Source organism: Nicotiana sylvestris, chromosome 1 (assembly GCF_000393655.2).
Source record: "Nicotiana sylvestris chromosome 1, ASM39365v2, whole genome shotgun sequence".
Classification (NCBI taxonomy): Eukaryota; Viridiplantae; Streptophyta; class Magnoliopsida; order Solanales; family Solanaceae; genus Nicotiana; species Nicotiana sylvestris.
The window spans coordinates 150816629-150888717 of NC_091057.1; the positions used below are offsets into that span (position 1 = coordinate 150816629).

A 72089-nucleotide genomic window follows, 5' to 3' on the forward strand; every position below is an offset into this window, starting at 1 on the left:
TTTTCGAAAGAGGCACTTTTAAGAAAATATTTTAGATTTTCGAGTTTTTTTTTTTAAATTTACAAAAGTACTTCTAAAGAAAAATGAAAATATTTTTTTACTTTAATTTTTTAATTCTATGACATTTACGAAAGAAAGACTTTTAAAGAAAGGAAAATCTTTAAAAGAACGAATATATATATATATATATATATATATATATATATATATATATATATATATATATATATATATATATTGATTCACTCATTTTTTTTTTTTATTTTTATTTTTTTGGAAAAATACTTCAAAATAAAGGAAACCCGTATTTGGATTTTGATTTTTTATTTCTTTTTATTATTATTTTTTTTATTTCTTTTTCCGTATGAAATACTTCAGAAAGAAGGAAACTACCCTTTTTTTGAGTTTTAAAAACTTCTTCTCTTTTCTTTTTGAATTTTCTAAGGAAAGATTTCTAAAGAAGGAACTAATAAATTTTTTTTTTTTTGGATTTTTTGAAAATTGGGGTCGAAACCGATGAGGTTTGCCTACGTATCTCACCTCCGGTGAGAATCAGACCCGCGTAGTTCGGTACGATCAGGCGTAGAGTAAATAAACTAAACCCCTTCTGAATACAATCTTTTAAAGAAAAAGAGAAAAAATATTTTTCTGGATTTTTATATTTTTTGTTTGTATTTTTTGAAAAGAGACTAAGGAAATATTTATGAATTTTAAACTTCTTTTCACTCTTTTTTTTTTTGAAATTTCGAAAATCTTTTAAAGAGATACTACAAATGAAACAATATTTTTTTGAATTTTGAATTTTCTCCCCTTGTTTTACTTTTAAATAAATACCCTTTTTTTGATTTTGAAAGTGATTAAAAGGAAAAAAAAATTTATATGTTTTTTTTAATAAATCAAACTAGAAGACAAATTTTGTTTTCATTTTTTCTTTTCTTTTTTTTTTAAGAAAATTCCGGCGAGGTTTTGATACTACTTGGACATTAGTTTTATTTTTCCAAAAAATAAGTAATTATCTCCCTACGCTGCTATTTTCTTTTTTTCTTTTTTTCTTTTTTTTTTAAGTTTTTTTTTCTTTTTTAGAAACCGGTCAGCATGCAGAACTGAAGCAAATAAATGCGCAAAACAAACGGGATGCAGTAGGATGATCTTTTCATTTCAGGTTGCCTGTCCTAGACGGACCCAACCCCTGTGTTGAGTCCCCTATGTCAAATGCAACATGATGCAAATAAGCGCTCCTACTAGGGATCCGGCATGAGGTTTCGATCCGGCATGAGGTTTCGTTATACTAGGTTTATAACCTGGGTATATGTTCTAGACTGTGTACCCGAGCGGACAACTCGAGTCGAGGAGGGGGCTACGTACCGGGGACCCGCGAGATCGTCCGGCTTTGTAACTTGTCCGACCTCTTTCTTATTTCAGGTATTGACACTAACAGAATAGGGAGTCTCGACCAGCGAGCTTCTCCCCGGAGGTAAGAAGAGAAGGGTTTCGGCACAGTTTATATACAGTTCAGATAATATCAAAGCGGTAAAAGACAACATTTAGCACGTTATGCAAAAACATGTAATAAAGATCAGATAATAAAGCCAAATATAACAATTATTCTAAGCTCGAATTCTGAACCCTGAACAAACGTTCTGGGTTCTTCTCCCCACCAGAGTCGCCAGAGCTGTCACACCTCCTTTTTGCGCGCCTACCCCGAAGGATAAATGCGTGAGGGAGTTTTTCCAATTTAAGTGACAATATTCGAAATGAGATTATTTATTTAATTCAGAGTCGCCACTTGGGAAAGGTTTGGCTTTTGGTGTCCCAAGTCACCGGTTTATCTTGAATCCCAAATCGAGGAAATTTTCGACTTTTCCAAATGAAGTCTGCGAACCAAAAATTCTAAGTAAGGAATTCTGTTGACCCGAGGGAAGGTGTTAGGCACCCTCGAATCCCGTGGTTCTAGCACGGTCGCTTAAATTGTTATAATGGCTAAATATCTGATTTAAATACATGTTGTGACTTATGTGCTTTTATTGAATTTAAAACCGCTTTTATTATTATCATTTATTTTTATAGAATTGCAACGTCGTGAAAATGCATCTCGAACCACGTCACAATCAATGCACCCGTAGTTGTTAACACATTTCGACTCCGTTGAGATTTGAATTTGGGTCACATAAATGCGCATCCGAATTTAAGAATGTAATTTAATTAAGTCGCGCCTAAAGAGTCTAACGCGTTATTGTCTTTGGGGAAGGCAGTGAAATTCACTAAACAGTCCATCCCAAATTCTAAGTATTTATTATGATCAATTATTGAGGGCCCCGCAATTTGCATTTTTATTTGGCGAGGCTCGTCTCATTATTTTTTAAAAGGATAATCTTAGCACGACTACATTTTCTATTTTTTTTGTACTCTAAAATAAATGAAGATAAGGTCCTACTTTATTTACATACTTTCGAATTATTATAGTCAAGTTTTGAAAGTGAGTCGTTTAAAGAGTTTACATGGACAACAGATATAATGTTCTATATACAGACAGTAAAAGAAAGAAAAGACTACATTAAACTACAACTTCAAATCTTTCTCATTTCTTGCATTCATGCTTCGAGTGGCTTACAAGATGAACCAGTATATCAGTTTGTGTACCTGGAAATGGCAGTACAAGAAGAAAAGAAGTAGGAGTCAGCAGTAATAATACCACAGCAACAACAGATTCAGCAACACCGCAAACCCAGTAACGACCAGTAGAATAACCCAGTAACGGATTGAAAAATCAGCAATACCAAAGTGCAATTGCAGTCAAAGCAGAAGAGAGACAGATACAAGATGCAGTAGTTTTGATTTTGAATAACACTCGAGGAAAGGCAAACGGAATTTATTCAAGTAGAAGTTCAAGTTGTCTTTCTCTTTTTCAGTCTAAAAACTCTCTCAAGTCTTAGTCTTCTTTTTAGTGTTCCAGTCCAGTCCTCTCTCAAATCTTGGTCCTCTCAATAATGTTCAACCTCCCTTTAATGTGTCAAATGACCCTATATATATAACAAGACAAGTCTTGAATCCCCAACCCGAAATTATTCCCCCAATGCATGCTTTGTCCCCACTATTTAATGTTTTCTTTATTTTAAACCTTGTCCCCCATGCCTACATTAAATAAATACAACATCCTCAACCCATTATAATTTGTCCCCCATGCCTACATTAACAAATGCAATATTCCCAACCCATTATAATTTGTCCCCATGCCTAATATTAACAAATGCAATATTCTCAACCCATTATAATTTGTCCCCCATGCCTAACATAAACAAATACAATATTCATCCCCATTACATTTTGTCTTGTCCCCCATTATGTTAAACAATTATATCAAACCCCACCCCATTATATTTTGTCCCACATGCCTACATAAACAATTATAATAATGTTCAATTACCAAACTACCCCTCCGACCTTATTGCAATTTACCATTCTACCCCTGAACGTACTGCAATTTACCAAACTACCCCCATCAGCTCTAAACAATCAATTAATCATAACTTAACCAAAATATAGCCAAGATGACCAATTTCTCAACAATCTTCAACAACAAATCACATGAACACGATGAACAACACAACTCAAAATTAATGGAATGAATTAACCATATCGGGAACCAATCCTGGTTAATTTAGTCCAAAAAATGGATGAGCAAGGATACAACAATATTAACAACACAATACATGATTCATCCACGAATCAAAAACCAAAACATGAACTCACATTAAATCACTGGATTTAACATGAACTTCAAACAGAGATAAACATGAACTAAATCTATTTTTAAACAACAAACATGACGGATTCAAACGATTCAAACAACATTAATAATTTCTGGAAAATACATAACAACACATGAAACAAATTGAAGAAATAATTAATTAAATTTTAATTTGAATCTAACAAACATTAAACTAACAAATATTTACCTAAACAATAATACAAACATGAAATAAACATGAAAAACAACTAATTAAACTTCCATTTTGAAATCTGAAAATTAATTTAACAAAACATATGAACATGAACAAAACAAAAAATCAAATATCTAACCATAGACATGAACAAAACAAACATTTGCCATTTTTAGATTCGAGAATATCAAAACAAGATACGGACAAAAATAAAACTCAAAATCTACTAACCGGATCGAAATGAAATATGCACGGACTTTTTCGACAAACTCCGACCAAAGCTCGAACAAACGACGGAGACGATCCGAAGCCAACGAAGAAGATGAAGGCAGCGATGAAGCCGATGGGAGGTCGACGGACAGCTGCTCGACGTTGAGGCGATGCAATGGCAGCCATGGCTGCCTGTGTCGATGAGGCAGAAGCTGGATGAGGCAGCCATGTCCATGCTGAGTCGATGAGGCAGAAGCTGGAGCAACAACATTGTTTGGAGCAGCCATGGCCGCTCGTCGCAGCTGGACACGGGCAGCAGTAGTGACGCGTCAGAGCAGTGGTCGACGAACTGTTCGTCGACATGGTGGAGCTGGGTGTTTTAAGGACTGTGGTCGTTTGGAGATGGAGCAGACGCAGAAGCAGAAAACATAGGGGTCGTTCATGGCTGGTGGCTAGAGCTTGCTCGTGGTTGACGATGGGTTGTTCGACGACTAGCGAAGGGTGGTCGATGGAGGGGTTGTGCGCGTGTGTGAAGGTGAGTAGCCATGGTTGGCTATGGCAGCCATTGGAGGGGAAGGGCGGCGTGCAGACATGGGAGTTGGGTGGTTTTGAGATTTTGGAGAGGAAGAAGATGGAGGGGGCGGGTAGGTTCGTTTGTGTTTTTTAGGGTTTTTGGTTTTTTTTATTTTTTTGTTTTTTGTTTTGTGTTTTGAAAAAATGAAGAAGGGTGTTGGGTATTTGGGTTAATGGGCGGACCGGGTCGACCCGATTTGAAGTGGACCGGGTCATGGGGAAGATTGGGCCACTATTTGGGCCTGTGGTTTGAAAATTGAAGAAGTGGCCCAATCCGATTTTTCTTTGTATTTTTGTTCTCTTTTCTTTTCTAAAACTAAATTATAAAAATACTTAAATTATTATTAAGAACTAAATTAAGTTATAAAAGAGCAAATTAACTCCCAATAACAATTAACGCACAGTTAAGTAATAATTAAGCATAAAATTGTATATTTGGACATTAAATGCTAAAAATGCAAAAGATGCCTATTTTTGTAATTTTCATTTTTTGTAAACAAACTTAATTACTAACAAATTGTAGAATTAAATCCTACATGCAAAATGCGACATATTTTGTATTTTTTATTAATTTAACAAATAAACATGCAAGGAAAAATACAAATAATCATCCAAAAATGTCACAAAAATACTCAAAATTGCACACCAAGGAAAATCATTTTATTTGAATTTTTTTTTGGGAGTAATTCTCATATAGGGCAAAATTCACGTGCTTACAACCAATGAATAAGGAACTTCACTCCGGTTTGAATAATGTTTATTTGGATATATTCACAGTAGCAATATTGCAATAAACAAAATGGTATATATTTCATAATATATTGTTAATAACTCTGTCTAGTGGTAGTAAGTGATGCATCTTTGGGTGATGGATGATAGATCAAAATTATAGAATACCCGAAAAAAGGAATGGAGAAAACAAATATTATTCAGTACTTTTAGGCATATCGTCAAACACCTTAGCTACGTCAATCCCTTTTCATTACAACTTTCTTTCTCAATCTTAAATTCTGTGTGCTTCCATAGAAGAGTTTGGACTAATAGTATGCATGTACAAAATATACTAAGAAAGCATGAAGAAAACGGAAATACCAGATATGTGTAAGTTAAATATTCACAATTATACATGTTGTACTCAGAAAATATAAGGAAAATATTAAGAGAATTTCAGAGGCATTATGAAGATTGTATAATCAGCATTTTCTGAAAATAGAACTAACCTGACATGCCTATTAAAAAGACCCGAGAAAAACTAAGAAAAAATCAACAATCACATAATAATGGGAATAAATTTTTTGAAATGAGTTCAGAATCTAAGACCAAAAGCAGGAGTAAAAAAATAAATGCACAAGATGAGTAAGACAGAAAAATAGTTGTTTAAGATGGAGAATTACTTTCTCTCTTTCCTGTTATCTTCACATGTGACTAATTAACTGAAGAGTCAAAGGCATAAAAAATTTCCAGAATAGCCATAAAATATTGATGGAGGAAGAATTTTACCCGCAGATGATTGAGAAAGGGAAGGAGCAGAGTTAATGGTAGTGAAAGGATAAGACAGGTGCCCCACAAAGATATAAAGACCAAAAACGTGTCTGGAAAATGAGGAAATTAAAAGGGCTGAATTTCAAGTGTAAATACAAAACTGCCCATGACAAACAATTAAAACTACTATTGTACCCCTATTCGTCCTCTCCTGTTCGTCCTACCAACTCTCTTAGATTTTTGAAATCCCAAAAGTACGTCCGAACGGTGTTCTTACACCCAAAGTCCCGTTTCTAAATAGTAGAAAAAATATGGTGAAACTTGTTATATTATGTCACGCCCCGAACCATGGTCTGGGCGTAACACGGCACTCGGTGCCTGATTGCATGTTACCGAGCGAACCAACTGCATGGCTGGATCAACATGTGGTATAACTATGAGCTAGAGCTAAATGTAAAACATGATAATCTACTAAAGAGTCTGACTGAAATATCATTGATGCGGAAAATACTGAAAGGTCTGCAAGCATAAACAAGTAGCCGACAAGGCTAACACATGAAGGCCTGTTAATATCTGACTGACTGGGTTATAGCCTGCGAAGCCTCTAAAGAATACTAAAAATGCTAACTGTTTACCGGAACAAGGTCCCCGGTATACCTTATTAACTAAAAATACTATAATGACTAAAACAAAAGAGAGACAAGGCCAGGCCCCGGAAGACTGGGGCTCACCAATAGCTGATACGAGATGTCCTAGCAAGCAGAATCGTCAACCTGAAAATCGTTACCTGCATCGCGAGATTCATGCCCCGGGCAAAAGGGACGTCAGTACATTTGAATTGTACTGGTATGTAAAATAGCTGAACAAAAGAACTGTCAATACTGAAACTGAACTACTAACTGATAAACTGATAACTGAACAAGGAAGTAAGGATGTGAATACTCCCTCTTCTGAATGATGAACAACCTGTTTAACTGAATATTAAAACTGTGACCTCAGGCCCAATATGTATATCTATATATATATATATATATATATATATATATATATATATATGCACAACTGCGGCCTCGGGCCCAAGTATACGTATACATAACTGCGACCTCAGGTCCAAAATGCAATAAGCATAAACTGCGGCCTCACGCCCAAATGCAGGTGTTCAACATTCAGGAATGTAAATCAGGAACTGAGAATCATACTGTATTACGTGATACTGAAATAATGAGCCATACCGACTTACATGATACTGGTATAGTGAATAGGATTAGACTGAGATGAGTATTCATAATAAGTTGATTTGTCATAACTGAAACTCATAGAATATCAAATGATTATGAAACTATGTCATCTAGAGAATATAAGTTCTATTTCTATTCATGGAACCAAAGCATAATTACTTTATGAGGAAACTAGTAATGTTCATGATGAATGGGATGTAAGGAGAATCATAGATATTCCCAAACGTAAAGAGTTAGCCTTAAGTACCTCAATTTGCTCCTTAGTGATACTACAATGATTCACACTACTAAGAACCTTCAATCTACAACAATAACATCCAATGGAACCCAATATTAGTAATAAATTCCATAACCTAAGCCATTTAGACATATTACCCAACACCTTGTAGGCATAGATGTTTACACCTCATAACTATAGTACTTGTTCATCCAACTATCACCATTAACCAACAATTTATTTCACCATCATTCCTAACAAATCTATAACTTCCAACTACATATGTATGACCATTCATTAACACCCAACCAACAAATCCTATCAAATAATCATCTTTAAATCCCTACCATGGTCATGCATTTAAATTGGGAATTTATGACTTCCAATCACCATACCATAAGTTGTAATACTTGATTCATACTCATAATTCCATAATAACACCATATATGTAAGTCTAAGGGTGTAGGATTACCTCTTGTAGACCAAATCTTGAAAGACAACTTTTGGGGTGTTCTTGAGATTTTGAAGAAATCCTATGAAACCCAATCAAAATCATGTTGTAACTAGTGATTGAGAAGTGAAATCACCATGAAAACACACTTAAAAACTCACCTTAGGTGTGCAATTGGATGCCTTGGTCGAGTTTGGGTGTAGAGGAAACCCTAAGCTTGAGAAGTGACTCAATTTCTATTATTTCCGGCCTTTAAAGTATTTAAAACCTTCCAGACGCGCGACTTCGCGCTAGTGACACCTGCCCAGTAAAATGGTCATAACTTTCTGTATACACCTCCAAATGACGAACGGTTTGTTGTGTTGGAAACTAGACTCAAAGAGCTTTAATTTTATAGGTTATTCATCACACAACTCGTTATATAACCGGAGATATGATCGTTCAAAGTGAAGTCTTGTGCGCACTCATTTACAGATTTCGTCTAATATGAAACTTTTCCAACTTGGCTTAGACTTAGGCCTCTCTTAGACCCCAATTCACCTCTAATATAACTTATACACTTATTAACATAACCACTCAATTACCATCATGATAATACTCGTTTAATGCATCCACAACCGATTCAAATTACGGGGTGTTACATATTAAGATGGTGTTTGGCTAAGCTTATAAGCTGATCAAACTGGCTTATAAGTACTTTTTGGCTTATTTATGTGTTGGTTAAACATCCAAAGTATTTATAAGCTAAAATAAGTCATAAGTTAGAGGGTGTTTGGATTAGCTTTTAAGCTGGTCAAATCAACTTTTAAGCTCTTTGTTAGCTATTCTAAGAGCCTGTTTGGCCAAGCTTCTAGGAGGTCAGAAGTACTTTTTTCTCTCAAAAAAGTACTTTTCAAAAAATTTAAGCTGTTTGGTCAAGACGGAGAAGTACTTTTGGCCAGCAGCAGAAGCAGTTTTTCTGCTTTTGGGAAGAAGCAGGAAATTCTAGCTTCTTCCAAGAAGCAGAAGCAGAAGCAGAAAATTAATTTTTTCAAGACAAAACTATCATCACCATAAATTTATATTGTCCAAATTATCCCTTACTGATTTAAGTTTTTTCTTTTCATTTTTGTTTCTAGTTTTTACCATTCTTTTAAAATTAAAGATATCATATACATGAATCATATTGTAACTTTCCAAATTCTTTATTAACTTTTCTTGTTTTTGATTTTTTGTTTGTGTAATGTCTTGTAACTTTCCAATTTATCTTCTTCTTTTTTCACACTAAAGCAAATTATCTACATCCTTCTTTGGATTATCAATTCTCTTCCTATGAATAATCATTTATAATTTCTTCTGTTATATGCTATTAGTTCCTGAATCTTTAAAACATTTATCAAATCTAATTTGTGAAAATTACCTACAAATATGTAATAAATTTATAATAGCATCTCATAATCTATCTATATTATTATTAAAAGAAGAAGAAAAAGCATCCACATTAAGCCAATTGATAGCCTCACAATAGGCCATTTGGTAATTTAGTACAAAGTTAGTTAGGTTAGATAATAATTAATTTTGTTTTGAATTTAAATTCTTAAAAACGAAATAATACATTATGTGTTGTTGCCATCTTTCAAGTTTGACATTCAAAATCATCTAGTTATAACTACCATGGCTATACGTAATTTTATCCGACAATATTCTTCTACCGATAAAAAAATCAACTATTATGCTAATAAAGACATTACTGCAGAGATTGAGGAAGGAAATGAGCCTTCTGTTATTCCTTTAGAAATGCAAGGCAAGTCTTGTACTAATATGGAGGCTTGTGCGATAGAAGTAGAGATGAAATTATTGAGAAATGTTATCATATGTAAGTGACTTTATTTATTATTTTATGGTGGATTATCAATATATAGTAATTTGTGGAATAGACTTCTAATTCATACTGAATGATGTATTTTGATTATTCAAGTCATCATGTAACAATAAGTAATTATACAAGATAATATTATATGCTTTGGTATAAATGGGGTACAAATGAGGCACTTATTATTTAGATTTTGGCACATAGGAATGCAGATTGACGAGGATGTCCCACACCGTATAGGGGTGGGGTGGATGAAGTGGAGGTTAGCGTCGGGAGTCTTGTGTGACAAGAAAGTGCCACCGTTACTAAAAGGTAAGTTTTATAGAGCAGTGGTTAGGCCTGCCATGTTATATGGAACTGAATGTTGGCCGGTAAAGAACTCACACATCCAGAAGATGAAAGTAGCAGAGATGAGGATGTTAAGGTGGATGTGCGGGCATACAAGGATGGATAAGATTAGGAATGAAGATATTCGAGAGAAGGTGGGTGTGGCCCCCATGGAGGACAAGATGCGGGAAGTAAGACTCAGATGGTTCGGACACATTCAGAGGAGGAGCACTGATGCACCGGTGAGGAGGTGTGAGCGACTGGCTGTAGTAGGCACGCGGAGAGGTAGAGGACGACCTAAGAAGTATTGGGGAGAGGTGATCAGACAGGACATGTCGCGACTTAGGATTACTGAGGACATGGCCCTTAATAGGGAATTATGGAGGTCGAGCATTAAGGTTGTAGGTTAGGGGAGAGTGTGGATATTTCTACAGCACAATAGAGTGAGACTATCCAGTTAGAAGTTAGACTAGGAATGTCATTGGTCGTCTATTGATGCAGGGCTTTACCTTCTAGTTGTACTATACCAGCCATCTATTTCGTATTTCGTATTTCGTATTCTGTATTTCATATCTCTTATATATTGTTGTTATTTCTATTATGCATTTTTATGGTACTAATATATCATCTCCTATTGCTTTTTTGAGCCGAGGGTCTCCTGGAAACTGCCTCTCTACCCTTCGGGGTAGGGGTAAGGTCTCCGTACATATTACCCTCCCGAGACTCCACTTGTGGGATTATACTGGGTCGTTGTTGTTGTTGTTGTTGTTGGTATAACTATATATGTAAAATTAATTTAAATCTTTAATATGTATGTTTACTGTATGTTTCATATTTTAATTAAATAAAATAAAGTAATAAAAGTATCTTACGATAAATATTTAAGTTTATTTTTCTCTTTAAAATAATTATAAGACCTTTGTACTATCCTTTTTGGTAATTTGACACTCAAAAGCACTTTTTAGAAAGATTGGCCAACACAATTTGTTTATCAAATGTTACAAAAAATACTTCTCAAATGAACTGGCCAAACACAAACTGTTTTTTTTTAAAGTACTTTCGAAAAAAGTACTTCTGAAAAAAAGTACTTTTCAAAATAAGCAGATTTTGGCAGCTTGGCCAAACGAGCTCTAAGTGTTTGACAAAGTTAAAAATTGCTGAAAATAAAATACAAACTACTTAAAACAAGCCAAAAAGCAATAAGTTGGGGTTGCCCAGCTTATTGCTTTTGGCTTAAGAAAGCTATTTCGGCTAAAATCCCACTTTTTTTAAGCGAATCCATACGGGCTCAAATTCTTCTTCTATTAGGAGTACAAAATATTAATTCAAGATATTCCTTACTAGCAGTGGCTTCTTACTGATTATAGACGTGAATTGCTATTCCAGTGAATGGAAACAGAAAGGATAGCTTGCATTCCATTTCCAAATGCTGTTGAACTTTAGTAAGAAATATCAATAATTTGAAGAGGGAAAGGGCTGAAACTGAATATAGTGAGATTCAAATGTTGGCCGCAGAGGCGGATCCAAGATTTAAATCTTATGGGTTCAATTTTAAGGTTTTTAATAGTGAACCCATTATATTTTTAAAGTTATGGGTTTATATCTACTATTTTTGCAATTTTAATAAATTTTTACATACAAATTCTTATTCCGCGTCGAAAGTTATGGGTTCAGTTGAACTCATAGATACTATACTAGATTCGCCTCTGGTTGGCCGGAGCACTAGCTGAACATTTATCTAAAGGAATGATATGGAGATGATAGAAGGGAAACTGAAAAACAATGCAAAAAACATATCGAGCCTGTCCTCTAAGCTCATGACAACCAAGTGTAGCAAGGAATAAAAGAATCAATAAGCTATGATTTTCAACAATAAGAATTCAGAATATATTACAGCTGAACCAATATGGCTATAACTTGAACGACTAAAGAATTTTCAACATATTTTACAAAAAAGGGGGGGGGGGGAGGGGGGTTGAGTAACCACTCTGTCATGGGGAGTCAGCTCAGATTGCTTGTTTCCCAAAGACACCTAAATCAGGTTTTTATCAAAGATAAAGAACCAAAACCTGAATTATTTGATTAACTCAACCCGTAAATGAACTAAAAAAATATTATATTACCTGTGGTTCCTGAATGTTACAGCATTGCCCTTTGCCAGAAAGCACCACAAGATATCAGAAATGGCAATGCTTTAATCAAATAATTTGAACTCATGCCTTCCTAACTGAGGTTTTTTCTCATAAAACTGGGTTGATGCCTAGGTAAGATATATCTTGCTTTAGTCGATATATAACTTTAACCAATTTCCCCATCTAATTGGTTTATGTGCCCTTAACAATCATGATTCTGCCGCTAGAAGTAAGAGGACTGATCATGAAGCACATTCAACTGAGCAAGTACCTTTGCTGCTAAAGATTTGATGTTGCTACTTCCGCGTTGTGTCAAGTCAACTAAGGGCATCTGAGCAGAGGATCCATACTTCTGCTTGTATTCCAGCAACCGAAAAATTCTTTCTAATGAATTCAGAACCTTTTGTTGCAGTCTGGTGGAAGGACTATCTAGTAGTTTTATCATTGATGGTATGGCATTTTCTTCAGCAAGAACTTTCGCGCCATTTTGAAGTTTTTCATCCCTAATCAAAGTCAATAAGGCATCTAAAGAAGCTTCACAGGCTCCAGGATCTGGATCCGCAAGAACCCTCACCAGAGGTCCCACTGCACCAGCCTCTATCAAACAAAACGAAGTTTCTAGTGTGCATATCCCTCGGTGAACAGGGCAAAGTTCTACTTGTGCAGCTGAGAAGCACCATAATCCCTGACGCTTTGGGATTGGGCGACTCAGTGTTTGTGAATTCTCTGAGAGCTGTGCAAGAGAAATTGCAGCTCGTTCTTTTGCCAAGCTTGTTCCTACGTCTAGCAGCCGTACTAGCTTGGGGACAATGCCAGCTATCTTCTGTGTTTGCTGGTTTATTGAGACTGTGAAATGGCATAATGCCCCAGCAGCATTTTCTACCAATTGAAGCTTACAGGGATTCTTACGCTTTACCTCGGGAAGAAAGCTGAAAATGATTGGAAGTCCTTCCGCTGCAAAAAGCCACTCAGAGAGTTGAGGAGATTTGGGAAGGTTAGAGATAATCCCCATTGCAGAAGCAATCTCTTCTTCGTCCTGAGAAGTCTTGATGATCTTGAGTAATGTTTCGATGAACTTTTGTTCCACGTGCTCCTGGATCATAGCTTCATCAGCATTTTCAATCAAGCAACAGAATAATTTGAGTGCATCTGACCGTACATCTGAATTTCCATGCTCACAGAATTGCACTAGCACTTGGACAGCTGAGCACTGTGGATGCAGCATTATCAGTGTTGAAGGGAAAAAATAGACATAAAATACTTAAGAATTTAATTCCTCCAATATTTTAAGTGGTAAACCATAAAGATAGCAGAAAATGTGTAAAGTGCAGAGCACACTTAATGTGTTTACATTTAGGGCAGTGCAGAAGTGGGTTGTGTTTAACTATACAATAGTATGAAAAACTGGATCAATGATTAAGTTTTCAATATGGGAAGTGATCAACTTTTGCATTAGGAAATAAAACCCATGTTTGGGCAGAATGGGCCTTACTTTTGACCACACCTTTCCAGTAAAATGAAGGGAGTCGCCAAGACTTCCTAGATCAATTTCCGAGTCTAGGTAGCATCTCTGATTGACAAAACTAAAGAGAAGGCCAGAAAACAATTTTACATTTTGCAGTTTCAAGCTTTTGAAGGCAAATTTCATAGAATTCATGAAATATTTGTGTAGAAGTATTCAAAAATCCTTTAGCATCCAGGAGCTGGAAAGCATCAAAAAGTAAAAGTAAAATGAATGGTAAGAATCATAATGTAATCACATAAACTTGTAATACTGTCAGCCCTTAGGCTACGCATGAGTTTTAAGGCCTTTTCCACAGTAAGGAATTCTATATTGCTGTCTAATGGTACTGATTATTCCAACATCTTATTTTCAAGGTTCAAGAAGGCTGAAAACTAACTCACTCAGTTAACTTTCACAAACAAATTATGGTTACCACATCTGGTGCTGCTTACTCGAATGGGTGAGCTTATTTGGGTAAAAAGTGTAAGTAAATTTCTTGATGACAGTACATTCTCTCACTCAGAAGGAAAACTACTTCTTTCCTAAGAGGTGAATACCTGTGCTAGCTTGGCCTTGACACTAGCGGCAAACGGAGACTTGCACATGGCGTAGAAAGCCTGGAGAATGCTTTGCTGCACAGCTGGGCCACTCAAGTTAACTACGGAAAAAAGTTCAAAAATGTCTTCATCAGTATCAAGCAGTGAAACCTGTGTTTCACTGTTTGCAGAGGAGAAGGCAAGATTTGTGATAGTGGCTGCTACAAGTTCCCGCAGACTTTGGGAAGATGAGTGACGGTACAACGTATCAAGCAGTGGACGCATAACACCTTGTCTGATCATCTCCTGTCCATTCTTTGGTAAACTAGAGAGGTTTAGAAGGGCTTTGACGCCAGCTTGTTTCACTTCAATTTCACCATGTGACAGCAAGGGAAGAAGGGAATATAGAACTCCCTCCTCAATTAGAGATGACTTATTATGATCTGTCAACTCCATCTCTCCTAAAGTCTTTGCCATTCGGAGCTTCACATCACCGGATCCTGATAGGTAGGAGAAGGTAAGAAATGTTAATGATTTGAGTACCCCATAACTAAGAAAATATTAGAGCAATTCTGATACAAGAAGCTGATGAATGTAAATTTTGCTCTTCTGATTTGTGTGTCCAACTATCCACATTGAGTTCTTTTGTCATCACTCCTATTACTGGACATAACTGTAAAATTTCTGAACGTACTGGGCACTTTCAGCAACATTATATTGAGAAAAAACAGATGCTATTGACAAAATTATAACTGATACCCTACTACCATTACAAAGAAACAGAGTTTTCTACGCTCTATGAAAAGTATGGAACCAATTTAACCAAAAAGGAGTAAATCTAGCTTTGTTTATATGCATACATTTGGTAAAAGTAAGAGACATTTCATTTTTAAAATTTGCCATGATAGAACATAAGGAGGCATACAAACTCAATTTGTGGCACAGGAACTATCTTTAATAAATTATACAATCTCAAAGATTTACAGTGCTTGCTTAAAAGGAGAGCACAAGATTACATAACAAGTAATACTTCTGTTGGTTTAAAGCTGAAATTTGTCCTAACTCCATCCTCCATTAAATTGGTTAAGTTTGTCACAATGTGAAAGGATCACGAATTTAAACAAAGTAAAAAAACTGTTCCCATGAGGCCAAATCTTGGTTATTAATGACATGCAAACTCAGAGAAAGATGAGGCAACTGCAATAAAGTTAACCATGCTCAGGTTTCAAGTTATCTAACCAAAAACAAAGATATGATTAAGAAACTAACCTGAAGAAAGACGTTGCAACAAGTACTTGAAATAGTTAGCCTTGGCCATCAGGATAACATTGTCATCAGAAAATGAAATGTTCTCCAAAACTTCCCTTGCATCTTTGGCGGCTTTGTTGTCATCACAGGTTGACATAGTAACTAACAGAAGTATGCAACCTTGAACTTTCCCAATGGACTCCTGAACTGACTTACAATTTGACAGTTCCAGTAACAATGCCACCGATGACTTCCTTTCGCCAATGCGTCGTCCAAGTGAGTGGACAATAGATTCCAATGATTTGTCAACTTCAGCAATTCTTTCCTGCAATACACTTCATGTGAGAGCCTTCACCAACTCATTTCAAATCAAGTTTGCAGGTATGTGAAATTATAATCTCCGAGCGTGATTACAATTAATCGACTTTGATCTTATTCGATATGCAACTAAATGTCTTCATGCCCGTTTACTAACTGGTGCAATTGGATACCAAAGAAATAAATGAGCTCTTAGTTGACATTGTATTGGATCTGAATCCATTCTTTGCAAGAAGCATGACATTTCAACATCATGTGTCCAAAACCATAAGTATATATAGAAAAAGTAAAGATAAGCAACAAGATCCACATAACAAAAGTGGGGCTCAGGGGAAATACAAATATATGCACATGGAGAGGCATACTCTCCTGATAGATGTTAACTGTGCAGAGGTTTGAACTACAAAATTTTGCATCATATATCACATTCCTCATGCTTTTTAATATGGCGGATGAGATATTCTCCTGCATATCCCGGTCAAATCAATAGGTAGGCCTATGAAATTGTCAGATCTAGAATCATACAGAGCTGTTAGAAAGGACGTGGAAGCAACATATAATGAACCTTCAGACTTCTACATGCTAATTCCACAAGCCCAAAAATGAAATTTTTTTAACCTAAAGGCAAATGATAACGTTGGCCCTCTCTCTTTAAAGCAAATAACTTGTATAGGTTTTATGCATTTTGGCACAATATGTCTCTCACCAGTAATTAGCTGCGAGAAATCCTCATTGCATTTGAACTGCAGTTAACTTGAACTAACAGCAGCTTTTCATATGGAATGATCAGATGCCATTTCTGACCGAACTGGGCAAGAGTGGATCTCATACTCGTACCCAATCACTTTAAGTTATTTTATTTAAAAAATTTGTGTGACTTCCACATTGCACCAAATTGGCTAATGTGGTGCTCACATCCTATGTGGGCTCTCTACACTCTCAATACCCTCTTGGGCTTGCAATGATACTCAAATTGTTGTGCCCCAACCATGGTTCACAACGCCAGATGAATATGAACAAAGTCAATATCTTTAGTCAGCCTTTTTCACAATTTTCACAAGCTCAAAACTAAGACTTGACCCTAGTGTCAACTTTCAACATATAACAATGCTTTCAAATTCCAACTCCCTACAATTTGAGAGATTAATGATCTCACAACATATGTGATCTTAGTGGCCTCTCAAGGAAAAGAGAACACATTGAAAAACCTAAAAAAGAAATCAAAAGAATAAGTACCTTAGCATCATCACCATCCTTTGCTAAAACGCAGAGCACCTCAAGAACAAGATTCCTGATATCCCTACTTTTTGAACACAGTAGCTTGATTAGAATAGGAATATAGTCCTCCATAATAACCCATTCTCGGTGTATTTCTCTCTGCTCGCTGAGATCTCTTAGCTGTTCCAGGTAATTGAGAACTTCTTCCTCTTCGGTGGATGATAGTTTCAATTTCATGGAAGCGATAGTAATCATTGTATTTCGGTCTTTCCATTCCTCAATTGACTGCCGCAGAGTTTTATTAGGCCGCAACATTGTATTGTTTAAAGGAGTAGATGTCATAGGACACAAATTTCCCTCTGCCAACCACTTCTCTATTGCACTCCTTTCAAATGTATGCCCTGAAGGAGTCTCAACAGGATCAGTCATAACCTCACGAGTGATAGGGCAATAAAACGACAGAAGTGGCTCCAAAGGTTGACTGCCCAACGATTTCCGCTTAGTGAAGTACTTCTTTTCTTTTTCCTGGCGGGATGTTGCAGCATCTGCTCTTTCTAGCAGAGCAATTATTTGGTCCATCTGCAAGGCTTCAGCTTGATCTTTCCTTAACCGTGCATTGTCTATTTCATTTTTGAAATCTTCAAATTCTCTTCTTAAAGCTGAGCTTTCAGTTGAAACGCCAACGGCCTCCGCAATTAAAACTAACAAATTGTTGGCATAGGAGCGATCAACATTTCTCTGTTGTATACCCGACTCTATCTTCTCTAAAATCTCTTCTTCTGCTATGGCTGCTCTAAATTCTGCTGTACGCATGCTGTCGATCAGCTGGACAATCTCTTCCTTTATACCCGAAGAAACGTCAAGAGAAGCTAAAGGAATGCAAGTTAATGCACGGCTAATTTCCCTGGTGATATTCTCTATGCGCTTTGCAATAGATCGACAACTCATTAAGAGATAGACCTTGTTTTTCTTACTGCAATCCGAGATTAGTTGCCTTGCATCCACTATCTGTCGGTTAAGAATTTCTAAAACATTTTCCCAGCATTTGGAATCATTAATGTTCTTCCTGTTAAACTCCTTAAGAAGAGGAGCAATTCGATTCAGATAAGCTGAAAGTTCTGCAAAACTCTTCTTCTCTATAAAGACATTATTGGTAGAAAGTACTACTTCAATGATGGACTCTATAATTGAAGAGAGGATATCCGCAAATGGACCTAAAGCAGAAGCACTAATCACATCTGGCATCTTGCTTTCACCCAAGAAAAAATACTCAAGGACCAGAATTGAGGCTATCCCATGTGACCAATATAGAAACTCTACAATCAATCTAGCAAAGTAATAATTCCACTGGAGGAAAAGCCTTGACTTTGCTTCATCTTGTCTCAAGAAACCTTCATTATGGTTTCCAAGGATTTAAGTCAGAACACCAATTTAAAGTCAAAAACACACAAAATATTCTTCATACAGATCATGATACAAAATTTACACCTTCATTTTGCTTGAGAATATAGAATTTGAAATTTTGAAAAAAAAACTGTCTCAATTTTAACTAGGGAAACCTTTTCAAGAACATGCGATGCAAAATGGGCAAAATCAAGAAAAGTAATTTATGGGTTATGTTTAAACATTCATTTGAAGCAATAGGGAACAGAAACAGTATGAACAAGACTTGTGTAAGTCAACCAAAATTCAAGCAATGAAATAGCTTACCTGATTAAGTGTTGCAAAGTCTTGCCAAGAATTGGCAAATTTGGACAAGCCAACTCAAAGATCAAATGCTTTGTTGACTGTGCTCGACAATTACCTGAAAAAAACTAAACGAAAAACAATCGAGACCCAACCCCAAGATACATGGTATTTTGGGGAGTTACCAAGAAAATGCAGCAGAAATGAAATTTCCAGGAACATTCAAGGTGATTAAAATACCATAATTTAGAGAAGCATTGGCTTCAGGAAAAGCCACAGGATTGGCCGAATAGATGAGAAATTGCATTGAACATTCCAAGTGGTTCAGGACTTGGTATTCACCACACTACAGTATTTAGTACGTATTTAAGCATTGACTGGTTCCCATTATTAAATGTTCTGATTTGGCAAGTTTCTTTCTACGTGGGGCTTCATCCAGATTTTTATTTATTTTTGAACCATCGAATTACATATTTAATTATTAATAATTTTAAATTTTAAATTTACCAGAATTTTGACCTTTGCATGTCACTGGGAAAGGACAGTGGACTCGTGGTGTTGACTTTTTCAAGAATAAAACATTGTAACCAGCAGAAGGCCGCGGGAAAAAGCGCGTCCGACATTTGGCTAGATTTTCTCAGGGAAAATCTTGAATGAGTATGACGGAGTAGTAAATTGTCAATGAATCTCCGAATCCAGATTCTTCTCCTTATCCTTAGAAAAGAAAGGGCAACACCGGTACGAAGTTGCGGCCCTATTTACTTCTGAAAATTTCTAGCTATCAACTACTTACTGTAGCACAAATATTTGTGCCTCAGAAATTAAGACAAGATAAGACAGTAAATTGTGATATTTGATTTCAAGAAATTAGGAGGGTTATAAACTCTAGAGTGACTTAAATTTAAAGAGACTCCTGTCACGTCCCTGGTCTTGAACTAAGCGCACTTCCAACATTTGATAACTTTCTCACAATCTTGCATACCTTGTGCACGATTTTGCTATGCCAAATCAGCCTAAAATATTACACTCAAGATCGCTAAAGGAATATTAGATAAGAAAGACAAGAGAAATTTGCCAAATGATGCTTTTTATCGTAGAGAACTTGATTGTTTTTGCTTGGTGAGTTACAAATGAATAGCCTCTTTTATATACTAGTCTTCTAGGAACTAGTGAGTAAATAATAATTATTACACAAGTCCCTTATTATTTACGAGTAAGTCCTTTCTCGAAATTTTTCTACATAGCTAGAATGTTCTAAGTACTTTCCTAGCAATTCCATAGGATTCTAAGGTCTTTCACGAGAAATCTCCATATTTCCGTAGAACCTTCCCACATGTGTTAGTCTATTTCATATGTAAGCTTTTCATATAGCAAAAATTTATGCCAAGTGGCACCTACATGGCATGATGATGTGGTGAGGCATGACACTCCCCTCTAATTTTCCCCATCAAAACTAGACCCAAAGTGCCGATTGAGTTAGAGTTTAATTTGGTTTAATTCAAGGGCTTGAGAGTTTTTACCTTGAACTTATCTCACGAACAATTTGTTTATCCTTATTCCTCACGAATAGGCAAGTTAGTATCGATCTGATGAAAAAAGAATATAATTGATAGAGTCGTTAGATCATTTTAGATGTTTGAAACTTTGTATATAAATGCTTGAATGTTTGTAACTTATGGAGAAATACTTAGAAGTATTTATTTTGCAAGATTCTCAGTTGCTACTTGTAATTTCTAATGATCCTTTCAGCTGATGGAGTACCCTACTTGTAATTGTTAAAGAGAGGAGGTGTGACGAGAACATGCTTTTTTGTTTTTGCTTTGATTTGATTGGTGAATCTTGGGTCTACATTTAAATGTTCTTATTGACTTTTTATTATTTAATTTGGCATATTGTGTCATTTTAACAATGGGGCATAGTTTCATTAGCTTATTTATTTGACTAAACACGCCATGTCACTTGACCATGACAAAAACTCGAGCGTTAGATTAATAAAGTGGGTTGTTAATTGCAGCTCAAGATGGATTAGACTTAACTATTAGGAGTATTATCCAACAATTATTTGGACTAAAATGTAGAATTTTATAATATAGTCCAATTTCCTTAAGAGTTTAAAACCAATAGGATTTAAATTTATATACTCACTGTTCTATTTTTGCTAGTCGATAAAAACGCCGATAACGCAAAATCAAAATAGACTGTCATCCATAATTCTAGGGACAGCTTTATAACTACAATGTATAACTGATAAGAAATAGTATGGTAAAAAAATAAATATATATCATCTAACTCCTTTCTACCATATTATTTCCCTAATAGAAAATACTGCAAATTTTAGTCCACTTACGACTATTGACTTGCCGGCTAATAGGGAAATTCTCCTTCTATATTGTTCGAAGACTTGAACGCACAGCACAAGTAGTAGTACGGACATAGATGAAATGACCCTTTTTCGTCTTGTTCATACTACTATGAAAAATCTCTTATAAATCATTGGCGTACTTGCTCTCTGGTCTATCAGGAGTTGGCATGCTGTCAAACATACTTTGGAGTATTGAGTTTTAATTAAAAATAAAGACTATGAAGTATTTACGAAGGGAGTACTTGACGTAACTGGTAAAGTTGCTGCCATGTGACCAGAAGGTTACGGATTCAAGCCGTAGAAACAGACTCTTGTAGAAATGCAGGGTAAAGCTGCGTACAATAGACCCTTGTGGTCCAGCCCTTCCATGGACCCGCGCATAACAGTAACTTAGTGCACCGGACTGCCTTTTACTATGTAGTATATACACAGACCAATTTCTATATTTACCGTCTCCTCCTTTTTTTACTAATTCCCTTTTCTGCAATTTCTTGGTTTCCCTTTGAGAGCTACTATTACATAGATGAAAATAAATATCTGAAAATTTGATTATGAGTCCTGTGAAATCACAGGTCAACATACGTCAAGTACAAGTTCATCTGGGACTTCAAGCATATATAACATCCATATTCACCAATACCATATTCACAAAGCAGCAGCAGCAGGGTAAATATCTCCTCATTAGCTCAAACAATTAAATAAGTTTGATGGGTTACTATAAGTTTGTAACCTGTAGTCCTTGCTCAATAAAATGGCACACCAAAGTCAAATACTTTGAACAACCAATATTACTTTTAATAAATTTATGGGGATAAAAAATTTAGCAATTATAGAACAGGGATCAAGAAGAGCTTTTCCTCACTTGTCTCTTCTTTCTCTGCATCAAGTAAATGTTTGCCTCATCTCAACAGGTCAACAGTGCCTTCAAATCAATGACAGTTATATCCTCTGATTGGCCAAGCTCCGTGACCACGTAATGCCTGAAGAGTATGGTATACAACAGTCACATATACAGGTTTTAGGCAAAGAGCATATGGTTCAGCCACACTTTTGTTTATGAGAAACCTAACTCAACACAACATGAGATGTTGATATCCAGTCTCAAACATTACAGTGAATCTTAAATGGATTGACAGACAAAAATTAGTGTTCATCTGAGATTAGAATAGAGGGATAACACAAATGCAGTTAGTACCGAGATAATCACTTTATTGCATTAAGCCACAAACAATCAAAACTCATAATGCAGTCCACACAGGACTATACCGAGCTAGATTCTTGAGCATTCTCAGTATTGTATGTCGGAAAGTGACTTTAAAGAGGTCGTTTGGTTCAAAACAAGTTTATCTCAGGATTATAATCCTAGAAATTAAACCAGGATAGATAATCCACCTTCTATATGGGATAGGTAATCCCATGTTTTTGAATTTTTGATATAAATTTTATCCTGATTTTGTCTAATACCCACAACCAAACTCTGGATAAGTTTAAGCCCAAATTTTATACTCGAATAACCCCACTAATCCATGTCACCAAACAGCCCCTATAATGTATGATATCCAACTTTGTGTTCTTGGAGATTCGTGCAGAAGGATTCATCAGGACACTAAGGTGCCAGACTATGTTTCTTCAAAAAAAAAAAAAAAAAAAGAGCGGCAACAACTTAACTCCTTCCTCCTATAATAAATTGAGTGAGAGCCCAAAAGAAGAGGCTAGTACCCTCTAGCGAGTTAAAATTCACACCGGTGGACTAAAAAACTTACAGCAGACGCTTCAGTTCAATATGGTTGCAGAATAGCCTTCTTAAAGGAAGAAGGATAGATCGTGCAGTTGAGCTCCCAGCCTCCCACGAAATTGCTTTCAATCTTATAACAGAACAACTACACCAGCTATCTTGTAAGATTTGTTTGGTCAATTCAGTGAGTCATTAGTTAATAATATGTAACCAAGAAGTACCATTTTGTCACTGTCGTCATACAACTACCTCCTTTATTTCTTCTCATACCCAGGTTTAACAGCCATTGCATCCGGGACCAAAATCAATGCGATTCTCTGTGTATTAGGATAAAGTAACTCAGCATGAATTTAATGAACAACTTCCTGACTTCTTCAAAGCACAATCTTCAAATCACTGAAAAACAGTAATAAGATGGACCACTAAATATTATCTAAGATTATGAACTTCCCAACAATTTTAGACGATGACTTCCTTTGACATCAATAAGGCAAATTCATCTAATGTATAACCATAAAAACCAAACCAAACAGAAAAGCACAGAGAGTAATCACAGAAAGAGACATGCAGTGAATATTTGCTCATGTAGTGAGTATTTGCAAAAAAACAAAAGATTCAAGTGATCTCAGCAAATATCCTCAAAAAGTGGATATGCTAAATAAGTACAATAACAAAAAGACATACAGCTAAACCAAGGCTGCTAGGCAGAAGGCTTTAATTGCTGCCACCAAAAGGCTGTTTATCACTTTTGCAAAAAGGAAAACCTGCACAATGCATTAGAGTTGGAAATTTTGAAGTCATTAACATTTGAGATGAAAATATAAAACTGCAAAAAACGAAACTTGATATCTAAAAATGGAAACAAGGACCATAGAAGACGAAGGGAAAATAGAGTTCTTGGTCCATACTTTGAATTCAAAAACTTTGGAAGTAGTTATAACATAGTATATTATACTTTAGAAGTTGATGATTTGTCAAATTTGTGGGAGTTTGTTGCTGAAGGACTAAAACAAACATTTAAAGGAGTTGAAGGTTAAATGTGCATAGTTGGGTATCACAAGAACCAAAATCAACCTTTACCAATTACTGAGGGGCGAAAATGCAATTTCGCCAAAAAAGAATTCTAGAGTTCAAACCTTCATAACACACACATGAATTGCATATGATCATCATAGAAGAGAAGAAAAGGCAAGTTTTGCCACAGAAATTAGGAAACTGTGTTTTTAGGTATATGCAAGGAATCCTTCACTAGGTATATAAGAACTCGGTGGAGTTATCCAACTCTCACAAATTGAAATATATTGGAGTTGGACCAGGATGATGTTACATGTCATATACTCAACATATAAGATGCCACGAGAAGTAGTCTTTCAATAAGAAAGAACTAAAAGAAGCAGTAAGAAGCAGAAGTTTAGGTAACGGGGAAAGTGCTATCAACTTCTTTGAAGCAGATGCATGGCATCTTAGCCAGTTAGACGATTGCGTGCAAAGCAATTTTTTTCTCAGCAAATTACCAATAAGGTCAGGTAGAGCACACTTTATATCAAACGTAAACAAATGGGCAAAAAGGAAAAGAGTAACCCCCCCCCCCCTCCATATGTTTAGGCCACCTATCAGAACAATTTTGAAAAGCGACTTTGAGATGCCGCAAAATAAATAGTTGCTAGTTTACTTGGAATAGGCATCATATCTCTAAGTAGACAAAGTTTCTCCAAGGCTTTGTTTTTTCTCTTCCATCGATATCTCATTTTTTTGTTGTGATGTGATTGGACAGGTGCAAGAGGAGTTAGTTTCTTATGTAGTAGTGCCAGAAATGATTAACAACATAACACAATGTCATGGTCATATTTCTCTTTCTACTTATATGTGAAGAAAGGATGAGGACATTTCATGATGATGTATTGTGAACATTTATGTGAAGAATTAGGGGATTGATTCTCCAAGTATGCATCCCTTCCTTTACACAGAATATGGAACAATTCACAATAAGACAATGACATAATTTACAATAATAATCATCATAACCTAATCCATCTCACAATAATATAATACTAGAAGTCTAGAGCTGTATAAAAAGTTAAAAACATCACTTCTTACTTCTTTGACTCTTTTTATGTCGTCATCAAACAGCATATCCCATGCTTCACATGTTCATTTTCCAGTCTTCTTCCGGAAATGGCTCCAAAGTTGTTGTCAACAATGTCAAGGTTCTCATGAACTTCAAAAATGTTTGTATAGGGGAGCTTGTACCTTCTTGAACCAGGCACCGAGACAATCACCAATACTCTCATTATAATCCTTTTGTGAACCATGCTTGCTCCCACATTAGAATCAGATGATGGGCATGAAGAGCGTCAGAACAAACCTTTATGTATCATTCTCAAGCAATATCTTATCCAAAATGGGACATACATTACGAAGGTCAGTAACAAACTTGGCCACAAGGATTCCCCAAGTTTCAAGATCGACATCACCTGAAGCAGCCAGTGGAAGCACCCTTAAAACTTCTGCCTCGCATTCAGAGTCAAGAAGCCCCTTGATTAAGATGGAATAAGTAGATTTGTTTGGGAGACACCCTTTTTCAAGCATTTCTTCCAGAACTCTAATTCCTTCCTTTGCATTTCCAGCTTTGCAAAAACCATTGATCAACATGTTGTAAGTAAAAGCATTGGGAATGCAACCCTTGTCCACCATGTCATCCCACAACCTCCCGGCTTCATGCAGCTCTCCTCTCTCACACATCCCTGCAATAAGCATGTTATATGTCAAAACACTAGGACTCGAACCCTTCTCAAACTCGTCAAACAATTTCCTTGCTTCCCGAATCTTTCCCTTCTTACAAAGCCAGTGAATAAGTGTGCTCGATATAGCATTATCTGGAGTACAATTCTTTACCAACAATTTCTTCCACAAATCACACGCCTCCTCAACCTTTCCCTCTTCACACAAGAGATCAATCACCTTACAGCAAAGTGTTGAGCTTGGTATGTACCTCTTATCTAGCATATCATTAAGTAAATTAACAGCTTCACCAGACTTCTTTTCCTTGCAAAATGCCTCGATCATCACTCCATACGTCACTTCATTCGGCCCAACACCATTCTCTTCCATCTCATCCATTATCTTAACTGCATCAATCAACTTCCCTTGCTTAGCAAATCCATGCATCAAGACAGTGTACGTCGTTGCATCAGGCAACCAACCTCTATCCACAATTTCATCAAACATCCTCTTGGCCCCCACTAAATCACCAATTGATACATAACAACCCAAAATGGTTGTGTAGCTCACCACATTGGGAACTATTCCCATCACAGGCATCTCATCAAGAACTTGAATTGCACTATCAATATCGCCTTTCTTACACAAAGCATTCAACAAGATATTACAAGTAAACACACTGGGCATTATATCCAACTTTTTCTGGCAATTCTTAAAAATTGCGTAAACCAAATCATACTCTTTGTTTTGTACTAAAGCATTCAACAAAGCGTTAAATGACCTAATTGACCTCTGAATTCCAAATTTTTCAATACGCAGAAAGGTCTTAAGGGCCAATTTGGGCTTACTAGCAATCCCATAGTTCCGAATCATAGTAATAAACAAACCTTCCCCACATTGGATGCTGGACTTTTGCAATTCCGTTAAAAGGGTCTCTACTTCATCAAACGCGCGCGCACGGCAGAGTTTGTTGATGATGGATTGGTAGGTTTCGTAATTATGGGAAAAACCAGGGTGGAAGTTGCCAGCATGGTGGAATATTTGGAGCGAAAGGTTTGGATCATGCTGGGATTTGATGAGTGAAATGAGTGCTTTAGGGGAGAGATATCGGGGCCAGGGTTTGATGGGGGGTGTGACAGTGTAGGACTGGAGGAGCTCCGATTTGGATTTGATGGTAGAGAGGTGCTGGTATGACGGGTGGGTCTTAAACGGGTCGGCGGCGGTGGCGGTGGTGTCGGCCGTGGTTGAGAGGAAGTGCCTGAAGTTGTTTGAGTTGAGATATGTGGTGTAGACCCACCGCCGGTGGCCCGAAACCTTTGGGGAAATTAACATGGGAAAATTTCAGAGAATACGATGTTTCGACGCTGGCTACTGTGTCTACCGGCCGCTCCGCACCAAACTTCTTGCCTTTTACATTTCTTCCCCCATATTTTTACAAAATTACTCTTAACCGCCTCGTTCTTTTTGTTTTGTAACATTACACATCTATTCTTTTCATAAACCACTATGTTTTAGTGGTTATTAGCTAGTTGTAGCTACCATTTTTTATATTACTTCCTATAGCTATGTTTTTAGGTTTTTTAGAGTGTATTCGATGTATTTAAGCTACTGTATTCATGAATACAGTAGCATTTCTCAGCGTGAAATAGGGGATTACAGCTAGACGATTATTGTATTCGACTTTATTCATGACATGAAATAGGGGATTACAGCTAGACAGATTATTATATCGATTGTATTCGACTGTATTCACGATATGTATTTGTGAATACAATAACGTAAATAACGTAATTCATGGTCTATTCAGTTGTTTTTAAACGGAAAGTGAATCAACTAACACAATAGACTCCTAATATAACTCAACAAACACAATTATAAATCTGAATACATAATATCCATAAATTATATTAATTAAAAAAATATATGAATACATTGATGAAATATAGCGAGACGATGAATATAATAAAATACATGGAATACAACAAGATACATGGAAATACAATGAAAAAGAAGACAATGAATACGATGAAATACATAGAATACAGCAAGATACATTGAAATACAACGGATAAAAAAGGTAACAAACTCTTCAAGTTGCTCAGCCCCAAACTCCGTTGTCTTTATTCAAGAATAACCCTAATGTCGTCTCGTCGATAACAGATTTCGAACCTCCATTGTCAGCCCCAATTTACCCTATGTCAGATTTCAACATTGATACGAAACATAAGACATTGATTTCTAAACAGACTCTTCAACCATTGAATCTTCATCTTGATCTTGACTCTTGACATAGAAAATTGTGGCTTCATCTAAGTCTTGACAGAAAGAAAAGTTGGGGAAAAGAATAAAATGAAAGAAAGAAAGAAAAAGACAAAATGGAACATCTCAAAGAAGGGAGAAATGGGACGTTTGGGCGGTGCAGCTATTTGAGATTGGGGGGAAACGGGAAATAGCAATGAACTTTTTGGTGTTTCTTCGATTTCTTCCATGGCGGATTATATTTCAATCTTCTGCTGTGTGAGAACTGGCGTTGAGAGAGAGAGAGAGAGAGAGGGTGGAGAAAAATCGGAAAGAATGAGAGAGGAAAATAATACAAAGCGTATTTTATGACTTAAGGGTAGAGGTCACCATAAATAGATATTTGGCTATAAAAATCAAAATGTAGCTATGGAATATAATTTTTTAAAAGGGTATTTATTTAAAATAAATAAGGTATCAACCTTTAAAAACTCCTTAAAAGAATGATAGAAAGTTTTGAAATAAATCTATGTTTTAGCTTTATCATAGTACTTTTGGAATTTTTAGTTGCCTTTTGTTTTCTTTCCTAGCAAAATGATAGTATAATTGTGGTTGAGAAAAGTGAAAGTGGTTGATCATAATTTTCGTATCATGCAAGATGTGTAGCGACCGGTGATTAAGCTACATTGATTCACCTGTCCGTATTAGTCTCAACTATATAAGCCTCACCGAGGCCTTCAAATGTTAGGCCTCAAAGAGAGTGCCTATGATCGCTTGTCAGTGTTGTTTGACCAAAAAGTATAACTTTCGGTTAAACCATTATATTTAGATAGTGATGGGTTAAACCTAGTTAATAATAATATTTCTAAACTTGGATCTTGAATGTACGGATAATGTGGGACTAATCTGGTGGAAGATTGATAATATCATGCATTAAATATTCTAAAAGTATGAGCAATAATGGAGGAGTAACTAGCAATAAATAACAATAAATGACATTTAAGTAAATAGGAGGAGTGATTCACCCTATGATGAATAAGTTAGATGATTGTTCCTCCTGACAATGATGAGTGACAGATAAATCCTAGAATGTTCGAACTATTCTCGGATCTGATGGAAAAATATGGAATATTATGAGCAAAAATATTTATGAAAAGATAATGTTTGTATCTTTGCTAGAGAGAGAGAATCTTCCTCTGAAAAGTATTCTTATCAAGTGAATATCACATGCCCTTATTCATTATCTTTCTTACTATTTATATAGGACATACCCCTAATAAATCCTAATAGTACCAGTAAAAAGAATATCTAATGGAATATTATCTTTAATATCTTGCCCTATTAAACTAGACGTTACGACACTTTTTGCAGTGCTCGACATCGACCATCATTTGCATCTCGACCACGGGCTTCACCATCTCCTGGTCGACCTCAGTTGACTCTTATCTCGATGTTACTTTCCCCCCAAATACTGAGATAAATTTCGACCCATACAGTTAGTCCATCTGCTTATTAAGGCCGGCTTCATGCGACCTTAATGAGCGGATTCCATTTGTCACACCTCCTTTTTCACCTACACCCCGGAAAAGGGTATAGGCAAAGAGAGTTTTTCTAATTAAAGGACAATCGAAACGGGATTTATTTTAAGAAATTCAAAGTCTCCACTTGGGAGATTTATGGTGTCCTAAGTCACCAGTTGAATCCCGAATCGAGGAAAATATAACTCTGTTTAACAGTCCGCGAACTAGAAATCTGAGTAAGGAATTCTATTAACCCGGGAGAAGGTGTTAGGCATTCCCGGATTCCGTGATTCTAGCACGGTCGCTCAACTGCTATATTTAGCTAAATTATCTGATTTAAACAATTATGAACCTATGTGCAAATTTTAACTTTCAACCGCTTTTATTCAATTTTTAAGGAAAGATTGAACGTCGTTTAAAACATGTCTTTGGATCGCATCACATGAAATGTACCCGCAATCCGAAACATATTTTATTCAACATTTTAGGATTTGGATTTGGGTCACATGAAATGCACACCCGAATTTAGAAATGTAATTTTATTAAAATCGCACCTAAAGTGGCTAACGCGTTGTTATCTTTTGGGAAGGCCGTGAAATTCGCTAAACGGCCCATCCCGAATTCTAAGTATTTTAACATAACCAATTATCGAGGGCCCCGCAACTTGTAGTTTTATTTGGCGAGGCTCGTCTCATTTACTATTTTAAAGGACAAGCCTAAAAGTCACTATGATTTTCTATATATACTTTTTTCCAATAACAAAACAGAGGTCCTAATTAGTGAGCCTTATTTAAGACCCAGTACTTTCGAATTTGTGATTTTCAATTAAACCACGCCTTTAAAGGTGTTGAGACCTCAATATTTGTCCAGAAACGAGCTGGGCCAAACTGTCTTAACATGTTTGCTACAGGTATGAGGTCTGGGCCGTTTGTATAAGCCATCGCAGCCCAGACGGTCCAACAATGGACTATTAAACTAATACCAGTTCAATCCTAAGCCCTTTTGACTTTTTCCACGTTTTGGAGCTACTGAGATGCACACAAAAATTAAATTACACGGAGGCTATCACAAATATAGCTTAATCACGTATTCATTAGATTTAATAACCTCTACTACTACTACCTGGATGTGCTAGTGAATTAACAAAGTTATGACATCATACCTAATCAGATTTGTACTTGATTGGTACCTATTTCGGATTTCATACTAGGTTTAGATAACACCAACGAAATAAAACAAATTCATACGAAACTAAGATACACTCGACTCAACTTGACAATTTTGTTATACGACAGTCCCATTATTTCAGATCGTGTGCTATAATACTACGACCTTCTAGTTCAAATGATGCCATTATATACGATTACACATCTCAACAATTACTACAAACTGAAAATTCAAAATAACAGTCCAAGTAATTTTAAAGTCCTAATTATAGTCCATATTATGCCAATTTAAACCAAGTTCTACTTGTTCAATCTAACATGATTTAAACATCCAGAATGAATATAGGGAGGGGAGCTAAAGCAGTAATGAGCATTTGCACTTCAAATTCTCCTCAATTAGGCTTCATTCAATCTGAATCTATACATCACTCAAAGTAGAAATGAATACCTGGAAGCAAAATAGAAAAGGAAGAGAAGAGATCAGCAACAGGTAATCAAACTGATATTCAGCAGTTCAAACAGCAATAGTGGGCAAGCAGGAATCAACATCAGCTCAGATATAAGACCAAACGACCCAGAAATGTTCAAACCAAACAGAAAACCCACATATCAACTCCACACAGCAGCAAACCAACCCAGAAATGAACACCAATGCATAGACAACCAACAAAAACACCCAAACTAGACTTAGAACACTAATTTCAACTCGAAATGAACCTCTACACTTCAACAAGCAAAGATAGCAACTGCAGAATGTGAATTAGTAAACAGAAGTTGAAATCAACTTCCAATTTCAATGGAACAATAGAGTTTTTTTTTGATTTTTTAGTCTTTTGTTATTTTTGGTTTTGAAATTTGAAATTTTCTACTGGATTTTTCGAAACTAAAATCTAGATGAAGATTTTTGAAATTCAAATCTGAAATTCAGATCTGCAGCCAAGGGTTTTTTGGGGGAATTTTTGGGGTTCCAAACTTGTCCAACAAGGAAATAAAGACTGCCTTTTATAGGCAAAACTAAGGGGAAGCTTCAGATTTTCAGTTGCCTATTAGTCCCTTGTTTTCTGACTTGTGTCACAAGTTAATACTCTACAATTACTGAAATTACACTAAAGTCCTACTTTGGAAATCCCTAGAAGATTCTAGTTTCAACTACCATGTGTTACCCAATCCTAAATGTGTAAGCTACCCCTGAACTTAAACTAAAATTACATCTATAACCAAACATTTTCCTAAACTCTGAATCTATCCCATTTTAAACTCTTATTGAATCTAGAAATTGAACTCAGAATTAATAACCAAACTAACTATCAAAAGAAAAACTAACACAAGCTAATCTAATCAGAATTGATAACCACAAAACCAATAACCAAATTAAACTATCAACTATAACCAAATTCAACTAATTATGACGATTAATTAAACTGGAACTGAACCAACTAGTAATTAACCTAAACTAAAAGAATACCAGAAATTAATTCAAACAAAACTTAATAAAACTAGTTTACAAATTATCAAAAGCTTAACTAAAAATCAAACTAAAATCCGGAATTGGAACAGATTAAAAACAAACAACTAGGATTAATCAAAACAAATCAGGACACAAGATTAGAACAATATTGACAAAAAAATTAAAACGCAAATTAAACTAAACGTCAACAAATATGAGAACAGAATCAAAAGCAAGAATTTAAACAAAGAAAGGGAAAAACTCAAAAGCTCACTGATTCAACTTCCAAAATCCGGCCAACTCTCAGAGTCCAGATTCGATCATCTCCAGTGGGAATTGGGTGCTATTGACTGCAGATTCTTCAAGAGGGAAGCCCAGGGACTATGTGGTATCAATTTGGGGTATTTAGTGCAACTAGGGTTTTGGCCGGAAAAGTTCAAACTAATATTCGAACAGTTCCGGCCACGTTCGAGGGTCAGGACCTTGGGGTTTTGATAGAGGAGGTTGTGATGGTCCTATGATGTAAGTTTGGTGGTGTTTGGGCTACTTTGAGTCATGGCCGGAAAAGCTTCGATCCAATATTTGACGAGATGGGGTGGGATTAGAAGGAAACAGAGGGTGGATTTGTGAAGAGGAGGAGAAGGGGAACAAGTGGTGTCATTTTGGGTGGGAACGACGTGGTTACCGTCATCACCGCCGGCGAACTTGACGGAGCGTATAGGGGTGGCGTCTCTAGGGTTTGGGTAGGGGTGAGTTCTGAGAGGCGAAGTAGGGGGTAACATTTGGACATTAATATACCAAACGACCCAAGATTCTCGACCGTTGGATTGATTAACCTCGACGGCCCGGATTGATTGACGCCGAAACAACGTCGTTTGGTCATTTAAAAGGCAGGCTGGGTTTAGGGCACTGGGCTGAGTCAGTTTGGGTATAGATTTTAAAGGTTATTTTGTTTAGGCTTACCCATTTGGCCCAAATACAGGTCTCTTAAGACCAAACCTTTTCTATTTACTCTTTTTTTCAATTATTTCTTTTATTTCTTTTCCTTTGTTTTTGCATTTTGTATTTTTGTATTATTTTTTTGATTTTGTAAAGATGCAAAAAAATTAAAATAAAGACCTAATATAATTCAAAGTTAAACTAATTAACTCCTAAAATTATTTTAAAATCTATTTCATGACAAATTCAACAATTAACAACTAAAAATGCAAGAGTGGATTATTTTTGTTATTTTCTTTATATTTTGTTCTAAAATAAATTAACCCCTAATTAATTCTAAAATATGAAATTAGATCCTAAATGCAGATATATATTTTTGTATTTTTCATATGAATAAAAATGCACAGATAAAATGCAACAATTACCAAAAAAATAACACCAAAATTCACAAAAGTTGTGAAATAATAAAGAAATCATTTTGTTTGGAATTTTGGGAATAATTCATATATAGGGTAAAAATCACGTGCTCACAGCTGCCCCTCTTTGCTCGGAAACATGAAAAGTTTTCGGGCAAAGATAAGTGAGCAAATATGAGCGATTTTTGCCCGTTTGAATATTCCGTGTGAAGCATTTTTGAAAGAGTTGACCGCACCCTGCTTCGGAGGTTGCCTGCATATCCTGGGCTAAACAGGAATCAGGTCAGTGTAGTTCAGGAGTGTCTGGTAGCTGAGACTACCAGGAGCTATGATTTCACTGCGATTACTGCTGCTACTACTTGCTGACCTCCTTTATTACACCATATCAAAATAAAAGAAGCTAAACTTAAGCTATGATCTATGAATTACAAGAAATCCTATCTAAGTTCTTCAAACTTGTTCTTGTACTTCCTTGTTGCCTTGTTGTCTTGTGTTCTCTTGGTAAAATCCCTTGTTACCATTGCAAACTACAAACTGAGGTGTTGTTCCTTCCTTCCAATTGCTGAACTTGAATGTATTCCCCTGTTGTACGGGTGGGCTCCCGACTTCAAAAGCTCGAAATAGATTCTCCTATTCTCCGGGCGGACTCCTGACTCTGTTCTCCAGGTGGGCTCCTGACTTCTGAACTTGAACTGTATTCCCATGCTATCCAGGCGGGCTCCTGACTTCTGAACTTGAAATGTATTCTCTGCTCTCCAGGCGGGCTCCTGACTTCTGAACTTGAAATGTATTCCCTGCTTTCCAGGCGGGCTCCTGACTGCTGCATTTGAAAGTATTCCCTGCTTTCCAGGCGGGCTCCTGACTGCTGCATTTGAAAGTATTCCCTGCTTTCCAGGCGGGCTCCTGACTGCTGCATTTGAAAGTATTCCCTGCTCTCTAGGAGGGCTCCTGACTTCAAAATAGTCAAAACAAAGAATTTGAAAGCTAAAACTTAAATTGTACTCCCTTGTTCTTCAGGCGGGCTCCTGACTGCTACGCTGGAATGTATTCCCTGCTCTTCAGGCGGGCTCATGACTGCTGCATTTGAAAGTATTTCCTGCTCTCCAGGCGGGTTCCTGACTTCAACTTGCAATGTATTCCCTGCTCTCCAGGCTGGTTCCTGACTTCACAAAGATAGACAAAACAAAGACAACTTTTCTGCCCCAGTTTGGTAACTGTTTGGTGACTGCCTTTCTCCACAGAGAGTTCCTCTGAAACAAACGAACTTTTTTGCCTCTGTTTTAATCAAAGAAAATTTGTCAGTTCAAAAATGGTGGTTAGTTGGTGGCATTCTTGCTGGAGATCTTTCTGCTGCATTGTTTTGTTCCGACTGGCTTCCCGAACTGGCCCTGAACCGCTTTGACTTTCCGACTGACCTTCGAACCCCCTGACCTTTGACGAACCGAGTGTTCCATACTCATGCTATTGTTTTGCCTCTGACCCCTTTATCCGAACCTTTGCGTCTCCCATGACATTACCAAACCATTCCACCGATGAAACTTTCGGTGATTCTTTGTAACCCCCCTCTCACATTACGTTATCCTTAGTACGCTCTGACCACGCTGTGCTTTGCAAATGTGGAAGTTGGTAGTGAGCTTTGACTTGATTTGAACAAGACTGACATTAAAACATCTTAGACAAATGAATCCAAAATAAAATAAAATGCAATGACTTTGCGGGTTAAGGATAAGAAGAATCCAAAACCAGATGACTGCTACAAAAGGAAAAGAGAAAGAAACTTATCTGACCGGAAAAACTGGTACCAATGGTCATGACATGCATTTCGGACTAATCGGCCCAATCTGTCCAATTACCCAGCTTTTGGTCGCCACACTTTGTTACCCCATAATTTCCATCACTTGATTACTTTACCCAAACATTTAACCCTGTTCATCCTGCGGTGCCTTGAAAGATTTTCACCAGCATCCCTCTTTCATTCATTCATCTCTCAACTCCCTTTAGCCTTACGGTGCCCGTGGGGGTTTTCACCAATAAGACTCTCTCATTTTAATTTCTCTCAACTCCCATCGCCTTACGGTGCCCGTGAGGGTTTTCACCAATAAGACTCTCTCATTTTAATTTCTCTCCTTGCTTGTACCGGAGTGTTGCCCCTGACGGGAATTACTTTTACCTGCTTGACTTGCCATTCTCCAAAGACTGATCAGAAGGTCTTTCTTTGGACCGTAATGTGGACTTTGGACGGGGTTAGAAAGAAAGGGTATGAAAGGCTCAAAACAATTTCAAAATGGGTTAAAATTACAACTTTCGGAATCCAATTTCTTTCACAACAACCACAACTTCTACCCCACTTTCTTGCTCGGGGACTTTTGGATTTTATTTTGGTATGACTGAACCTCAGCGAGGTTGCCTATGTACCCTTGCGGGATCAAGTCAAACGTAGTTCACGTTATAGAGACTACGTTGTTGTGTGTTTTTTTTCTTTTTTTTTCCTTTTTTTTTCTTCTTTTCCTTTCAATTTTCTTATTTTTTTCTTTTCTTTCTTTTCACTTTTCTTTCTTTTTCTTTTCTTTTCATTTTCTTTTCTTCCGCACTCGCGTTTCTTAATGGTGCCATTGATTCCGAAAGAGGGATATGAAAGAGAATAAGTAAGGCTCAAAGGGGACGACAAAAGGTAAAAGTGTTTAGATAGTAGAACAAAATGCCTTCATCATTTCAATCTTTAAAATATGCCAAATACAAACAAGTACAATCAAAATAAAGAAATCATACATAGTATCTCTTGACCGCATCAGAATTGATGGCCATTTCTACACATTTTCCTTCCACATCTGTCAGATATAATGCACCATTAGACAACACTCTGGTTACGACAAATGGTCCCTGCCAATTTGGAGCGAACTTTCCTTTTGCTTCGGCCCAATGAGGCAAAATACGTCTCAACACTAACTGTCCTACCTCAAACTTCCTCGGACGCACTTTCTTGTTGTACGCTCTTGCCATTCTTTGCTGGTACAGCTGACCATGACACACGGATGCCAATCTCTTCTCGTCAATCAAACTCAACTGCTCAAGGCGGCTTTTCACCCATTCATCATCATCGATCTCAGCCTCCGCAATGATTCGAAGAGACGGGATTTCCACTTCTGTGGGTATCACTGCTTCTGTGCCATACACCAAAGAGTAAGGAGTTGCCCCCACCGAAGTACGAATAGTGGTGCGGTATCCCAACAATGTAAAAGGCATCTTTTCATGCCACTGTCTAGATCCTTCCACCATTTTCCAGAGTATTTTCTTTATATTCTTATTGGCCGCCTCAACCGCACTATTTGCCTTAGGGCGGTATGGAGTAGAATGGCGATGAGTAATCTTGAACTGCTCACATGTCTCCTTCATCAAATGACTGTTGAGATTAGCTCCATTGTCTGTAATGATCACTTTGGGTATCCCAAACCGACAGATAATGTTCGAATGCACAGATTCCACTACAGCTTTCTTGGTCACGGACTTGAATGTTTTAGCCTCAACCCACTTGGTAAAATAATCTATAGCCACCAAAATGAACCTGTGCGCATTTGACGCTGATGGCTCAATTGGCCCAATAACATCCATGCCCCATGCAACAAAAGGCCATGGAGCAGACATCGTGTGTAACTTCGAGGGTGGAGAATGAATCAAATCTCCATGCACCTGACACTGATGACATTTGCGTACATAGCTAATGCAATCCCACTCCATTGTGAGCCAATAATAACCTGCTCGGAGAATCTTCTTTGCTAAAACATACCCGCTCATATGAGGCCCACAAACTCCGGCATGTACCTCAGTCATGATAGATGTGGCCTGTCTCGCATTAATGCATCTCAACAACCCGAGGTCTGGAGTTTTTTTGTACAACACTCCTCCACTAAGGAAAACCCGCTTGCCAACCGTCGAATTGTTCATTTCTGATCACCTGTGGCCTGAATCGGATACACACCCATCCTGATATATTCCTTGATGTCATGAAACCATGGCTTACCGTCAAGTTCCTCTTCCACCACATTACAATAAGCGTGCTGATCGCGGACCTGAATCTGCAAAGGGTCCACGTAAGCCTTATTCAGATGGTGTAACATCGACGCTAGAGTAGCCAACGCATCGGCCACTTCATTATGAATCCTTGGAATGTGCTTGAACTCTATTGACTGAAACCGCTGACAAAGCTCATGCAAACATTGTCGGTACGGTATAAGCTTTAAGTCCCGTGTTTCCCATTTTCCTTGAATTTGGTGTACCAGTAGGTCCGAGTCACCCCATGACCAAGACTTCCTGGACACCCATATCTACAGCTAATCTCAACCCCAAGATACATGCCTCATATTCTGCCATGTTATTCGTACAATAGAAACGAAGCTGAGCTGTAACAGGGTAATGTTGCCCTGTTTTAGAAATAAGTACCGCTCCTATTCCCACGCCTTTTATGTTTGCAGCCCCATCAAAGAAAAGTTTCCATCCTGGCTTCTCAACTTGTTCCAACTCTTCAATATGCATCACCTCTTCATCAGGGAAATAAGTCTTCAAAGGTTCATAATCTTCATCAACCGGATTCTCGGCCAGATGGTCCGCCAAGGCCTGTGCTTTCATCGCAGTCCGAGTCACGTAGACAATGTCAAACTCTGTGAGCAGGATCTTCCACTTTGCAAGCCTCCCTGTGGGCATAGGCTTCTGAAAGATATACTTTAACGGATCCAAATGAGATATGAGGTCAGTAATATAAGATGACAAATAGTGTTTCAGCTTCTGTGCCACCCAAGTTAGGGCGCAACATGTCCTTTCAAGATGAGTATACTTAACCTCGTAGGGTGTGAACTTCTTGCCGAGGTAATAGATGGTCTGCTCCTTCCTTCCAGTGATATCATGTTGACCCAATACACAACCGAACGAATTGTCCAATACTGTTAAATATAGAATCAAAGGTCGCCCTGGTTTTGGCAGAACCAACACGGGTGGATTTGACAAATACCCCTTTATTTTATCAAACGCCTCCTAACATTTATTTGTCCACTTGACCGCAACGTCTTTCTTTAACAACTTAAAGATAGGCTCACAAGTTGTCGTGAGCTGGGCGATGAACCTGCTGATATAATTCAATCTCCCCAGCAAACTCATCACCTCGGTCTTGTTCCTCGGAGGTGGCAATTCATGGATGGCCTTGATTTTTGATGGATCCAGTTCAATACCCCGATGGCTGACTACGAACCCCAACAACTTTCCAGACGGCATCCCGAACGCGCATTTTGCAGGATTAAGCTTGAGATTGTATCTGCGAAGCCTTTGGAAGAACTTTCTCAGATCCCTGACATGGTCAGATTGCTATCTAGACTTTACAATCACATCGTCTACATACACCTCGATTTCCTTTTGTATTGTCACACCTCCTTTTGGCACTACACCCCGGGGAGGGTGTATAAGGAGTTTTTCCAATTAAAGGACAATCGAGATGGGATTTGTTTATTAAGAGATTCAGAGTCGCCACTTGGGAGATTTATGGTATCCCAAGTCACCGGTTGAATCCCGAATCGAGGAAATTATTGACTCTGTTAACAGTCCGCGAACCAAAAATCTGAGTAAGGAATTCTGTTAACCCGAGAGAAGGTGTTAGGCATTCCCGGGTTCCGTGGTTCTAGCACGGTCGCTTCACTGTTGCATTTAGACTTTTATCTGATTTTATCACATGAAGAGCCTATGTGCCAATTTTACTTTTAACCGCTTTTATTCAACATGTATTTATTTAAAAGAACGTGAACGTTGTTTAAGGCGTGCCTTCGAATCGCATCACATGAAATGCACCCGAAATCCTAAACACACTCTATTCAACATTTTGGGATTTGGATTTGGGTCGCATGAAATGCACACCCGAACTTAAGAAGGTAATTTTATTAAAATCGCGTCTAAAGTGTCTAACGTGTCATTATCTTTTGGGAAGGCCGCGAAATTCGCTAAAACGGCCCGTCCCGAATTTCTAAGTATTTCGACAACCAATTATTGAGGGCCCCGCATTTTGTGTTTTCTTGAGCGAGGCTCGTCTCATTTTATTTTAAAGGGTAAACCTAAGAGCGACTATATTTTTCTATTTTTTGTTTTTTGTTTCTAAAAGAAAAAGAAAAGATCCTAATTGGTTAACATCAAAGTCCGGGTTTCGAGTTCAAGTCCGGGTCCAAACAAAAGGACGAACCTCTTAGCTTGAACCCGCTACCTAACTTAAAGCCCCTAGCCTGTCATTTAAGTGCTAATGAATCAGTGGCCATTTCAGTCTTGGGCCCAAGGAGCCCGAAGCAAATGACACATGCGGGCAAGACAAAATTTCAACCAACCAATATATTAGGCCTGACATCAATCCATACTGGACAGAGGGTAGACCAGTGAAGCTTGGCCCAGGTCCAAATAGACAAATACTTATGACAGGACCTGGGCCTTCAACTCAAGTGATAAGGTCCAAAGGCGCCTGGGAGATCTGATAGCCCAAATAGATGAGAACACCTACTAAAATTGATTCTCAACGGGTCCAAATGCACCAAACATTAAGTGACTGAATTTTAATTCCAGTTATTTTACCTACTGACTTTAACTTGAACTCTCCAATACTATTAATGTGAAATCCCAAATGGAACGTGATTTACAAACACAAAATGGACCAATTGTTTTGAATTAGGCAATCCAGGTCATTACAAATTAATTATGTAAACATGAGGCTAGTATCATATTTTACTACTCACGCAGACTTGAAACAATGACCAACTCATTTATACTAAGTGAACAACAAGCTGGAAATAACAACTAACAATGGCAAACTGATTCAATTTTTGATGATTTCATCTAGCTATGATTAACACACAAGTTCAGTTACACTTCATTGAAGCTGCAAGTTCCAGAGTTTAACAATCCAACTAATTCAAATTCGAGGTCTAGTTAGTACAGTCCAAACAGTCCAATATAAACTCCAATTAACATAGTTCTAAACAGGTTGTAAATGTCCCCATTATACAGCCAAGTACTACAACAAAATCATCAGCCTTATGCAATGTCAGTATAACTACCACAAAAATAACTAAGTTCTAACAATCAACAGGAGGCATTCATTGACACATAGAATTGATGAAACTTCTTTATTCCAACTTCCAGTCAGTTACATGGCAGCGAGTTCAAAAATGGTACCTGGAAATAGAATATGTAACAGAAGAAGAAGATCAGCAGCAGCACGAGCATCAGTCAATAAACCAGAATTCAGCTCAAACTAGGAATAGTATTTGAAAATAAATCACACCCCAAACAAAACACCACTAATCGACTGAAATGCACCCAAATAGACTCGAAATACTTCCAAAATACTTCAGCAAACCCAGAACTCAAGCTATAAAACAGAATTTGAAAGCTAGAACTCAACCACTAACTGAAAACCTCAATGGAACAGTAGGTTCTTCATTTTTTTTAGTTTTTCTGGAGATTTCTACTGTGTTTGGGATTTTTGGTTTGAATTCAAAAGCTAACTCTGAAACTGAAAAAATGAAAGGAAAAAGTTCAGTGTGAGATTTTTTAGGGGCTGAAAAGAAGACCTCCCCCTAAGGCCTGAGAATGCCAATTTATAGGCAACATAAGAGTGAATAATCAGATTTTTTTGGTGTTCTTTTCAGTCCCTTTTCATTTTTACTTTAGTCCCTCATTTATTAACTTGTTACCCAAGCTAGTGTCCTAAATTGATTGAAATCTACACTAAAGTACTATTCTAGAAGGCCCTAGGGTATTTTTCTATCCATACAATACCTATACTACCCTTGCTCTTGTTTCGAAATTACCATTCTTAAATAAACTACCCTTTTCCCATGCCCAAACTACCCCTATTACCTCTTAAAATTACTAACCCCAGTTGACTACACCAAACCCATTTACCTTTAGCTAAAACTAACTGAAGTTAACTAACAAATGAATTATTCAGCTATACCCAAATAAACTATCTTAAACACTATCTCAATTAACCCTAAAATTGAACAAACAATTAATAATAACTGAAATCAGTCTCAAACAAATTCCAAATCAAACTTCATATGAACAGAACAAAGGAGAACCTAATTAAACTAACGATTAATTGACGAACTATTTAAACTATTAACAGAAATTCAGCAAAAGAGAAGAAATCAGAATCAAACTAAAAGAAGCAAGCATGAATACTACTAACTAACAAAGAAAACAAAGATCGCAACTAAAGAGGGCGAACAAAAGAAATAGATAGAAACTAGAAAAGAAACTCACTCAGACTCCACGCGGATTAACCCATCGAAACTGAATTCCAGTTAACGTTACTTGTCTATTTTAGCCAAAATAGGCAGGTAACGTTAACAGAAATCAATTGACTTCGAAGCTCCTTAAAACAGGCCCGAGCTGACCAACCCTAGATCCAATATGCTGAGCATCAGAGAGATTCGATGGATTTCGGCCAGGGAATCAAGATGAGGAAGGTCAGGAGATTATCAGGTATCGATTTGGGGCCGTTTGGACAAAATAGGATTTTGGGTCTGATATTAAAATCAAGATTCGAGAGGCTAGGCGCTGATTCGAAGGATGATTTTTGGTGTTTTGGAAAGAGGAGATGAAGGCGAGGAGGAGGTGTAAATTTGGGCGCCATTGGACGACGGCGCCGCCACCGACGGTCTAGGCATTTCAGGGCGGCGCGGCTAGGGTTTGAGAGGGGTGAGGAAGACGATGAGAGATGGGGTAGGGGGGACGTTTCGGACAGTTATATAGGGGGATCCTAGGATGATCTCGTCCGTTGGATTAAGAATCAATGGCTGAGATCGAACCCTAAAACGACGTCGTTTGGAGTTTAAAGAATTGGACCGGGTGGGAACGGGTTATAGGCTGATGGGGCGTGACTATTTGAGCTGAAGCTTAATTCGGAAGAGGCCCAATTGCGAGCAGCCTCCCCTTATTTATTCCTTGTTTTTGTTTCTTTTTCCATTCTTCTACTTACTTGTTTTGTATTTTATTTTGTATATATATTTTTTTTTGTATTTTTCTAATTTTATAAAAATGCAACAATAAAAATAAAATCCTAATATATTTCAAAATAAAAACTAATTAATTCCTAAAATTGTTTAAAACTAATTCATGACAAATTCACAATAAAAATGCAAAAGTGCACTATTTTTTGTGAATTTTCATGTTTTGCTCTAAAACAAATTAACCCCTAATTAATGCTAAAATATGAAATTAAGTCCTAAATGCAAATGCATATTTTTGTATTTTCATGTGAATTAACACGCACAAATAAAATGCAAACAATTAATAGAAAATGACACAAAAATTGTAAAAATAAGAAAAAACCATTTTTGTTTGAATTTTTGGGAATAATTCATATATAGGGCAAAAATCACGTGCTCACAGCTGCCCCTCTTTGCTTGGAAACATGAAAAGTTTTCGTGCAAAGATAAGGGAGCAAATACGAGCGATTTTTGCCCGTTCAAATATTCCGTTGTGAAGCATTTTTGAAAAGTTTGACCGCACCCTGCTTCAGAGGTTGCCTACATATCCTGGGCTAAACAAGAATCAAGTCAGTGTAGTTCGGGAATGTCTGGTAGCTGGGACTACCAGGAGCTGTGATTTCACTGCGATTGCTGTTGCTGCTGCTTGCTGACCTCCCTTATTACACCGTGTCAAAAATAAAAGATTAGACTAAGCTATGAACTATGAATTACAAGATCCTGTCTAAAATCTTCAAACTTGTTCTTGTACTTCCTTATCGTCTTGCGTTCCTCTGATGAAATCAATCGTTGCTACTCCAGATTGCTAACTAAGATGTCGTTCCTTCTCTTCAACTTGCGGGACTTGAATAAACTTGAACTTGAATGTATTCCTCTGTTATCTGGGCAGGCTCCCAACTTCTGAAACTTGAACTGTATGTATTCCTCTGTTATCCAGGCGGTCTCCTGACTTCACAACACAAACACAACAACGAAAACTTTCTGCCCTAGTTTGAAAACTGGGTACATGTTACTGGATGAGAATTTAAAACTTGAATTGTAATACCTTTATTCTCCAGGCGGATTCCTGACTTCAACTACAACTTAAAATATAACAACCTCAATTCTCCAGGCGGGCTCCTGACTTCAACTACTTAAAAATTTTAATACCTCCATTCTCCAGGCGGGCTCCTGACTTCGACTACTTAAAAATTTAATACCTCCATTCTCCAGGCGGGCTCCTGATTTCGACTACTTAAAATTTAATACCTCCATTCTCCAGGCGGGCTCCTGATTTCGACCGCTTAAAATTATAACTCCTCCATTCTCCAGGCGGGCTCCTGACTTCGACTACTTAAAAATTTAATACCTCCATTCTCCAGGCGGGTTCCTGACTTCTGAATTTTGAAATTGCATGTCTCTGTTCTCCAGGCAGACTCCTGACTTCTGAATTTTGAAATTGAATGTCTCTGTTCTCCAGGCGGACTCATGACTTCGACTACAACTTAAAATATAACAACCTCCATTCTCCAGGCGGGCTCCTGACTTCATCTACAACTTAAAATATAATAACCTCCATTCTCCAGGCGGGCTCCTGACTTCAACTACAACTTAAAATATAACAACCTCCATTCTCCAGGAGGGCTCCTGACTTCAACTACAACTTAAAATATAACAACCTCCATTCTCCAGGCGGGCTCCTGACTTTAATACTTGAAATTTAAAGACTGACCAAACTTAAAATTTAAAGACTGGAATGTATTACTCTGTTATCGGGGCGGGATCCCCACTTCAAAATCTAAAATTAAAGACTGAAATGTATTCCTCTGTTATCGGGGCGGGCTCCCCACTTTAGAATTAAAAACTTTTGTCCTAAACATGCAAGCTTTGAGACTACCTTACATTCCTATGTTACTCCTCATTATCCTGTGTTTTAACCGTACCTTACTTGCAGTCAAACCTGATTACTTCTTGATTTTCCCTCACGGAGAATTCCTCTTGAACAGACAACTTTTTTGCCCCTGTTTTAATCAAAGCAAATTTTTTTAGTTTAAAATGGTGGTTAGTTGATGACATTCTTGCTGCGAAATCCTTCCACTGCCTTGCTTTGTGTTGACTGGCTTCCTCGAACTGACCTTGAACCGCTTGACTTTCTGACTGACCTTCCCTATTCCCCAACCTTTGACAACTCGAATGTTTTGTACCCGTGCTGTTGTTTCATACCTCCGACCCCTTTGTCTGAACCTTTACGTTTCCCACAACATTTCCCAATTATTCTACCGATGAAACTTCCTGCGACTCCCCATATTCAATTTTACATCATGTTACTGTTGACATGCTCTAACAACATTATGCTTTACCATTTTCGGAAGGTAGTAGTGAGCTTTGAAGTCCTTTTTGCTTGCATTGAACAAAACTGGAACTTTACACATCTTAGCTAGATAAAACCCTCAAAAGAAAATGAAATGCAATGATTTTTGAGTTAGGGATAAGAAGAATCCAAAACCAGATGACTGCTTAAAAAGAGAAGGAAACTTATCTGAGCGGAACAGCTGGTACCAATGGTCATGACATGCATTTTGGATTAATCGGCCCAATCTGTCCAACTAACCAACTTTCAATTACCATACTTTGTTGCCCCAGAATATCCATCACTTGACTACTTTACCCAAACCTTAACTTTGTTCATCCTGCGGTGCCTCGAAACAGTTTTCCACCCACAGACCTTTTGCCAATTAACCATTTCCAACTCGCTTTCGCCTCAAGGTGCCCGCGAGGGTTTTCACCAATAAGACTCTCTCATTTATTTTTTCTCTCAGCTCCCGTCACCTTATGATGCCTGTGAAGGTTTTCACCAATAAGACTCTCTCATTATTACTTTGTTTTTCTCGCTTGAACTAGAGTGTTGCCCCTATCATGAGTTACTTCTACCTGCTCAACTTGACATTTCTCAAAAACTGATCAGAAGGTCTTTCTTTGGACCGTAATGTAGGCTTTTGGATTGGGTTAGAAAGAAAGGTATAAAAGGCTCAAATCAATTCAAAATGGGTTAATAATTACAACTTTTGGAATCCAATTTTTCGCAACAATCACAACGTTTACCCCAGTTTCTTGATTGGGGACTTTTGGGTTTTATTTTGGTATGACTGAACCTCAGAGAGGCTGCCTACGTACCCTTTCGGGATCAAGTCGAACGTAGTTCACTTCATAGAGACTACGTTGTTATGTTTCTCTTCTTTCTTTCTGTTTTTCTTTCTTTTCCTTCCTCATTTTTCCTTTATTTTCTTTCTTTTCCTTTCTTTTCTTTCTTTTTCTTTCTTTTTTTTTCTTTTTCCCTTTTTTTGATATCCGACACCTGCGTTTCCTGATTGTGCCGTTGATTTCGAAAGAGGGGTATGAACAAAAACAATTAACGCTCAAAGGGGATAAAAAGGGATAAAGTGTTTGGATAGCAGAACAAAACGCCTTCATCATTTCAATCTTTAAAAGGTGCCAAATACAAACAAGTACATTCAGAATAGAGAATCATACATAGTATCTCTTGACCGCATCAGAATTGATGGCCATTTTTACACATTTTCCTTCTATGTCTGTCAGATATAGTGCACCATTAGACAACACTCTGGTTACAACAAATGGCCCCTACCAGTTTGGGGTGAATTTTCCTTTTGCTTCAGCCCAATGTGGCAGAATACGTCTCAGCACTAACTGTCCGGCTTCAAACTTCCTCGGACGCACTTTCTTGTTGTACGCTCTTGCCATTCTTTGCTGGTATAGTTGACCATGACACACTGATGTCAATATCTTCTCGCCAATCAAACTCAACTGCTCGAGGCGGCTTTTCACCCATTCCTCATCATCGATCTCAGCCTCCGTGATGATTCACAGAGATGGGATTTCCACCTCTGCAGGTATTACTGCCTCGGTGCCATACACCAATGAATAAGGAGTCGCCCTCGCCGAGGTACGAACGGTGGTACGGTACCCTAACAATGCAAAAGGTAACTTCTCATGCCACTGTCTAGACCCTTCAACCATCTTCCGGAGTATTTTCTTTATATTCTTATTGGCTGCTTCAACCGCACCATTTGCCTTGGGACGGTATGGAGTAGAATGCCTATGGGTAATCTTAAACTGCTCACATGTCTCCTTCATCAAATGACTATTAAGATTAGCCCCATTATCCGTGATGATTACCTTCGGAATCCCAAACCGACAGATGATATTTGAGTGCACAAAGTTGACCACAGCTTTCTTAGTTACAGACTTGAACGTCTTAGCTTCCACCCATTTGGTAAAATAGTCTATAGCTACCAGAATAAACCTGTGCCCATTTGACGCTGCTGGATCAATTGGCCCAATAACATCCATGCCCCATGCAACAAAAGGCCATGGTGCGGACATCGTATGTAGTTCTGATGGTGGAGAATGAATCAAATCTCCATGCACTTGGCACTGATGACATTTACGCACAAAACTGATACAATCCCGCTCCATAGTGAGCCAATAATAACCTGCTCGGAGAATCTTTTTTGCCAGAACGTACCCACTCATATGCGGTCCACAAACTCCGGAATGTACCTCAGTCATGATAGATGTGGCCTGTCTTGCGTCCATGCATCTCAACAACCCGAGGTCTGGAGTTCTTTTGTAAAACACTCCTCCACTAAAGAAAAACCCGCTTGCCAATCGCCGAATCGTTCTTTTCTGATCACCGGTGGCCTGTACCGGATATACTCCCGTCCTGATGTACTCTTTGATATCATGGAACCACGGCTCGCCGTCGAGTTCCTCTTCTATAATATTACAGTAAGCATGCTGATCATGAACTTGAATCTGCAACGGGTCAACATAAGCCTTATTTGGATGATGCAACATCGACGCCAAAGTAGCCAAAGCGTCAACAACCTCATTATGAATCCTTGGAATGTGCCTGAACTCTATAGACTGAAACCGCTGACAAAGATCATGCAGACATTGCCGGTACGGTATAAGCTTTAAATCCCGTATTTCCCATTCTCCTTGAATTTGGTGTACTAGTAGGTCCGAGTCACCCATGACCAAGACTTCCTGTGCACCCATATCTATAGTTAATCTCAATCCCAATATACACGCCTCATATTCTGCTATATTGTTCATACAGTAAAAACGAAGTCGAGCTGTAACAGGGTAATGCTGACCTATTTCAGAAATAAGTACCGCTCTTATTCCCACGCCTTTCATATTTGCAGCCCCATCAAAGAAAAGTTTCCATTCCGGCTTCTCATCTTGTTCCTATTCATCAATGTGCATCACCTCTTCATCAGGGAAATAAGTTTTCAAAGGTTCATAATCTTCATCGACGAGGTTCTCAGCCAAATGATCAGCTAATGCATGTGCTTTCATCGCAGTCCGTGTCACATAGATAATGTCGAACTCTGTAAGTAGGATCTGCCACCTTGCAAGCCTCCCTGTGGGCATAGGCTTCTGAAAAATATACTTCAATGGGTCCAAGCGAGATATGAGGTAAGTGCTGTAGGATGACAAATAATGTTTCAACTTCTGTGCCACCCAAGTTAGGGCGCAACATGTCCTCTCCAGATGAGTATACTTAACCTCGTAAGATGTGAACTTCTTGCTGAGATAGTAGATAGCCTGCTTCTTTCTGCCCGTAACATCATGCTGCCCCAGTACACAGCCGAATGAATTATCCAAAATCGTCAGATATAGAATCAAAGGCCTCCGTGGTTCTGGCGGGACCAACACGGGTGGGTTCGACAAATACCGCTTTATCTTATCAAAAGCCTCCTGACATTCATCAGTCCATTTGACTACAATGTCTTTCTTCAACAATTTGAAAATCGGCTCACAAGTTGTCATGAGTTGAGCGATGAACCTACTAATATAATTCAATCTTCCCAACAAACTCATCACCTCAGTTTTGTTTCTTGGAGGCGGCAATCCCTGAATAGCTTTGATCTTTGACGGGTCTATCTCAATGCCTCGACGACTGACTGTAAACCCCAAAAACTTCCCAGATGGCACTCCGAAAGCACATTTTGCAGGATTGAGCTTAAGATTGTACCTGCGAAGCCTTTGAAAGAACTTTCTCAAATCTCTGACATGGTCGGACTACTGTCTAGACTTCATGATCATGTCATCCACGTACACTTCGATTTCCTTATGTATCATATCATGGAATATTGTTGTCATGTCCCTCATATAAGTTGCCCCAGCGTTTTTCAAACCAAACGGCATGACCCAATAACAGTACGTTCCCCACAGCGTGATGAATGCCGTCTTTTCTGCATCTTACTCGTCCATTAGAATTTGATGATAACCCGCGTAACAATCCACAAAAGAACCAATATCATGTTTGGCACAATTTTCAATCAGTATATGGATGTTGGGCAGTGGGAAATTGTCTTTTGGACTCGCCTTGTTAAGATCTCGATAATCGACACGCACCCTGGTCTTGCCATCTTTTTTCGGCACAGGCACAATATTAGCTAACCAAGTGGGATACCGTGTAAACCGAATGACCTTTGTATCAAACTGCTTGGTAATCTCTTCCTTGATCTTCACACTTATGTCCGTTTTGAACTTTCTCAACTTCTGCTTGACAGGAGGGAGTGCTGGATCAGTGGGCAATTTGTGAACCACTAAATCAGTACTTAGACCTGGCATATCATCATACGACCACGCAAAAATATCTTTGTATTCGAACAATGCTTTAATTATCTCCTCCTTTAGTCATGGCTCCAGATAAACACTTATTTTAGTTTTGCGAACATTATCTTGGTCCCCTAGATTAACTGCTTCCGTGTCACTTAGGTTAGGTTTGGGTTTTTCTTCAAAGTGACTTAATTCTTTACTAATTTCCTCATAGGCCTCGTCATCATCACATTCCACTTCATTATCACACTCGATTTCTTGTATTATTATTTCTGAGTTAGCTTGGCTTTTAAAACTGGGCCGAAGATTCCTCATGCATGTCATGTCATTGATATCAGCATAAAAAGAACTGTACAGAAAAGAAAAGAAAAATGAAAGCACAGTTAGGAATGAAGAAAAAAGAAAAGTACATTTCATTGAATATAAAGATAACATGGTTTTAACTCATCCAAACGGACAGAACATAACAACTGAATTACAAACCCTGGAATAATCCAGATGAACAAAAGGAAAACAAAACCCACTACCACGACTCCCTCCGAATTGGAAGAGGAGTAGCTTCCCAATTGTTGACATTAGCACATGGTCCGATGTACTGTATATCTGCTTTGCTTGACCCTTCTCCGGCCTCAACCATGTTCACTTCAGCAAATACCCTCTCGAACACCTTATCCAAGTTCCCCTCTGCACCAATCAGTGGACCCGACACCTTTGCCAATGACTATTTCTTGACACCCGGCCTGACGAAGGACCTGGACAAACGTGGAATCGGTTTGGGAAGAACCCAAGCTTTATTATTCAACTTACGAGCTCTTCTAACATCTGCCGCTGTTGGTTTGAACCCCAGTCCGAAGGTGTCCAGGTTTTTGGGCAGAGAAACAGGTTGAACAATGCCCTGAAGCTCAGCCCCCAGACCTTTTCCTGGCACGAACCCATTACTCAGTATTTCTGATACTACCATGACGGTCGCAGCTGCCAACCTGGGATTTGGAATGCTTTTACCCTCGGGCACTCTGTTCACCGGGACTGTATCGAAGACCTGATAAACCCATGGTCCCTTATCATCTTCAGTTTCTATAAAGGGCACAACGGCATCATTCATGGCGCATGTGGGATCTTCCCCATATAACACGATTTCTTGTCTGTCCCACTCAAACTTGACCATTTGGTGCAGTGTGGAAGGCACTGCTTTGGTCGCGTGGATCCATGGTCGACCCAACAAAAGATTGTAGGACACTGCAGCATCCAACACATGAAATTCCATAGTGAACTCGACTGGGCCAATAGTCAATTCGAGTATAATATCCCCCACTGTGTTTGTTCCCCCTCCGTCGAACCCTCGAACACAAACACTATTTTTGCGGATTCTATCATCATCAATCTTCAACTTGTTCAATATGGACAACGTACAAATATTAGCACTTGATCCGTTATCGATCAACCCCCGAGTAACCATTGAATCTTCACACTTGACCGTCAAGTAGACAGCTTTATTGTGTTCTGTGCCTTCCATAGGCAATTCATCATCAGAAAATGTTACCATGTTTACCTCAAACATCTTGTTGGCAATTGTCTCCAGATGGTTCACTGAAATTCTGTCGGGAACATGAGCTTCATTCAATATCTTCATCAAAGCTCGGCAATGCTCGTCAGAGTGGATCAATAATGACAACAACGAGATCTGGGCCAGTGTTTTTCTCAATTGTTCAACAATGGAATAATCTTGCACTTTCATCTTTTTCAGAAATTCCTCTGCCTCTTTTTCCGTCATAGCCTTCTTGACTAGCACTGGATTGTCTTTAGCGCCCCTAGCCTTTCTCAACTCTTCGGGTGCAAAACAACGTCCCGACCGAGTTAATCCTTGTGCTTCACAACTCTCTTCCTCAATTTCCTTTCCTTTGTATGTCACCACTACCTTGTCATATTTCCACGGCACGGCTTTGCTATCAGCCACGGGTAATTGGACTACCGGCTTTATGACAACTGGTTCTATGTAGGCCCCTTTCATAACAACCACGGGTGCAGATGATGACCCTGGTATCACTAACTTGACTGGCTCTGGCTTTTTTGCAGCAACAAATGGTCCTTTTCCCATTACCAACACTGGCTTATCTTTTATCGCTTTTAGCTAAACCGCTGGCCTCGCGCTAACTGTCTTTTCTTTGACCTTGGCTTCCGTAGAACGGATCATCATGACCGTCTGCGAGGGGTTTTTAGGCTCTGTCCCCTTATGTATCAGTTCGATCATATTGGCTTCATAATGCGCTGGTAACGGGTTTTGATTGATGTTTGGAGCTTCCGGAGCCTGTACTTCAATACGGAGATTATCAATGAGTTCTTGTACCGCATTTTTCAATTTCCAACATTTTTTAGTATCGTTCCCCGACATCCCTGAGCAATACTCGCAGCTAACAGAATGGTCCAGGTTTCTGGGAGGGGGGTTTGGTGCTTTGGGCTTAATTGGGGTCAACATTCCCAACTGTTTCAATCTATGGAAGAGAGTGGTGTAAGATTCTCCCAGTGGAGTAAATGTTTTTCTGTTCGGGGCCTTCTCACTTCTAAAAGCTTGGTTTGGGCGGAAGCCGGTTCTTGGTCTATTTGTCTTGGGGGGTGGATAGGTGTTTTGTGGGGGTGGATATGTATTTTGGGGAGTCAGTGCACGCCATTGCGAGTGCGCCGGAGGCTGAGTGTATGTCTGGGCGTGGTGGATAGAAAAGTGTGGTTCTGGTGGTGGATAGTAATGTTGTGGTGGGCCATATGGGGTATACTGGTAATTTGGGTGGTGGGGTCTGGGTTGGTTGTAGTAGGGCGGAGGGTTGTTGGGCCTGGACCAAGTACTAGCTTCAACTGTGGCAACTTCTTCCTTCTTCTTCTTTCCGAGTACACCACCAGTACCGCTTTGGATGGCCTGGGTAGTTGCTTTCAATGCTGAATAACTCAAGATTTTGTTAGACTTCAATCCCTCTTCAATCATGGCTCTCATTTTTACCACTTCATTGAATGATTTTCCAACGGATGTCACCAGATGACCAAAATAGGTCGGCTCCAACATCTGCAGGAAATAGTCTACCATCTCACTCTCCCTCATCGGAGGATCGACTCTTGCTGCCTTTTCCCTCCAGCGGAAACCAAATTCTCTAAAACTCTCCGCGGGCTTCTTCTCCAACTTCAACAATGACAGACGATCGGGGACTATCTCAAGGTTATACTGAAAATGGCCAATGAACGCTTGTGCCAAATCATCCCATGTATACCATCGGCCGGGGTCCTGTCTCGTGTACAATTCCAATGCGGATCCGCTCAGATTTTGACCAAAATAGGCTATCAACAGTTCATCCTTCCCCCCAGCTCCTCTCATTTTACTGCAGAAACCTCGGAGGTGGGACACCGGGTCGCCATGTCCCTCGTACAAATCAAACTTGGGCATTTTGAAACCTGCAGGCAATTGAACATCCAAGAAAGGGCACAAATTTTTGTACGCAACACTGACTTGGTTGGCTAAACCATTCATGTTCCGGAAGGATTGCTCCAGGCTTTTTACTTTACGAATCACTTCCTCCTATTCCACATTCTTAACTGGTTTCTTAACTTCTCTCGGGATCTCAAAATGAGGTGTATAGGTATATGTCTCAGGCATTTTGAAAGTGGGTTCGAGAGGGTAATATTGGGTGTCGTGATCTTGGAATAGCGGCTCACTGGACGATCTATGTAATGGGGCCGGGGGAGGTGCCACAAAGACTGGAACCATGGGTGAGGGAGGGTTCTGTTTGGGTGGTAGAGCTGGAGGAGCATATGAAGTAGTACCATAGCCCTGGGTGTGATAGGGAAAGGCTGAAGATGCATAGGGAGTAGTGGGCTCCTGAGCCTGAGCCAGAGGTGGGATGTAAGATGAATTAGCGGGGTATAGTGGTGTCGGGTGCCCCTAAGACCATGCCCGATGCATTTCGGCCATTTGCGCTTTCAATTTCTGCATCTCTTCTTTCATAGCACCCACATCTGTTACCTTAACTTCATTTGAAGGATCCACAATACTGGTATCCGAATCCTGTCCTGTCATGTTTACTTTATCTTTCGACCAGGTGTTGTACGGGTGAGTTGCCAGAACTGCCAATCAACTAACCACCTGCCTGAACTTACATATGTTGACAACAATTTCGTTATTAGGTTTCAATGGATTAGATAACCGCACATTGGGCATGAATGCACCTATACAATTAACCATTTCTATTATGCATTTGTTCCACCGCATGCGTCATCCCGGCATTTTCCTTTTTTCTAATTGCAAAATTTCTCTCTTTTCTTTTCCCTTCTTCTTTTTCTTTCTCTTCTCTTTCATCTTTCCTTTCCGCATTCTATTCCTTTCTTGTTTTTCCGCTCTTTTCTTTCTTTATCCTTTTCCCCCCTCTTGTTTTTCTTCTTTCTTTCCCTCTTCATTTGGTTGCGGTCGAATCCTATGGAGATTGTCTACGTATCGTGACCCCGCATGAATCAGACCAGACGTAGTTCATGAAAATAAGTGTTAAAATAAAGGAACAATTTTTGGGAATTTTTCAAGTTTTTCATTACCACAACATTCTATTACAAACTAAATATTTTGAAATGGAAAATAACAGGCTTCAACTGAACTCGAATACAGACTCCGAACATACTAGCATGCTTGGACGCAAAAAGAACACAGACTGACAAACAATAAACTCTAAAATGGAAATTACAGACTCGATCTATGAATACATTAGTGCTTCAAAAGTGGGTGTCTGTGGGGCATCGTTCAGCCTCGCCGCGGGCTTAGGTGCCAAGTCCCTTTCAAGTTGCTCCAGCTCATACATGGTTCGCTTGACATAAATCATCACTGCCGAGAAGAAAGTAGTGCGGGTCATGTCTTCACATGCCTGGCATCTCCTAAGGATGGCGTGGGCAATGATCTCAATCCTTTCTCTTGTTCGACCTTTTTCTATAAGCAATCGCCTTATTTGATTATTTCGAGCCTCCAACACACGAGAATCCTGAAGGTGCTGATCCCGCAACTGCTGTATCTCTACCTCCATTCGGGCCAGTAAATCATAGCAATATCCACTTTCGGTCTCAAAAGCTTTAGCTTGCTTAGCTGCTTTATCCTCAAAAGTGACCACCTTTCTTTTCAGACTAGCAATGGTCTTTTCATAATCCTTCTTCAGTTGTTGCAAGTAATGGGTGCGTTCTTCTGTTCTTTTTGCCCACTGTGCCTTGAGCCCTGTTATAGTACCCTTGGATTTTTCTAACTCATCCCGACACTCTCTGATTTCATTTCTCAACCCCTTTATCAAACGCTCATCCGACCGGCTCCTCGGTTGTTTATCAGCGGCTGTTCTCATTTGTTGGATTTGGTCCCTAAGCGCCTCGGTTTCTTGGGCCAACCTGTTCTTTTCTCCCTGATCGGCGGTGACTTGCACATTGTTTTCAAATTGCAGGTTCTCAATCTTTTGTTTTAGTTTGCCTATTTCTGCCCTGTAACTTTCTTCTTTTGCTAGCCAACCCCATTGTTCTTGTGAATCATCCGTGAATTGTTGGACATGGGCTCTTTTGGCAGGCCTCTGATGGATCTGGAACCTTTTCCCAAGCTATGCACTATACTTTGGGTCCACCTCACCTTTAGCTAAATTTCGTACCATAGTTTTGGGCTCAAGGAATCTGCATTCATTCCACAACTTGCGAATTTTATCTTCCGGGAACGTGGCTCTCGGACTTAACTCGATGACATGCTTGATCAAATCTTCATCTTTAGGGACAACTTGGAACCTTCCCAATTGGCGCAGTACCCGATGGGGAGCATATGGTTGGATGCTCCGGATACCCATTAACAAAATATAACATTCTCCTGCTGCCATGTATACCACCTCGGTAACAGGTAACCACCCGAATGCCCATTCAATTTGATCTGCCGTCAGTGACCTCAGGCGTACAAACCAATCTTCAGTACCCTCGGGGAATGCGACACCCGTTACCCGCTTCTCAAATTATTCAATGCAACTTAAACCAGTCAGCCCATAGGTCATGTACCCCACTCGGTGGCAGAGATGTTCTTGCATCCACAGCTGAAGTAATAAATTGCAACCTTGAAAGATACTTCCTCCCTCCTTGCTCACAGTCAATGCTCGGTACATTTCTGATAAGATCAGGGGAACTACAGTGCTATCAGCCCTCTTGATTGCGACATCAACCATTCCCACAAGACCTATCTCTATTTTCTTATCTTCTCGTGGACAAACCATGATTCCCAAGAATGCCATTATGAATGCCAAGGTGCGTCTTGCTTCCCATTTACTTCTATTTCTGGCATGAGTTAGTCCCAAATTTGGCTCTTCGAAACCCCGTGGGATACCATAACGCTGATATAGGAACTGAAGAGCACAGCATCCTCCTGACAAATCATCATTGTGCACGGTCCGACTGATACTTAACAAATCCAGAAATCGGTGCGGAGATACCGGCCTCGGTGACAGCGGATATTGACCCCTCAGATTTCCGTTCAGCCCTGCATAACCCGCGATTTCCTCCAGCGTGGGTGTAAGCTCAAAATACGCAAAGCGAAATACATTACGGGTCGGGTCCCAAAATGGTATTAAAGCCTCGATGACATCCGACCTTGCCCTGACATTTAGTAGACCAATGAGACCTCCCAAAATTCTGCCCACTATTTCTTTGCTGCTTTTTTCCAAATCGTTCCACCACATGTGGAGCTGGAGGGGGACTTCACTAAAGACGGTGAAAGGTTTGTTTTCAACTGTGCTCATCCTGCACATTTATTAAGGTGATTAATAAGAGTAGAATTTATTTGATTCAAAACAAAGCTACTATTTTTGCTTTCCCAAATTTAAAATGAAAGACCCGATTCGTCAAACACGGCCCTTCAGCACTTCGGAAACGAAGATTTTAAGCCTGTGTGAATTAACCGGTCGAAATCCTAAAAATGACCAAAGGGGCCGTTTATGCAAAAACAGCCTTCCGGCGTCCCTTTCGGGCACATTCAGTTATTTTTGACGAAAACGGCATCGCCCAACTTATTTATGACAAAAATTAACATTTTTGGCTATTTTTGCAAAGGGGAGGTTGGACCCGATGAGGGTTGCCTACGTATCTCACGCCCTGTGAGAATCAAACCTGCGTAGTTCGGGCAAAGAAACTAACTATATTTTGAAAACAAGACCTCTTTTTTCCATTTTCCATGGCAAGACAAACTATTTTATTTTTTCCTTTCTATATTTTTTTGAAAACAAGACAAAATAACGACTCTTTTTATTTTTATTTTCAACAAACAATAAACAACCTATTTTTCCCAGGCTAAAATAAAGACTCTTTTTTTTCTTTTTAACAAACAATTTTCCAAAAATAAAAGACTCTTTTTCTATTTTTCTTTTGCTTTTAGTAAAACAGACTATTAAAAATAAAGCAATTTTCTTTTCCATTTGCTCAAAATTTCGGCAGAGTTTTGACAGTATTTGAGCATTGGGTTTTTCTAAAATAATCAATTAACTCCCTAGCTGTTATTTCTCTCTTTTCCTCTTTTTTTTTCCGACATTCCCGAGATTCAGAAACTGGTCAACATGCAGGTTTGGAACAAATAAATGCACATCACAAATAGGATGCATCAGGATGGTCTTTTTCATTTCAGGTTGCTATTCCTAGACGGACTCAACCCCTGTGTTGAGCCCCCTAAGTCAAATGCAACATGATGCAGATAAGCGTTCCTACTAGGGATCCGGCATGAGGTTGAGTTATTCTAGGTTCAGAACCTGGGTGTTTGTTCTAGACCTGGCTTACCCGAGCGGACAGCTCGAGCCGAGGGGGAGGTAACGTACCGGGAATACAGAAGTTTTGTCGGCTTTGCAACTTATCCAAACCTCGTTCTAAACTGGGAATTAGACACTATACAGAAAAGAAGTCACACGAAGTGCACCCTTCTTCATGATTTAGAAGACTCAGAGAGGAGATGGGTTTCGGCACAGTTTATATACAGTTCAAAGCGGTAAAAACAGTCAATTAACACACATTAGGCACAGATCATGTAACAAAATTAGATAAAGCCGAACACAACAATTATTCTAAGCTCGAATTCTGAACCCTGAACCAGAGATTCTGGGTTCGGTCCCCAGCAGAGTCGCCAGAGCTGTCACACCTCCTTTTGGCACTACACCCCGGGGAGGGTGTATAAGGAGTTTTTCCAATTAAAGGACAATCGAGACGGGATTTGTTTATTAAGAGATTCAGAGTCGCCACTTGGGAGATTTATGGTGTCCCAAGTCACCGGTTGAATCCCGAATCGAGGAAATTATTGACTATGTTAACAGTCCGCGAACCAGAAATTCGAGTAAGGAATTCTGTTAACCCGGGAGAAGGTGTTAGGTGTTCCCGGGTTCCGTGGTTCTAGCACGGTCGCTTCACTGTTGCATTTAGCCTTTTATCTGATTTTATCACATGAAGAGCCTATGTGCCAATTTTACTTTTAACCGCTTTTATTCAACATGTATTTATTTAAAAGAAAGTGAACGTCGTTTAAGGCGTGCCTTCGAATCGCGTCATATGAAATGCACCCGCAATCATAAACACACTCTATTCAACATTTTGGGATTTGGATTTGGGTCGCATGAAATGCACACCCGAACTTAAGAAGGTAATTTTATTAAAATCGCATCTAAAGTGTCTAACGTGTCATTATCTTTTAAGAAGGCCGCGAAATTCGCTAAACGGCCCGTCCCGAATTTCTAAGTATTTTGACAACCAATTATTGAGGGCCCCTCATTTTGTGTTTTCTTGAGCGAGGCTCGTCTCATTTTTATTTTAAAGGGTAAACCTAAGAGCGACTATATTTTTCTATTTTTTGTTTTTTTGTTTCTAAAAGAAAAAGAAAAGATCCTAATTGGTTAACATCAAAGTCCGGGTTTCGAGTTCAAGTCCGGGTCCAAACAAAAGGACGAACCTCTTAGCTTGAACTAGCTACCTAACTTAAAGCCCCTAGCCTGTCATTTAAGTGCTAATGAATCAGTGGCCATTTCAGTCTTGGGCCCAAGGAGCCCGAAGCAAATGACACATGCGGGCAAGACAAAATTTCAACCAACCAATATATTGGGCCTGACATCAATCCACACTGGACAGAGGGTAGACCAGTGAAGCTTGGCCCAGGTCCAAATAGACAAATACTTATGACAGGACTTGGGCCTTCAACTCAAGTGATAAGGCCCAAAGGCGCCTGGGAGATCTGATAGCCCAAATAGATGAGAACACCTACTGAAATTGATTCTCAACGGGTCCAAATGCACCAAACGTTAAGTGACTGAATTTTAATTCCAGTTATTTTACCTACTGACTTTAACTTGAACTCTCCAATACTATTAATGTGAAATCCCAAATGGAACGTGATTTACAAACACAAAATGGACCAATTGTTTTGAATTAGTCAATCCAGGTCATTACAAATTAATTATGTAAACATGAGGCTAGTATCATATTTTACTACTCACGCAGACTTGAAACAATGACCAACTCATTTATACTAAGTGAACAACAAGCTGGAAATAACAACTAACAATGGCAAACTGATTCAATTTTTGATGATTTCATCTAGCTATGATTAACACACAAGTTCAGTTACACTTCATTGAAGCTGCAAGTTCCAGAGTTTAACAATCCAACTAATTCAAATTCGAGGTCTAGTTAGTACAGTCCAAACAGTCCAATATAAACTCCAATTAACATAGTTCTAAACAGGCTGTAAATGTCCCCATTATACAGCCAAGTACTACAACAAAATCATCTGCCTTATGCAATGTCAGTATAACTACCACAAAAATAACTAAGTTCTAACAATCAACAGGAGGCATTCATTGACACATAGAATTGATGAAACTTCTTTATTCCAACTTCCAGTTCAGTTACATGGCAGCGAGTTCAAAAATGGTACCTGGAAATGGAATATGTAACAGAAGAAGAAGATCAGCAGCAGCGCGAGCAGCAGTCAATAAACCAGAATTCAGCTCAAACTAGGAATAGTATTTGAAAATAAATCACACCCCAAACAAAACACCACTAATCGACTGAAATGCACCCAAATAGACTCGAAATACTTCCAAAATACTTCAGCAAACCCAGAACGCAAGCTATAAGATAGAATTTGAAAGCTAGAACTCAGCCACTAACTGAAAACCTGAATGGAACAGTAGGTTCTTCATTTTTTTTGTAGTTTTTCTGAAGATTTCTACTGTGTTTGGGATTTTTGGTTTGAATTCAAAAGCTAACTCTGAAACTGAAAAAATGAAAGGAAAAAGTTCAGTGTGAGATTTTTTAGGGGCTGAAAAGAAGACCTCCCCCTAAGTCATGAGAATGCCAATTTATAGGCAACATAAGAGTGAATAATCAGATTTTTTTGGTGTTCTTTTCAGTACCTTTTCATTTTTACTTTAGTCCCTCATTTATTACCCAAGCTAGTGTCCTAAATTGATTGAAATCTACACTAATTACTATTCTAGAAGGCCCTAGGGTATTCTTCTACCCATACAATACTTATACTACCCTTGCTCTTGTTTCGAAATTACCATTCTTAAAGAAACTACCCTTTTCCCATGCCCAAACTACCCCTATTACCTCTTAAAATTACTAACCCCAGTTGACTACACCAAACCCATTTACCTTAGCTAAAACTAACTGAAGTTAACTAACAAATGAATTATTCAGCTATACCCAAATAAACTATCTTAAACACTATCTCAATTAACCCTAAAATTGAACAAACAATTAATAATAACTGAAATCAGTCTCAAACAAATTCCAAATCAAACTTTATATGAACAGAACAAAGGAGAACCTAATTAAACTAACGATTAATTGACGAACTATTTAAACTATTAACAGAAATTCAGCAAAAGAGAAGAAATCAGAATCAAACTAAAAGAAGCAAGCATGAATACTACTAACTAAAAAAGAAAACAAAGATCACAACCAAAGAGGGCGAACAAAAGAAACAGATAGAAACTAGAAAAGAAACTCACTCAGACTCCACGCGGATTAACCCATCGAAATTGAATTCCAGTTAACGTTACTTGTCTATTTTAGCCAAAATAGGCAGGTAACGTTAACAGAAATCAATTGACTTCGAACCTCCTTATAACAGGCCCGAGCTGACCAACCCTAGATCCAATAAGCTGAGCTTCAGAGAGATTTAAGGGATTTCGCCCAGGGATTCAAGATGAGGAAGGTCAGGGGATTATCAGGTATCGATTTTGGCCGTTTGGACAAAATAGGATTTTGGGTCTGATTTTAAAATCAAGATTCGAGAGGCTAGGCGTTGTTTCGAAGGATGATTTTTGGTTTTTTGGAAAGAGGAGATGAAGGCGAGGAGGAGGTGTAAATTTGGGCGCCATTGGACGACGGCGCCGCCACCGGCGGTCTAGGGGTTTCAGGGCGGCGCGGTTAGGGTTTGAGAGGGGTGAGGAAAACGATGAGAGATGGGGTAGGGGGGGGGACGTTTCGGACAGTTATATAGGGGGATCCTAGGATGATCTCGTCCGTTGGATTAAGAATCAATGGTTGAGATCGAACCCTAAAACGACGTCGTTTGGAGTTTAAAGAATTGGACCGGATGGGAACGAGTTATGGGCTGATGGGGCGTGACTATTTGGGCTGAAGCTTAATTCGGAAGAGGCCCAATTGCGAGCAGCCTCCCCTTATTTATTCCTTGTTTTTGTTTCTTTTTCCATTCTTCTACTTACTTGTTTTGTATTTTATTTTGTATATATATTTCTTTTGTATTTTTCTGATTTTATAAAAATGCAACAATAAAAATAAAATCCTAATATATTTCAAAACAAAAACTAATTAATTCCTAAAATTGTTTAAAACTAATTCATGACAAATTCACAATAAAAATGCAAAAGTGCACTATTTTTTGTGAATTTTGATGTTTTGCTCTAAAACAAATTAACCCCTAATTAATGCTAAAATATGAAATTAAGTCCTAAATGAAAATGCATATTTTTGTATTTTCATGTGAATTAACACGCACAAATAAAATGCAAACAATTAACAGAAAATGACACAAAAATTCACAAAAATTGTAAAAATAAGAAAAAATCATTTTTGTTTGAATTTTTTTGGAATAATTCATATATAGGGCAAAAATCACGTGCTCACATATAGCATATCATGGAATATTGTTGTCATTGCCCTCATATAAGTTGCCCCAGCATTTTTCAAACCAAACGGCATGCCTCGATAACAGTATGTTCCCCATGGCGTGATGAATGCCGTCTTTTATGCATCTTCCTCGTCCATTAAAATCTGATGATAACCCGCGTAACAATCCGCAAAAGAATCAATCTCATGTTTGGCACAATTATCAATCAATATGTGGATGTTCGGCAGCGGAAAATTATCTTTTGGACTTGCCTTATTAAGATCCCGATAATCGACACACACCCTGGTCTTGCCATCTTTCTTCGGCACAGGCACAACATTAGCTAACCAGGTGGGATATCGTGTAACCCGAATGACCTTCGCGTCGAACTGCTTGGTAATCTCTTCTTTGATCTTTACACTTATGTCCGTTTTGAACTTTCTCAGCTTCTGCTTGACAGGAGGGGATGCTGGGTCAGTGGGCAATTTGTGAACCACTAAACAGTACTTAGCCCCGGCATATCATCATACGACCATGCAAAAATATCCTTGTACTCAAACAATGCTTTGATTGTCTCCTCCTTGAGCTGTGGCTCCAGATGAACACTTATTTTAGTTTCACGGACATTGTCTTGGTCCCCTAGATTAACTGCTTCTGTATCATTTAGGTTAGGTTTGGGTTTTTCTTCAAAGTGACTTAATTCTTTACTAACTTCCTCATAGGCCTCGTCATCATCATACTCCACCTCATCATCACACCCGATTTCTTGTACTATTATTTCTGAGTTAGATTGGCTTTTAAAACTGGGCCGAAGATTCCTCATGCATGTCATGTCATTGATATCAGCATAAAAAAACTGTACAGAAAAGAAAAGAAAAAATGGAAATAAAATTAGGAATGAAGAAAGAAAAGGAATTGCATTTCATTGAATGTAAAGATAACAGGGTTTTAACTCATCCAAACGGACGGAACATAGTAACTGAATTACAAACCCTGGAATAATCCAGGTGAACAAAAGGAAAACAAAACCCACTACCGTGACTCCCTCCGAGATGGAAGGGGAGTGGCTTCCCAGTTGTTGACCTTAGCACGTGGCCCGATGTACTGTATATCTGCTTTGCTCGACCCTTACCCGGCCTCAACCATGTTCACCTCAGCAAATACCCTCTCAAGCCTTTTCTCCAAGTTCCCATCCGCACCAATCAGTGGACCAGACACCTTTGCCAATAATTGCTTCCCTCTACTTGGCCTGACGAAGGACCTGGACAGACGTGGAATTGGTTTGGGAAGAACCCAGACTCTTTTCTTCATCTTGAGGGCTCGTCTCACATCCGCCGCCGTAGGCTTGAACCCCAACCCAAAGGTATCCAGATTCTTGGGGAAATAAACTGGCTGAACAATACCCTACAAATCAGCACCCAACCCTTTGCCTGGTACAAACCCGTTTTTCAACATTTCAGAGGCTACCATGACAGTTGCAGCCGTTATTCTGGGGACTGGGACGCTTTTCCCTTCAGGAAACTTTTCTACCGAGACTGTATCGAAAACTTGGTAAACCCACGGCCCCTTATCATCATCAGTCTCTATGAAGGGTATGATGGCATCACTTACAGTGCTCATGTTGTCTTCCCCATGTACTACGATCTCTTGTCCATCCCACTCGAATTTGACCATCTGATGTAGTGTAGAAGGCACCGCTTTGGTAGCATGGATCCATGGTCGCCCCAACAGAAGATTATAAGACATCGCCACGTCTAACACCTGAAACTCCATGGTGAACTCGACCGACCCAATTGTCAATTCAAGTACGATGTCACGCACTATGTCTGTACCACCAACATCAAACCCTCGAAAGCAAATGCTATTCTTATGAATTCTGTCATCATCAACCTTCAACTTGTTAAATGTAGACAAAGGACAGATATTAGCACTGGACCCATTATCAATCAAGACTCGAGTGACTACCGAATCTTCACATTTCACGGTCAAATAAAGAGCTCTATTATGTTCTGTTTCATCATCAAAAAATGTCACTCTGTTTACCTCAAAGATTTTGTTCGCGATTTTCTCCAAATGATTCACTGAAATTTTATCGGAGACATGAGCTTCGTTCAATATCTTTATCAGAGCCCGTCGATGTTCATCCGAGTGGATAAGCAATGAAAGCAACGAGATTTGGGCTGGTGTTTTCCTTAGCTGCTCAACAATAGAATAATCTTGCACTTTCATCTTTTTCAAAACCTCTTCTGCCTTTTCCTCCGTAATAGCTTTCTTAACTGGCACCGGATTTTCCTTGGGAGCCCTGGCCTTTTTCAACTCTTCAGGGGCAAAACAATGTCCCGAGCAAGTTAAACCTTATGTTTCACAAACTTCCTCTTTCATTTCCTTCCCCTTGTATGTCACAACTACCTATTCATACTTCCACGGAACGGATTTACTGTCAATTACTGGTAACTGGGTTACTGGCTTTATGACAACTGGTTCTATGTGAGCCCCCTTTATGACTACCGCAGGTGTGCTTGATACTCCCCGAACCACTACCTTGATCGGCTCTGGTTTCTTCGCAACAATGGACGATCCTTTCCCCATCACCACAACTGGCTTGTTGTCTATTATTTTCAACTGAATCGCTGGTTTCACACTAGCTGACTTTTGATTCACTTTAGCTTCGCTAGAATGGATCATCATGACCGTCTGTGAGGGCTTCTTAAGCTCTGCTCCCTTATGTATCAGTTCAATCATGTTGGCCTCATGATGCGCTGGCAACGGGTTCTGGTTGATATTGGGTGCCTCCGGGGCCTGAACCTCTATCCTGTTTGTGTCAATAAGCTCTTGCACAACAGTTTTCAATCTCCAACATTTCTTAGTATCATGTCCGGGAGCCCCTGAACAATACTCACAGCTCACTAAATGGTCCAGATTTTTAGGAAGGGGATTTGGCATTTTGGCCTCAACCAGGTTTAACAGGCCTAACTACCTCAGTTTGTGGAAAAGAGTGGTATAGGATTCTCCCAGCGGAGTGAATGTTTTCTATTTCTGTATTCTCTCGTTTCTGAAAGCTTGGTTTGGGCGGAAGCCAGATCCTAGCCTATAAGCCCTCGGGTGTGGATATGTATTTTGTGGAGCTGGGTATGTGTTTTGGGGAGCCGGCGCACGCCATTGCGCATGAGCCAGAGGCTGGGTATAAGTTTGGGCATGGTGGATGGAAAAGTGTGGCTCTAGTGGTGGATAATAGTATTGAGGAGGGCCATATGGGGTATACGGATAATTTGGGTGGTGGGGTCTGGGTTGGTTGTAATAGGGCGAAGGGCTTCTAGACCTGAACCATGCTTCGGATTCGACAGTTGCAGCCTCTTCTTTCTTCTTCTTCCCAAGCACACCCTAGTGCCGTTTTGAATGGCTTGGGTGATTGCTTTGATTGCTGAATAACTCATGATCTTATTGGATTTGAGTCCCTCCTCAACCATGCCTCCCATTTTCACGACTTCATTAAAGGACTTGCCCACTGCTGACACCAAATGACCAAAATAGGTTGGGCTCCAAAGCCTGCAAGAAATAATCAACCATTTCACTCTCTTGCATCGGGGGGTCAACCCTCGCCGCTTGCTCTCTCTAACGGAATCCATATTCTCGAAAGCTCTCGTCGGGCTTCTTCTCGATCTTTGTCAATGACAGTCGATCTGGGATGATTTTAAGATTGTATTGAAACTGACAGGCGAAGGCTTGGGCCAAGTCATCCTAGGTGTACCACCTGCTATGGTCTTGTCTAGTGTATCATTCCAACGCCGATCCGCTCAAACTTTGGCTGAAATATGCCATCATCAATTCATCTCTCCCTCATGCTCCTCTTATCTTGCTACATAATCCCCTTAAATGTGCTATTGGGTCACCATGCCCGTCGTACAAGTCAAACTTAGGCATCTTGAACCCGGCCAGTAACTGAACATCTGGGAACAGACATAAATCTTTATAGGCCACACTTACTTGGCCTCCTAACCCCCTTATGTCTCGGAATGATTGGTCTAGGCTTTTGACCTTTCTGATTATCTCCTCCTTCTCAGGGTTTTAGGCAGCTTCTCGGTGCCTGCCGTGAGATCAAGATGAGGGGTATGAGAGTAGGGTTCTGGAACTTTGAAGGTAGGCTCAGGGGTATAATACTGGTTGTCGTGTAGGGTAGCAGGCGGAGGTGTCACAAAAATGTGAGTGATTGGTAGATGAGGGTATGAGACTTGTTTGGATGGATGAGTCTGTGATGTATGAGAAGTGGTGCCTTGGCATTGTTGGTAGAGGGGAAATGCTGGAGATGAATTCACAGTGGGTGGCTCCTGAGGCTGAGCCAATGGTGGGATATAAGCGGGGTTAGCGGGATAAATTGGCGGTGGATACCCCTTCACCCAGGCTTGGTACATTTCAGCCATCTGTTGCTTTAGCTTATACATTTCCTCCCTCATTGCATGAACGTCCATTTCTTCTACTTCTTTCGATGGGTCAGCAATACTCGTATCAGATTCCGGGCCAGTCATGTTCACTTTATCTTTAGACCGGGTGTTGTATGGATGTGTTGCCAGAATGCCAAACAACTAACCACCTACCTGGACTCAACATCAACAACAGCTTGGTCAATGGTTAGGGCATGAGTAGATTTGATAACCGCATGTTGGGGAATGAATGCACCTAAGCAGTTTAACGGATTTTATTATGCATTTGCTCGGCTGCTTGCGTCATCCTGGCTTTTATTTCCGACGACAACTTTCTTTCTCTTTTTGCTTCCTTTTTCCCTTCTTTCTTTTTTCCTTGCTTTTCCTTTCTTTTCTCTGTTTCCTTTTCAATTCTTGCCTTTATTTTCTGCTTATTTTGGTTCTCTCACTCCCTCGACTTCTTATTTTCACTCTTTCTTGTTTTCCCGCTCATTTACTTCTTTTCTGTTTTTCTTTCATTTTCTTCCCTCTCTCTTTTGCTTTTCTCTTAAAGTTACGGCCGAACCCGACGAGGATTGCCTACATATCGTGACTCCGTACGAATTAGACCGAGCGTAGTTTGTGAAGATAAGTGAGAAAAGTAAAGATACAATTTTGGAAATTTTCAATTTTCATTAATAAACATTCTATTACAAACTAGACACTTTCAGAAAGGAAAATAATAGACTCGAAACCAAACCAAATACAAACTGAAGAACTTCTGACAGACTCTGACATGAAATGAAAAACAGACTCTAACAGACAACAGACTCTAAGGAGAAAGAAAATGCAGACTCAACCTAGGAATACATTAAAGCTTTAAATTTGGGTGCCCGCGGGGCGTCATCCGGCCTTGCCGCGGGTTTAGGTGTACGGCCCCTTTCCAGCTGTTCCAATTCATACATGATTTGCTTCACAAATATCATCACTGTCGAGAAGAAAATAGTGCGGGTCATGTTTTCACACACCCGACATTTCCTGGTAATAGCATGAGCAGTAGTTAAAATCTTGTCCCTAATTTGGTCTTTCTCCAGGAGTAGGCATTCTATCTGATCCTCTCTAGCCTTCAAAACCCGAGAATCATGCAGATGTTGTTTCTGTAACTGCTGTATTTCATCTTCCACCAAGGCCATTAGATCTTAGTAGTGTTCACTTTCGGTTTCAAAAGCCTTGGCTTGTTTAGCCGCCTCTAATCTTTCCCCGCCTGCTATAAGTACTGTCTGCGCTCTTTTGTTCTTTTTGCCCATTGTGCCTGGAGTTGTGCTATGGTATCCTCAGATTTCTTCAAATTATCCCGGCACTCACTGATTTCCCTTTTCAACCCTTTTATTAACCGCTCATCCGACCGACTCCTTCGTTGGTTGTCAACATCTATCCTCATTTGTCGGATTTGGGCTTTCAGCGCCTCATTTTCTTGGGCCAATTTGTTCTTTTCTCCCTGCTCGGCATCAACTTGCAAACTATTTTCAAATTCCAGGTCTCTAATCTGTCGCTTCAACTTGCTTATTTCTGCCCTGTAACCCTCTTCTTTTGCTAACCAACCCCATTGCTCTTGTGAATCATTTATAAACTGTTGGACATGGTCTCTTTTGGCGGGCCTTTAGAGAATCTGGAACCTTTTCCCAAACCACGCATTATACTTCGGGTCCACCTCACCTTTAGCCAGATCTCGGACCATAGTCTTAGGCTCGAGGAACCGGCATTCGTTCCATAATTTGCGAATTTTATCTTCTGGGAATACGGCTCTCGGACTCAACTCAATGACGTGCTTACTCAAGTCTTCATCTTTGGGGACGACTTGAAACCTTCCCAGTTGGCGTAGTACCCGATGGGGAGCATATGGTTGGATACTCCGAACACCCATTAAAAAAATATGACACTCTTCCGCAGACATATATAGCACCTCGGTAACGGGCAACCACCCAAATGCCCATTCAATTTGATCGGCAGTCAATGACCTCAGTCATATGAGCCAAGCTTCGGTACCTTCAGAAAATGCAATACCCCTTACCTGCTTTTCAAATTCTTCGATACAGCTTAACCTAGTCAGCCCATAGTTCATGTACCCCGCCCGATGGCACAGATGTTCTTGCATCCACAATTGAAGTAATAAATTGCAACCTTGGAAAAAATTTCCTCCCTCCCTGCACACAGTCAATGCTCGGTAAATTTCTAACAAAATCAGGGGGACTATACTGCTATCTGCCCTTTTAATCGCAACATCAACCATCCCCACAAGGCCTGCTTCTATTTTCTTATCTTCTCGTGGGAAAATCACGATTCCCAAGAATGTCGTTATGAACGCCAAGGTTCGTCTTGCTTCCCACTTACTTTTGTTTCCAGCATGGGTCAGTCCCAGATTTAGTTCTTCGAAACCCTGAGGATTACCATAACGTTGATACAGGAACTGAAGAGTGCAACATCCTCCCGACAAATCATCATTCTGAACACTCCGACTGATGTTTAGCAAATCCAAAAATTTGTGTGGAGACCCATCTTGGTGACAACAAATATTGACCCCTCAGATTTCCATTCAGACCTGCATAACCCGCGACTTCCTCCAGCGCAGGCGTAAGCTCAAAACCCCCAAAGCGAAACACATTGCAGGTCGGGTCCCAAAATGGTATTAAGGCCTCAATGACATCCGACTTTGGCTTGACATTTAGTAGACTGACAATACCTCCCAGGATTCTAGCCACTATTTCATTGTTGCCTTTTCCCAGATCATTTCACCACATGTGGAGTTGGAGGGGGACCTCATTAAGTACGGTGAAAGATTCGCTTGCCTTTGTGCTCATCCTGCACATTTACTAAGGTGATTAAGAAAAAGGTAAATTTATTTGATTCAAAACAAGACTACTATTTTTTTTTTCAAATTAAAATGAAGGACTCGGTTTTTCAAACACGGCCTTTCAGCACTTCGGAAACGAGGATTTTAAGGCTATGTGGATTAACCGATCGAAATCTTAAAAATGACCAAAGGTGGCTATTTATGCAAAATCGGCCTTCCGGCGTCCCTTTTGGGGACATTCGGCTATTTTTGACAAAAATGGCATCACCCGACTTATTTATTTTGACATTTTTGGCTATTTTTGAGAGGGGAGGTTGGACCCGATGAGGGTTGCCTATGTTTCTCACATCCGGCGAGAATCAAACCTGCGTAGTTCGGGCGGAGAAACTAGCTATTTTTTGAAAACAAAATTTTCCCTTTTATAACAAACAAACAAACTATTTTTCTCCTCCATTTTTGAAAACAAGACAAACTAAAATAAAATATTCTTTTTCACGCATATTTGCTTTTTGTGTAAAACAAACAATTAAAAACATAAAATATTTTATTTTTATTTTTCTCAAAATTTCGGCAGAGTTTCGAAAGTACTTGGCATTGGTTTTATTCTAAAAATAGGTAATTAACTCTCTACACTGCTATTTCCTCTCTCTCTTTTCTTTTCTCAAATTTCTGATATTCCCGATATTCAGAAGCTGGTCAACATGCAAGCCCGAACAAATAAGTGCACAGAAAACAAGTAGGATGCATCAGGATGGTCTTTGTCATTTCAGGTTGCTTGTCCTAGACGGATCCAACCCCTGTGTTGAGTCCCCTAAGTCAAATGCACATGATGCAAATAAGCGTTCCTACTAGGGATCCGGCATGAAGTTGAGTTATTCTAGGTTCAGAACCTGGGTGTTTGCTCTAGACCTGGCTTACCCGAGCGGACAGCTCGAGCCGAGGTGGGGCAGCGTACCGGGAATACAGAAGCTTCGCCGGCTTTGCAACTTGTCCGAACCTCGTTCTAAATTTGGGATATGACTCTAACAGAAAAGAAGTCACACGAAGCGCACACTTCTTCATGATTTAGAAGACTCAGAGAGAAGAGGGATTTCACAACAGTTTATATACAGTTCACGGAATATCAAAGCGGTAAAAGCAATCAATTAGCACATTAGGCCCCAAATCATGTAACAAAATTAGATAATGGATAAAGCCAATTATAACAATTATTCTAAGCTTGAATTCTTGAAACCTGAACCAGAGATTCTGGGTTCGCTCCCCAGCAGAGTCGCCAGAGCTGTCATACCTCCTTTGTCACCTACACCCCGGAAAAGGGTATAGGTAAAGAGAGTTTTTCTAATTAAAGGACAATCAAAACGGAATTTATTTTAAGAAATTCAGAGTCGCCACTTGGGAGATTTATGGTATCCCAAGTCACCAGTTGAATCCCGAATCGAGGAAAAGATGACCCTGTTTAACAGTCCGCGAACCAGAAATCCGAGTAAGGAATTCTGTTAGCCCGGGAGAAGGTGTTAGGCATTCCCGGATTCCGTGGTTCTAGCACAGTTGCTCAACTGTTATATTTAGCTAAAATATCTGATTTTAAACAATTATGAACCTATGTGCAAATTTTAACTTTCAACGACTTTTATTCAATTTTTAAGGAAAGATTGAACGTCGTTTAAAACATGTCTTTGGATCGTGTCACATGAAATGCACCCGCAATCCGAAACATATTTTATTCAACATTTTAGGATTTGGATTTGGGTCACATGAAATTCACACCCGAATTTAGAAATGTAATTTTATTAAAATCGCGCCAAAAGTGGCTAACGCGTTGTTATCTTTTGGGAAGGCCGTGAAATTCGCTAAACGGCCCATCCCGAATTTTAAGTATTTTAACATAACCAATTATCGAGGGCCCCGCAACTTGTAGTTTTATTTGGCGAGGCTCGTCTCATTTACTATTTTAAAGGACAAGCCTAAAAGTGACTATGATTTTCTATATATACTTTTTTCCAATAACAAAACAGAGGTCCTAATTAGTGAGCCTTATTTAAGACCCAATGCTTTCGAATTTGTGATTTTCAATTAAACCAAGCCTTTAAAGGTGTTGAGACCTCAATATTTGTCCAGAAACGAGCTGGGCCAACTGCCCTGACATGTTTGCTACAGGTATGAGGTCTGGGCCATCTGTATAAGCCATCGCAGCCCACACGGTCCAACAATGGACTATTAAACTAATACCAGTTCAATCCTAAGCCCTTTTGACTTTTTCCACGTTTTGGAGCTACTGAGATGCATACAGAAATTAAATTACACGGAGGCTATCACAAATATAGCTTAATCACGTATTCATTAGATTTAATAACCTCTACTACTACTACCTGGATGTGCTAGTGAATTAACAAAGTTATGACATCATACCTAATCAGATTTGTACTTGATTGATACCTATTTCGGATTTCATACTAGGTTGAGATAACACCAACGAAATAAAACAAATTCATACGAATCTAAGATACACTCGACTCAACTTGACAATTTTGTTATACGACAGTCCCATTATTTCAGATCGTGTGCTATAATACTATGGTCTTCTAGTTCAAATGATGCCATTATATACAATTACACATTTCAACAATTACTACAAACTGAAAATTCAAAATAACAGTCCAAGTAATTTTAAAGTCCTAATTACAGTCCATATTATGCCAATTTAAACCAAGTTCTACTTGTTCAATCTAACATGATTTAAACATCCAGAACGAAATAGGGAGGGGAGCTAAAGCAGTAATGAGCATTTGCACTTCAAATTCTCCTCAATTAGGCTTCATTCAATCTGAATCTATACATCACTCAAAGTAGAAATGAATACCTGGAAGCAAAATAGAAAAGGAAGAGAAGAGATCAGCAATAGGTAATCAAACTGATATTCAGCAGTTCAAACAGCAATAGTGGGCAAGCAGGAATCAACAACAGCTCAGATATAAGACCAAACAACCCAGAAATGCTCAAACCAAACAGAAAACCCACAGATCAACTCCACACAGCAGCAAACCAACCCAGAAATGAACACCAATGCATAGACAGCCAACAAAAACACCCAAACTAGACTTAGAACACTAATTTCAACTCGAAATGAACCTCTACACTTCAACAAGCAAAGATAGCAACTGCAGAATGTGAATCAGTAAATAGAAGTTGAAATCAACTTCCAATTTCAATGGAACAATAGAGTTTTTTTTTTAGTTTTTTGTTATTTTTGGTTTTAAAATTTGAAATTTTCTACTGGATTTTTCGAAACTAAAATCTAAAAGAAGATTTTTGAAATTCAAATCTGAAATTCAGATCTGCAGCTAAGGGTTTTTTGGGGGAATTTTTGGGGTTCCAAACTTGTCCAACAAGGCAATAAAGACTGCCTTTTATAGGCAAAACTAAGGGGAAGCTTCAGATTTTCAGTTGCCTATTAGTCCCTTGTTTTCTGACTTGTGTCACAAGTCAATACTCTATAATTACTGAAATTACACTAAAGTCCTACTTTGGAAGGTCCTAGAAGATTCTAGTTTCAACTACCATGTGTTACCCAATCC

General features: G+C 38.9%; 2 protein-coding genes across 4 annotated transcripts; both read right to left on the reverse strand.

Annotated features, from left to right (window-relative positions):
• Positions 1–12134: 12134 nt before the first annotated feature.
• LOC104246818 (U-box domain-containing protein 44-like) lies at positions 12135–19733 on the reverse strand. The gene is made up of 5 exons (XM_009802702.2): positions 18958–19733; positions 17266–18638; positions 15733–16036; positions 14485–14963; positions 12135–13633 (listed from the first exon to the last, which is right to left on the reverse strand). The coding sequence occupies exons 2-5, from the start codon at positions 18490–18492 to the stop codon at positions 12647–12649; spliced, it is 2997 nt and encodes a 998-aa protein (XP_009801004.1). The 5' UTR covers positions 18493–18638; positions 18958–19733; the 3' UTR covers positions 12135–12646.
• A 2206-nt stretch (positions 19734–21939) lies between these two features.
• LOC104246819 (pentatricopeptide repeat-containing protein At5g16420, mitochondrial) lies at positions 21940–27127 on the reverse strand. 3 transcript variants are annotated; one of them, XM_070169457.1, is made up of 3 exons: positions 25128–27127; positions 23059–23347; positions 21940–22275 (listed from the first exon to the last, which is right to left on the reverse strand). In XM_070169457.1, exon 1 carries the CDS (start codon positions 27081–27083, stop codon positions 25398–25400), a length of 1686 nt encoding a protein of 561 aa, XP_070025558.1. In that variant the 5' UTR covers positions 27084–27127; the 3' UTR covers positions 21940–22275; positions 23059–23347; positions 25128–25397. The 3 variants fall into 3 exon arrangements, with proteins under 3 accessions (XP_070025558.1, XP_009801005.1, XP_009801007.1); XM_009802703.2 differs by lacking the exon at positions 23059–23347 and adding an exon at positions 23715–23794; XM_009802705.2 differs by lacking the exon at positions 23059–23347.
• Positions 27128–72089: the final 44962 nt, after the last annotated feature.

Excerpts from the sequence above, each read along its gene's own strand:
- LOC104246818 (XM_009802702.2), bottom strand. The coding sequence starts at position 18,492 with ATGCCAGATGTGATTAGTGCTTCTGCTTTAGGTCCATTTGCGGATATC. Across the intron at positions 16,037-17,265 it reads AGGATGGTGATGATGCTAAG|GAAAGAATTGCTGAAGTTGA; the intron begins GTACTTATTCTT and ends AGTGTATTGCAG. Across the intron at positions 13,634-14,484 it reads TCAAGGCCAAGCTAGCACAG|TGCTCAGCTGTCCAAGTGCT; the intron begins GTATTCACCTCT and ends CTGCATCCACAG.
- LOC104246819 (XM_009802705.2), bottom strand. The coding sequence starts at position 27,083 with ATGTTAATTTCCCCAAAGGTTTCGGGCCACCGGCGGTGGGTCTACACC.